This window comes from Aedes aegypti, chromosome 1 (genome assembly GCF_002204515.2).
Source record: "Aedes aegypti strain LVP_AGWG chromosome 1, AaegL5.0 Primary Assembly, whole genome shotgun sequence".
In the NCBI taxonomy this organism is placed as follows: Eukaryota; Metazoa; Arthropoda; class Insecta; order Diptera; family Culicidae; genus Aedes; species Aedes aegypti.
Window position 1 is genome coordinate 41,058,838 of NC_035107.1, and position 72,089 is coordinate 41,130,926.

At 37.9% G+C, this 72,089-nt stretch overlaps 1 protein-coding gene and 1 long non-coding RNA gene across 3 annotated transcripts; one reads left to right on the top strand and one right to left on the bottom strand.

Annotated features, from left to right (window-relative positions):
* Positions 1 to 11,914: 11,914 nt before the first annotated feature.
* LOC110674720 lies at positions 11,915 to 39,356 on the bottom strand. 2 transcript variants are annotated; one of them, XR_002499255.1, is made up of 3 exons: positions 39,168 to 39,356; positions 38,984 to 39,105; positions 11,915 to 12,015 (listed from the first exon to the last, which is right to left on the bottom strand). It is a non-coding gene; the product is annotated as an uncharacterized LOC110674720 (long non-coding RNA). The 2 variants fall into 2 exon arrangements; XR_002499193.1 differs by lacking the exon at positions 11,915 to 12,015 and adding an exon at positions 37,705 to 38,139.
* Positions 39,357 to 39,525: 169 nt separating this feature from the next.
* Positions 39,526 to 40,166, top strand: LOC110674405 (hepatic lectin-like). The gene is made up of 2 exons (XM_021838656.1): positions 39,526 to 39,688; positions 39,756 to 40,166. The coding sequence occupies exons 1-2, from the start codon at positions 39,602 to 39,604 to the stop codon at positions 40,110 to 40,112; spliced, it is 444 nt and encodes a 147-aa protein (XP_021694348.1). The 5' UTR covers positions 39,526 to 39,601; the 3' UTR covers positions 40,113 to 40,166.
* Positions 40,167 to 72,089: the final 31,923 nt, after the last annotated feature.

Sequence of the window (72,089 nt, forward strand, 5' to 3'; positions counted from 1 at the left end):
CTCATTCCCCATTTCATTTCATCACTCACTATCGTCACTTTTATTTTCGACACTATCACGTATTTCACCGATTATCACTCATCAGCTTTCGTAATACACTTCAGATATACTTTCCATTATATCACTTTTCACATCACACCATTTTCATATAAATTCATTGTTATTAGCATTTACCATCTGTTAGCATTACTAAGTAATTAAAAGATATTCAATTTAAATGTTTCATCATTTTTGTTGCTGTAGAGTCATTACTATTCAAACTACAATTTAGCACTATCAACAAAGTTACAGTAAAACAAAATCACTTCGATCCATTTTTCTGCACTCGCTGTCATTATTAACACTTTTATCATGCATGTTTGAAGAACTAGGCCAGAATGTTTATATTCAGAGAAATGATTGCAAAATGTATTATGGCCTTTATTAAATTAGTGGAGTTTACATCATTATACATCATCATTATTATATTTCTAACAAAACTATCAGAATCACTTCCAATTTCATTTTCAAATTTTCATCACCATAGATTTTATTATAAACACACCATTAGCACAAACACAATCACTAAATTTAATAACAACAAGTGTTACGCGCAGTTCCACCAAACACCCATTCTTATGTTGCATTATAAAACGATTGATCACACGTTAGCTTCGAAACTTAACAACCATTACTGATTAGTACAAGGGATGCTACAGCTCGTGGTAAACGAACTGAACCATCAACAACCAGCACTGATTTATAAGTAACTAATGAGCCCTGGCGGTCCCTCCGTTCGAAGAGGACCTGATAATATGCCGAAACATATTAACAGATCCTCCGCCTGAATGCAGCCGTTTCATGATAAATCATGAACCGTTAGAGGTGTGCCAAAGTATTGGGAAGGTGATATGTTTCACAGACGGGTATTATTATGGTGCACCTTCTACTTTGGCACCGTCAAACCCTGTGATCGTGGCCAGGGAACTATCAGGAAAAAATATACACAGTAAAAAAATTGTATTTTTTTTATTTGGAAAATAAAGCTTAAAAATCCATTTTCACAAAAATTGTTTTCTTGATTTTTTTTATTTTTTTATATTTTAAAGTAGACAAAAAATGGAGTCTTTAGCACAGTGGGTCAAGATGGAGAAATCATGGACAAAAAAGTTATGATTTTTTGAAAAAAGTGAATTTTTGAAAATAATCATAATAAACTTTTTAAATATTTTTCAACTCGATTTTATGAAAGTACGCAAAATTTACAACAAAAAAGGTATAAAGAAAAATCAGGCTAACTTTTACCGTTTTAAAGATACAGCGATTATAATACAAAATTATTATATAATTTTCAATTTTCGGTCATTATAATATAACTTAGAAACGGTTTGTCCGATCAGTTTGGTGTCTTTCGCAAAGTTTTAGGTTATTGTTGGAACTATCTGGGAAAAATATACACAGTAAAAAAAATTGTATTTTTTTTTTATTTGGAAAATAAAGCTTAAAAATCCATTTTCACAAAAATCGTTTTCTTGATTTTTTTATATGTTGAAGTAGACAAAAAATGAAGTCTTTTGCTCAGTGGGTCAAGATGGAGAAATCATGGACAAAAAAGTTATGATTTTTAAAAAAAGGTGAATTTGTTGAAAATGGTCACAATAAACTTTTCAAATGTTTCGGTAGCAATTAGCAAAATTTTCTCATATACCTTTTTTGTTGAAAATTTTGCGTACTTTCATAAAATCGGGTCGAAAGCATTCAAAAAGTTTATTTAGACCATATTGAAATATCAACCTTTTTTTAAAAAATCATAACTTTTTTGTCCATGATTTCTCTATCTTGACCCACTGTGCAAAAGACTTCATTTTTTGTCTACTTTAACATATAAAAAAATAAAAAAAAATCATAAATACAATTTTTAAGAAAATTGATTTTTAAGCTATGTTTTCGATATATAAAATATTACAACATTTTTTTTTACAGTGTATATTTTTTCCAGATAGTCCCAACAATAACCTAAAACTTTGCGGAAGGCACCAAACTGATCGGACAAACCGTTTCTAATTTATAATTTTTTGAAAATTATTAAGTATTTTTTTTTTTTTTGTCAAAAGTAAGGCTAGACTCAAAATGGCGAGCCGATAATGCAAAAAGGCATTTTTGGGCAAAAGAAAGCATGTGCAAAATTTCATCCAAATCAAAAAATATAAAAATGAAATTTGGGAAAAAAGTCGTCATTTTCTGTGGAACCGCTCTAGAGTACCTCCAAAGGATTTTCTGAAATAACTTTGGAAAAATTTCTAGTAGAAATCCGGAGAAATTTCCGAGGAATTGCTGATTGAAATCCCGAGGAATTACCTGAGGAAATGCGGAATAATTTCTGGAAGGATTTGGAAAAAATCCTGGAGGAACTCCGGAAGAACTTCACAAGGAACTCTTGAGGAATTTCGGGAAGGAAGTCTAGAGGAATTCCAGAAGAAATTTTTAAGACATTTCCTGAGAAATTCTGCAGAAATTCTCGAAGGGAATGTAGGGAATTTTTCGAAGTAGCTTCAGAAGAATTCCTAGTGGAACTCTGGAGCATTTCCAAGGAATTATTTGAGGAACTCTGGATAATTCCTGGAGAAATTCCGAAAAAAGGAGGAACCACGGAAGAAATGCGAAGGAATTCCTTGTAGAGCTCCAAAAGAATTCCCGGAGGAATATTTGGAATTTCTTCAGAGGCATTTCTGAAGGAAATCCTCGGCGAGGAATATCTAGAGAAAATTCCCACAGAAATTCCTGGGAGATATCCCTGGATGAATTTCCTGGAGCAAATCCTTGGAGGAAATTCTGGTTGAATTTCTGTAGCTTATCTCCAGAGCTATTCCTGGAGGGATTTCGTAGGAATTGATGTAAGAAATCCCCGAAGAAAATTATGGACAAAATCTCTAAATGAAATCCCCGGATCAATTCCTGGAGGAAATATTTAGACGAGTTCTTGGAGGAATTCTCCGAAGGAATTCCTAGGGGAAAACCCCGGCGGAATTTCTGTAGATATCCCTGGAAAGTTTTCTGAAACAAATTCTGGAGGAAATACCCGGAGAAATCGCTATTGGGAATTCCTGAGGAATTCGTTGAGAAAATCCCGTAGTAATTCTTGGAGGATATCTGATGCAAATCCCAAAAATTTCCTGGAGGAAATCTCCGGAAAAATTCTCTGAAAAATCCCCGATATAATTTCTGGAGAGAGAGAATTCATCCACAGAGGAATTCCTAAAGAAAATCTCCGTAGGAATTCTTGGAAAACATTTCCGGAGGAATTTCTGGAGGAAATCCCCGGAGGTGCTATTTGAGGTACCTCTTGCTACAGGAGGTAATCCCTGGAGGAATTCCCAAAACAAATCGCTGGAGAAAATCCACGGAGGAGTTCTTGGGGCAATCCCCGGAGGAATTCATAGAGCAAATTGCCAGACGAGTTTTCTGAGAGCTTTCTTTGCCGATTGACCATTTTTGCATGTGTATAACGTGTGGCAGGTACGAAGATACTCTATGAAAGCTCTCAGTTAATAACTGTGGAAGTGCTCATAAGAACACTAATCTGAGAATCAGGCTTTGTCCCAGTTGGAACGTCACGCCAGAAAGAAGAAGAAGATGATGTACTTCCAAAAATGGAAGATTTCTTCTAATGCTTCTAAAACTCAACTTATAATATTCCCACTTAAACCAAAAGCTCTTTATTTGGAACCTTCAACTATAAATGTTGTCACTATGAGAGGGACTCAAAAATTGGTCAGTTAAGTATCTAGGGCTCATGATGGATAAAAATTTAACTTTCAACAATCACATTGAGGACATTTACTCCAAATGTAACAAATATATAAGCAGTCAGTATCCATTATTCAACAGAAAATCGAAAACTGATCTAAGAATAAAATGAATGTGATGTTTGAAATGAAACTTATAAAGAAATTAAAACAAGCTGTCATATAGTTTTTTGTGGCATGGAAACGAATTGATCTCTTCCATTTTAACTGAAATAAAAAACATCAAATAGCAATAACAATACTTGCAATCATGAACCCACAATTACTCCACATCGTCAGCAGACAACCCTTGATTGGTCTGTTTTATATCTGAAGCCATAATCATTCTCGCCGTTTCACACAAAAAAAGTATCACTTTCATTGCTCTCTTTTCGGTTCGGAAAATAAAATCAACACCGTCAATCACCTATTATGTTCCCCAAAATGGGTGCAACCCCGATGTGTCGTACCTTTGATGTGCCTATATAATGTGATCAAATTGTCAGCTTCAGTAACAAAAAAAAACTCGATGACACCTGCATTTTTTTCCATTGAACAACCATCAAATCACGTTTCCCTGCTTTCAGTACCCGGACAAATCTCAGGTTACAACCTAGCGGCACCCATACGCACTTGGTGAATCAAATAAATATAAATATCATCTCCATGTCGTCTGGTTTTTTGGTTCTGGTCCCTTGCTACACACAGCCCTCATAAACTCCCGGAGAGGTAATTTATGACTTCGGTGATAGAAATCAGTGATCAAACATGATGAAATTGCAGAAAAATTTATGCGAATTCCCTGAGCCTGGAAGAGCCGTAAAATATCACCCAAAAACCTACCAGCAAACGAGAATCTCAATTTTATTCAAATTATTTTCCCCTCGTCCACCAGGACGATGACGGTGGTTGCTCTGTGCAACACTCGCGTATGTGCAGGATAAAAATTTATTAAATTCCAATAACAATAATCGTAATGAAAAGCGATAAAAAAGCAACAGCATCAACGGCATCCCACATGGTTCAATTTTTGCTGGTTTGGTCCGGGAAAAAATTACGATGTCATTGCTACTGGCGAGTGGGATATGTGTGGAAATAGACTTGTTCAGATTTGTATGAGGATTTCAGTAAAAAAAAAACAATTATTGTTTTGACAAACATTCCAGACAGGGAAACGAGAAAAAAGCATTTTTAAAGCCTGAGAAGCCCAGTGGCTTCGAATTTTGGGAAAACAGCCTCAGAAGTCCAAGAAGATAAGGCAGATAAAATCTTAAATCAAACAAAAATTACAAAAAAAAATTGAAAATAAATTAATTTTTAATTTGAAAAGTATATCTTTCCTTTCTTCTTCTTGGCATTACGGCGACGGGATTGGTGGTCTAATGGCTACCGCTTCTGTTCATAAGCAGAAGGTCATGGGTTCAATCCCAGGCCCGTCCCTTTCCTCGTACTTTGTAATTGTATATCTTTCACTTGCTTTTATCTACCGATAACCGATGTTCAACTTGGGTTCGCATCTTTCTACTCGTGTTTAACAGAAAACCCACGACGGCAAAAAACTTGCGTTGCACATTGAAACCAGTAGTAGAAGCATTAACCTAAGAATGCTAATGTCGCTACTGTTCGTGTTACCAACATCTAGTTTGCCACGCGCTGACAGCCTGAGTACCGGGCCTCAAAGTGTCAAATCAATTTTAAAGACCAAAACAAATCATTGGCATTTAAAAAAAACAGCGAAAACTCATAACTGAAGGTAAAAATAATTAAAATCAGTTTTGTGGTAACATCACCACTAGCGTTCTACTACTAACATTTCTATTAAACCAGTACACTTGAACTTCGGTTAAACCGAGGTTTGAAACATTGGTTCAAACCATGGTAGTCATGGTACAAAACAAACCGAAAGAAAGCAGTTTGAATGCACGCTGATAAAATTTAACTTGAACTTTATGATACTTTTCGTGAAGAGAATCTCGTCACAGATCACAGATTATTGCTTTAGGTAGAAAATAATAAGCGTGCGTACGAACTGACTATAGCCGAATGCAAGGCTTACTACATTCAAAAAGCAACAGCAAACAACGCGTTGCTACGGGAAAAAAATTAAATAAAAAAAACACACTGATGCTGCCGCGTACTCGTGACGGTGTACTGTGCGCCAAAGATTCCCAAATTTTCAAAGACCCCTATGTTCCAAAGATCCCCAAAGATTGACAGATCGCCAGAGATTCCCAAAAAGCCCTTTAGAATTAAAGATCTCTCTTGATCCAAAGATAAATAGCCAAATATTCCCAATGATCCTCAAAGGTCTAAAGATCTCCAAGGATCTAAAGATCATCAAAGATTCGGAAAGATCCAAAAATCCCCAAAGATCCAAAGATTTCCAACAATCCAAAGATCCAAAGATGCCTAAAGATTCAAAGTTCCCAAAGATTCCCAGAGATCCAAAGACTCTCAAAGATCAAAAGATTTAAACATCCTCAAACAACCAAAGATGCAAAGTTCCCCAAAGATCCAAAGATCCCCAAAGTTCCAAAGATCTCTAAAGATCTAAGAATCCCGCAAGATCCAAAGATTCACAAAGATTCGAAGATCCAAAAATCCCCATAGACACAGAGATCCAAAGATCCAAAGACCCCCATAAACCCTAAAATACCCAAAGATCTTAAGATCCCCAAAGATCCAAAGATTTCCATAGATCTGAAAGATCTAAAGATCTCCAAAGATTCAAAAATCCTCCAAGATCCAGAGATCCCAAAGACCACAAGATGCCCAAAGATCTAAAAATCCAAAGATTCTCAAAGATCCCCAAAGCTTCAAAGGTCCCCAAAGAGCCAATGATCCAAAAATCTCCAAAGAGGTAATGATCCAAAGATCCTCAAAGATATAAATATTCCCGAAGATCCAAAGACATCCAAGAGCAAGAGATCCAAAGATTACCTAAAATCTTCAAAAATCCAAAGATCTGCAATGATCTAAAGAAACCCAGATCTCCAAAGCTTCAAAGTTCCGAAGATTCCCAAAGACCCGAAGTTCCAAAGATCCCCAAAAATCCAAAGAAATGGAAAATCTAGAGAAATGAAAAGATCCAAAAAACCAGAAAGATTCGAAAATCCAAAAATCCAAAAATCCCCATAGACACAAAGGTCCAGAGATCCAAAGATCCAAAGACCCCCAAAAATCCTAAGATACTCAAAGATCTTAAGATCCCCAAAGATCCAAAAGTCCATACAACCGAAAGATCTGAAGATCTCCAAAGATTCAAAAATCTTCTAAGATCCGCAAAGACCGATAGATGCCCAAAGATCCAAAGATCCCCAAAACTTCAAAGGTCCCCAAAGAGTCAATGATCCAAAGATCCTCAAAGATATAAAGATTCCCAAAAATTCAAACACATCCAAAGAGCAAAAGATCCAAAGATTACTCAAAAAACAAAGATCCCCAAAAGTCCAAAGATCTAAAGACGTCCAAAGCAGTGTTGACCAGACTCATTTCCCGGAAATTCGAATTGTGAAGCCATGAACTGTTATAACTGTGCGTTGTATTCCTGAGATGGAGGGGGAGGTGGTTGGGCTTGAGTGTTGCACATTGGATCCGACAGTTTCGATCTCGGTGGGCCGCAATTCAAGTTTCGGTGAAATGAGTCGCACTCACTCACTCACTCATTTCATTTTACCGAAACTTGAATTGTGGCTCTCTGGGATCAAAATTGATCGATTTTGTGTGCAGTACTCAAGCTTAACCATCTGCTTTTCTATCTTAGGAGGATAGAGCATGGTTGTAGTAGTTCGTGGCTTCGTAGTTCGGAAAATGTTATTTTCGGGGAAATGAGTCTGAGCAACACTGGTCCAAAGAACTCGAAAAATCCAGAGATCTCGAAAAATCCAATTATCCTTCAATGATCCTCAAAGATCTCCAAATATCCTCAAAGATCCCCATGATTCAGAGATCCCCAATGTTTCAAGGATGCCCAAAGACCCCCAAATCCCCAGAAATCCAAAAGGATCCCCAAATTTTGAACGGTCCATTATATCTCCAAATAGGCAAAGATCCAGAGATCCTCAAAAATCCAAAGATCCCCGAAGCTCTAAGAAAAACACAAAAATCCAAAGAACCCGAAAAATACAAAGATCTCGAAAAATCCAAAGATACCCAAACATAGAAAGATCTTCAAAGATCCTCAAAGATTCAAAGATCCTCAGAGATCCGAAGATCCACACAGATACAAAGAACTTCAAAGATCCCAAAAAATCCAAAGATCCAAAGATCCCCATCTATCCAAAAATCACTTACTTCCAGTTGTTCCCAGTTGATGCGTTTTACTGGAAATTTCCTGATTTTGTTGCAATCTTCCGAAGAAACTCGCCAGAATGATTCTTCCCCTTCTTCTGGACCAGTCTACTCCCATATCCTTATAACAGGTGATTGATCCGCGGGGGAAAATTTATGCACGCATTCCAACTCGGAATCGTTCTTCTAGGTACCTTCATTTTGTAATAAAGCGGGTTCAGTGACGGATACACGGTGATATTCATATTGGCAGAGTACAGCACACACATGGTATTGTTTGTCGTAAATTTGTGCAAGTAATGATCTTCGAGCTGGTACATCGTTTGCACCTCAAACCGAGAATTGAATGCAGCTGCCGCTGCGAATGGCCGCTGATTGATGATGCGAGAGAATTCAAATTTATAACCTGATTTGATGATTTTGGGTCGGTTTATGCGAGTTTGGTGCGGGAATCACTCTTTGCGTTGATTCTTTAGTAGGTATAATAACAATTTGCAATAAAATTAACAAACAAACTAATTTTCAATACGACTGAGGTGGTAGGTTAATTGCGTTGCAAAGGCGAGACTGATTTCTTAGGCAAATTGAGTTTAGCCAAAGCACTTGGAATTTATGTTGATTAATTGCAGTTGATGTAAAGGAGAATAGAACAATTTTGCCTGAAGGCTATTGTAAACCACTCTTGTGAACCCTTCCCAAGCAGGCAAAAATCTAGTCAGGCGAATATAACTGCTCCTGCTGTAGGCAATTTCAACAGAAGCGAGTCACAGTTGAAGTAAGTAATGCTAATGTTTTGTTGAAGCGATTTCCTTTGTCAATAGCTTTAAGGTATGAACTGTCAAATAAATGTACTACCATGAGTTTTATGATAAAGGAATAAAAAATATGTACAGAACTATGCTGGAAATTTAATTTGCAAGCTATTCAATGTGCGTAAGAAAGTAGGTTTGACCGCCGACGAATATATGTAATCATAGGTTGAATTCTGAGAAAATTTAAAGTATCTCTCAAGTGCTCTCTGTAACAATCATGCTCCGGAACATACCATGAGAGTATGTTTATCGTCTACTGCTACAGTTCTGTTTATATCAGAGGGATAACAGTACATGATAAAACCCATCTAAACAAGCTCCAAATCTGGGGGACACTATTGCTGTCGGATGTTTGGGTTGAGAAAAGTTGATTTTATCATCGCTTTCTTTTTTGATCTCTCGTTCGCTGCTCTTATTTGTCACTTTGTCGATCATGGACCGCTACAGATGAAATGTGTTTCTTCGCTTGCTTTGATCATACTTCTAAATCAAATGAGAACAAATTCTGCAAATCCTGCTCATGTTCAGTAAATATTTCGAAAAATTTCGCCAGGATTCTTTTAGATACTTGATTTGCATAGTTTGACAAAGTTTGATTGGCTTAGCCTGACATCGAAGACATTTTATCAAAGGAAATTCCCCAACCAGTTTGGTTTATATTGATTATGAAATACCAATTTTCTCAATTGATTCTACTCCACAGAAAATGAGCTGAACGTGCGAACCTTCTGAATGGGATGGTCTTCCAATTTGCCAACACTTCTGGAGTCGTCAGACACAATTCACTTCATAGCTTCATTTCAGAAGGATCCCCATTACCAACGCAGACAAATGTGCTGATTATCACTTGTGGAGTTCTTCACCCAGCGGTTCTGGGATAGGTGGAACTCTAACTGAGACAGCAAATTAAAACCATTTACGAATGTTTTTGACAATTATTGCACCCATGCCACACTCTGAAGGAGAGGAACTCGATTGAAAGTTTGCTCCGAACGCTCGCCGTTTGGAACACGGAACAAATTATATCATGATTAAATTTGAATTTCCAAGCAATAAAACGTTGCTAAAATATGTAGTTTATGCAAATGAGAGAACCACTTGGTTCCGGAACCGGAACTGCATTCGAGACTTTGTGTGTGGATGGATGGCAAGTGCTCCTCCGGGAATGGGTAACCACTCGAGAAGAGACATGTTTATTGCTTTATTTGGATGCCACTCGGTTGGGCCATTAAAACTTTTCCCATTCTCCGTTTGATTTAAAATCGGTTTTCTTACGGTGGTTTTTATCTACCCAAGACGCTATGGTGATTAATTTGAAGATTTGCTTGGAATTACGAAGATTGATTAACGGATTTTACCGAACAATTTCAATCTTGACATCTTAATATACCAGCGTTTTTGAAAAAAGAGAAATCCATTAAACACTTTCTAGCAAGCAAAAGTTGGGAGTACAACTAGATATTTATCTATGAAAAGTTATTTTTAGGGGGGTCCGTAGCCTTGAGGTTATGCTTTCGCTTCATAAGCGGAAGGTCATGGATTCAATTCCCACCCTCTCCACAAAAAAACCCGTCCAGCCACCAGAAGACACCGCAAGGAGGAGTGTGCTTTGGGGAGCACATCCATCCTCCGTCAGTATCAGATGGTGACTGAGACAAACTGACCCTCTTCGCAGGCAGCTAGCCTCACTAAAAGCAGAGCTCTCTCCTACCTGCTCGGTGTAAGAGTAAAGGAGTAGGAGAGAATGAAAGTTGATGTAAATATAGATAAGTTAAAAATAGATCTGTATCGATAAAGATGCTACAGATCAACTGATTCCGGCACAGTAGTGGCCACGAGCACAGAGTGCCTTGAAAAAAAAAGTTATTTTATATGTTGCTTCTATATGCGATATTTGTTGGAGTCTGTGCGCCACCTGGTGAATCAAATCAGAACTAAAACATTTACCAAGTGAAAGTCAGCAGTCCTATGATCAATTTTACTGAATACAGTTCTCTCTTAAACCTTTTTATTTTCAAGATATTTGCACTACAAGTACTGTCCTAGGACGCTGGGTAGATATTAACAAATCAGTCGCTATTGAACCGAACCTTTATTCCGTGCCAAATTTTCCCACTGTTTATCATAAAATCGTCAACAAAAGCAACAAAATCTACTCACCCAGAACCTTCCGATGAGTGCTGGACGCTACCCACAAACAGCAATATTTTGCGGTTAAAGCCTCCAGGGATGGTACGTGTCCTGTCCGGATCAGAGGTTCGTTCCTGTTTGCCTTCCTCGGACTACATTGTTGTGTGAACTAGGTATCTATTGTCAAGTCGTCCAAGTCTCGTTGCAACAGTGTAGCATCTTTCCCGACTGCAACGAAGGATTTATGTATGTTCCCTGGAAACGCTCGTGCGGCGCTCTTTGGTTTGGGGGTGAATGCAATCCAACCGTAACAACCAGCCGGGCACCGTTCGACCGACGGATTTATTGGTCACACGGGACCCGGAGGTAAGCTGCTCTTCTGCTGGATGTTTGCACTTCAGATTTGGGCTTTCAAGCTGCAGTCGTTCGGTTCCGGATCGGGACGACGGATTACCTCTCCACCGTCAAGTGGAAGTAAATTGAAATCAACAAACTGCTTCCGGAAAAGTCGTCGGTCGATTCCATCGCAGGCAGGCATCCCATGAGAAAGCGGAGCTTTGTTTCAGTTGCCAAATCCGACAGATTTATACCGATCTTGATATCGGCGACGCACTACAGGGTATTTGAGCAAGATAGCTGGCCAAAACTTTTTGAAGACAATTTTCACTTTTTCTGTGTAGTTAGCGGTAGTATACGTTTTGAACGTTATATGAATGTATCATTGGTGACATACTTTATTATTCACCGATAGGTCAGCATCCATTTATTACGTAACGCTAAATTTGGAAATTTTTGACCCCTCCCCCATCCGTAACGCTTTTTGTATGAAACATTTCAAACTTTTGTATGAGCCGTAACGCTTGAGCCTACTCCCCCCTACCCCTAGAGCGTTGCGTAATTTGTGGATGCCGCCTAGCGATAACGTAAGCTACCTCGAACTTAAACAATTAACTTTGTTCTGTGTATGTACTGGTAGCGTGCTGGTGCGACTAAATGTGCTGGTAGCGACTAAATGTTGCCTGAAAAAAACAGAGATCAAACAAGAACCGGAATGAGACGAAACAAGCATCAAGAAAACCAAACGGAATCAGAAGATGAGTTTGCATAAAGATTTATCAGATACTTCGACCAGGAATTTCACCGAGGACATAGCTATGATCTTTCTTTGCCATCCTTATGACATAACAACAAGAATTAGTGATGGTATTACTACGTGCATCTCATTATGATTTTCTTCATCCATTGTTCAGAAATTTACTATTTTTCAGAACTGTACTCAATTATTCCTTCCTATATTTGTCGTATCTACCTGTAATAAGTGGTATGTTTTATTCTACCTTATGATTTTGGTACTTTTTACTTGATTGTTCCTAGATTTCTGTGCCATGGATACTGGATGCCGAAGACACAGAAGAGAGACTTCATGTGTTGTGGACTGATTAACATGGTTGTGCTGCTTTTTTCCCTGTTCGCCAGTTCCTTGAATGCCAGTCCTAGAAATACCCCGTTTTCTCGAATAGTTTATTTCCTCGAAATGATGTTGACACTCATAATTGTCATAACTTTATACAATTCAAGACGGTATGCGCATCGATCATCTGATATGCACCTTTATTTATTTGTTTGGCGGTTCTTTCGAATTTCAACGACCCCGGAATTATTGGCAGTATGTGTTCAGTCGAAAATGGCCAATATCCAGCGTTGACAGACTCACACTCCAATCTCATTCGATGAGCTCTCCAGCGAGAGCGAACTGATAAGAGATCTTCAAAAATCTCACACTTGAGTTTTTCGTGCAAAATCCTTCAATCACGCCCGCCTAAAACTCGTAAAACCGAATGTTGTTGTTCACGTTAAAATATTACAACAATTCTTCCAGACTAATAAAAAATATTTGTTTTGTATGAAAAAACTGTGAATAAACATGACAATGAAACAAACAGATGAGTCAATCCATAATTGTTTAACTGCTGAGTTGCGTGATTGACAACTCACGCATGACAAATTTCAATCTTGAGGATTTGAGATTCTCGGAACCATTGTTGTTGGCAATTACGGTAGTCGATACGTTTTCGTTGACATTCAACATCCTTTGTTTTCAGCATTCAAAACACGAGCGATCAAAGGAACGTACGAAAGAAAAATGTCAATTGAATGCAGCTGACCATTATGGCGCCACCAGAAAACGGTGTGGTTTTGTTTATTTCTATCATTTATCGTAATAAGAGCAGCTTTCATTGAATGTGTACACGCAAACAAATTTTCTTGTATAATCTACCGAATCCATGGTAGAATTAAAAACTGCACCAACGATTTTCAAACGACTACAAAAATCTGTTAAGTTTACTATAATCTGGTGAAAATCACTGAGCAGTGCAGTAAATTTGACTATGTCCATAGTAGCATCCACTACAAAGCATTGTATTTCAATCCGTGACACCCACCGTACAACACAGTGTGGTCAAAAGTATGATGCTAAACTTCTCAAATCTAGAATGTTTCTAGTCATAAATACTACAACTCTGGTTAAATTGACAGAAGATGTAGTGATGTTGACTATGTTTTGGTAGAGTTAACAGATTAATGTAGTCTGTTGAAAATCGTTGGTGCAGTTCTCAATTCTACCATGGATTCAGTAGTTTCTACAATAAAATTCATTTCAGTGTATCGTAGTATACATAATAAGCAAGATAAAACTAATTGTTAATAATCGAACATTTTATAAATCTATGCAAAATTCATGATTTATGAAAATGTTATCGTGTCAGACGACATTCTTTCCACTGTTTTTTATGTTTCAAATGATTTCTAAACACTCATCCGCTACCATCATCTCTCACACACAGCACGAGTGGTAGAATGAAGTGGTTCTGTATGCGAGAGGTGATGTTAGCCGATGGGTGTAGAGAAATCATTTGACTGCTAACCATGGAAGCGAAATGAATTTCGCAGAAAAAAATGACGAATGTTTACAGCACTGCTCACAACAATTTTCTTTTGATTGCTCATCGTCCTTCCCAGTTCACCATCATACTGCTAAGGGGCCGTCCATAAATGACGCAGCATTTTTCACTGATTGTTTATATCCCCCTTCCCCCTCGTAGCATTTAGTCACAAATATAGATAAATCCCTCCCCACGTCACACATCGTCACAAATCCGTCAAGACCCCCCTCCCCCATAAAATGCTACGTCATTTATGGACGACCCCTAAAGACTATTCTCGCACATTTTAGAACTGCATCACTTTTCGGTGAAATGGGTCATTCAGGAAACTGGTATTCGGGGAAATGACATTCGAGTAAAAGTAACACAATCAATTAATGTAGTGTTTTATTCATTATCTGCAGGATATGAATATATTATTGTGCTACTTTTCCCCGAATGATCCGATTCCCCGAAAAGTGGTACAGTTTACGAAGCTGCAAGAAAAGACTTCAGTTGCAATATAGTGCACTAAAAAGAACGATAGATAACCAAAAGAAGAATTCTCGAGGACGGTAAAACTTGAAAAAAACTGTTAGTTAAACAAAAAAGGGTGCATACCAGATGACAGGTTTGTTCACTAGCTTGAAAAGAAAAAGGTACGATGATTACGAGTGCCAAAAACTTTCGCGTGAAATGGGCTATTGCGTTGCATTGCGGTGTGTAGTAATGGAGTATTTCATAGATTGCATACTGAAAATTGGCATGTTATTAACTTTACCACTCTTTTTCCAATTACTCATGAAAAACTATTTTTGATAAATAGCTGTTCAATTGGAAGGCAGAAACGAAAAGACAAGACAATTTCCATTTCCGGCCGCGCCCATCTTCTCCGTTACGAGAAATGGGAAGGATAATGATGATATGACATCTACTTAAAGAGAGGCCAGCCACTCTTTGACGCCCTCATAGATGTCAAGAAGTTGGATGATAGGGAACGGAATGGTCTACGATTCGCTATAAGCGAGTGATACGACCGGATTCAAATTGTTGGGAGTGATGTTCCTAAGAAATTTAATGTCACTCCATGCACATGTCGTCTAGGGATGGGGCACAGGTATTTCCACCTTGTGTCCTAGCAAAAGAGCTTTAGTTGCTCGCTTTCTAAAACGAGGAAACAAATTGACCCTACTCTTTGCAATACCTCTAGTTTCATTGATAATAAGTAAAGTTATTGAAACAAACTCACCAAATGCGATTTACGCAAATGACTCCGTTTGTCACGTGATTGGTTATCGTCAAAAGCAGTGCGCTGATGCTGTATATGACAGAAGATGTTTTCCAAGAGATTTTCCCACATGTGTTGTACGAACTACAACAGCGCGGCCATTGCAGTGTTTCCGTCGACGGTTTCCACAATCCATCACTCTGACGGGAAACTGGAAAAAGGAATTTTCGGTGAAATGGGCTATTCGGAAAAACGGGTATTTGAAAAACTGGCATTCGGGGAACTGGGGTTTGGGGAATTGACATTCGGGAAAAATCAGCATATCCAAAATGATATTATGAAGATTGCTTCAAGAGTTCATTGAGTAATTCTTTTAAAAATTTTCTAAGAAATTCCACCGAAAGTTTCTCTCAAGATACCTCTACGAAATTAATCTGAAATGTTTCAAAGGATATTCCCAGAAAGAGTCATCCAGTTAGTCCTAGAAGTCATGTTGAAAATTATCCATTGATTATTTCATGCATTTTTCAAAAAGAAATCCTAAAGTAGCCCTCGATGAAATTTCTTCTTGATGAACTGCTGCAAGGATTTCTGAAAGAAGTCCTGATCACTAAAGAAAGTTTTGGTGGATTTTCGTTATTATTTAACGAAATAATAAATCAATTTTCTTAATAATGTCCTGCAGGATTTGCAAAAGGAAATTCATAAAATAGGATTTAACCCAAAAGATATTTGGTAAATAATAGTCGACGGGATATATGTAAATAACTGGCGTTACACCATAAATGGGTGATATGCGGAAGAAACTTCTAAGGCGTTTCATGAAGATTTCGTGGTGGGGTTCTTCATAAATTTTCTGGAATATTCCATAAAGGAATTTGTGGATAACTTCTGGGAGAAGCTGGTCGGAGTGAAGTCAGACTGAACAAAGTGTTGTTCAATGATCCTTGTAATAGAAAAAACCAAATATGTACACTATTTGCAGATATATTGAAACTTATCTATTTGATGCAACATCTATAGAAAAATAACATAAGAAAGATTGAAATTGTCGGAGTCCTTTACCGGCCTTTACAAGGCCTCATAAGCATATTGTACGGTCTATCTGAACACCGATCCACTGTGGAAGAATTCTTGTAGGAATCGGTGTGAAAATGGCTGGAGGAATAACTGGAAAAATGGCGTAGCAACTTCTACAGAAATTTTTGGAGGGTTTCTTGGAGAAATCTCTAAACCAATTATTTCAAAAACTCTAGAGCAATCCTTTGTTGACTTGGGTAGGAGTTACTCTTCCTGTTTGAAATTTTGTAAGATCTTTCATCTTCTTTATTTTGAAATATCTGTAGAACAGTTAGTGGAAAACCTGTGATACTTTTCCTACTGCTCCTGTGCCTCGAGCACCCACGGATTTACATCACACAACTTCATCGGGGGAGCGCTGTGCTCATGCACTTCGTCAGTCTCAGCCTCTAGATGTTGTCTCTGCAACTACTCGTTTTGCCCAATTGGCGGTTGAAAATCTCGCCAGGGCGTTGCACAGCTTTCTGATCGACGACGCATTCTACTCATGGACTGGCCTCACGTCAGAGCCCTGTTGAACTTCTACTAAACGCTCATGTGCACTTCGCTACTCTACGATGACTCGTTCTCCGCTACTGCTTTGCGAGCTCTCCTGGTTGACCACTTGGATGCCGAGGTCGGTTCAGCGATTCCTGTTCGAGGATGGCTTTCGGTTCGCTGGCGCTCCGACGATTCAAGCCGATAATACATACGTTACGTTCTACTCAGAGTATTTCCCGGGGTTGGATATATTCTACTTGACGAAGATTTCCCCGGCGGCGGAAGATCTTCTAAATCGATGCTATCCGGGCAGATGCCGAGGTCGGTCCTGTGATTCCGGTGGAGGGAAACTATCGATTCACAGGCGCCTCAACTACAATTTGCCGGTGCTGTTTCGCGCATCATTCAGCTAGTCCCCGGCGATGGACTCAACCTACTTCGACTCGACGTTGGTCGGCAAAGTGCCAGGGTTGGTTCTGAGATTCCGTACTTCCAGTTTGCAGGCGCCCGACGACTTATTACCGATATTACGCTATGCCCGCTCTACTCGATCTGGTCCCCGACGGAGGATCTAGCCTACTCCAATCACGGCCCGGAGTTCTCTGGTCTTACGCCATCTTCTTTGCAGTAACGACATAATCGCCACTGGTCCCCTGTTCACCGCATTCCAAGTGCTTTCATGCTGGCATATGTTCTGCATGATGTTGACCAAATTTAGGATGCTTGCGGTTTCTGACATCATCTCGCTTCGTATATCCCTGAATCAATGGCAGTCGAAAGCTGGAAGATGTGGAGACTCTGCGCGTCCGAAACTGTGCAGATATTTCTTGAAGCATTCATGGCCTGATTAAAATTGGGTCAGGAAGAGGCTCTCAACGCTGCAGCCCAGGCCGGGACTCCGTATCTCAATATGGACGATGAAGACGCCTCGTGCGGTTTCTCGGTCCTCCAATATTGGGAATGACCCTTTCTACAGTGTTGGATGCTTTTGCTGCCTGTTCGCAGGCATAGTCTACGTGGCTGTTGAAGTTTAGCCTGTTGTCGTTTATTACTTCAAGGTGCTTTAGAGAGCGCTTTGATGAGTTTGCGTGTCCTCCGACGTTGATCTCGAACTGTTGAACCGCCTCACAGTTGCTCACTAGCACCACCTCCATTTTTATGATGTGCGAACTGCAGCTTGACTCCAGTCATCCACGATTCAATGATCTGCAAACCCGACGATCTCGACTGTATTCGGCAGTGTCAATGGTAGCACTCCATGGTACATAGTGTTGGACCAATTATGGATCTCTGTGCATCTCTCGCCGTTACTTTGGTTGACATCCGTCCCTGGCTTGTGTCGTGAACCAGTACCCGATTCTGAAAGTAGCTTTGCAGAACTATACACAGATGCTGTGGGACCCGCTTCCGTGTAGGGCTGCGATAGCCATCCAAATTTCACTGTTGAATACGTTCTAAACATCTATCCATACCACTGCGCAGTATCGATTGCCTCTCTTCTTCTGCTTGGGCGCTTTCTCCGCGCACGCGATGACCGTTCGAAAAGCATCCACCGTCGTAGCCTTGTAACGGAATCCGAACTGTCTTTCCGACAATCCGTTCTCGCCTTCCGTGTAGATCGTCAGCCTGCCGAGGATGACCTTCTTTAGAAGTTTACCAAGAGTATCCAGCAAGCATATTGGTGGGGCTACGATAGGGATACCATATGGACTGGGAGCTTTGTTCAGCTTCAATCCTTACGCAACCCTTATCAGCTCGGCGTTAGAAACTTGGATACTGGCATTTTCATCATCTACTTCAACGTACGGTGTGAACGGCCACGCGGTGGGAGCATGCGTAGCAAAGAGACCGTCCACTAACAACTTCAGTTTGTCAACGCTTCTGTCAGTTCTCCTGCGTCCATGTTTGGAGCGTCGCTAACTGCTAGGAGTGTTTCGATTTCAGCAAACTATACCCTTTCGCGTTGGTCAGTCTGCTACCCCACTTCACGGCCCAAGCATTGAAGTCTGCTAGGATGATTACCGATGTACGACCGATCAGCTTGTCGGTTAACACATCCAACATACGTTAATTTTGACGATCACGAAACCCTCATATGAGCGTTTGACTACTTCTTGGATGGAGGAGTCGGACAATTACATAGACTGCCGTCATCTCTGCTCTGTCTGCTACCCAATTGCCGTTACACGGTTCTGCAATGATAGTGCAGCCACCCATTGTATGGGCGTAACCATCCTCCGCTTTACACAGCATGCACCTGAGTCCTGCCAACGTGACCTTTCCTTTCCCTGCAGTGTTCGGACCTGTCCGGGCCTTTACAGGTTATTGCTCGGTGGTCGAAATCTATGCATTTGAAGCACCACTCCACCGAATTTGTCTCCCGAGGGATCGGTTTCAGCGGGCTGACCGACCATCTCACCTTAAGCTTACCAGTTTCGACGAGTTTTTTGGCTGCTGCGACTGGTAATCGGATCGTCCCTATTTGCACACCCTCTTACGCTCTCCTCAGCCGGATGGACTGCGGTGCTTCTTCCAGGTTGCATTGAGACAACAGTGCACCCCTCACGTGGTCTTCTGTTGTAATCTCGTCCAGTTCTCTACATTCGATCACTGTCACCAGGGATAAGGCTCTCACACTTGCCTCGTTGCCCAGTGAATTCGCAACGAGCTCCCAGTAGGCCGAACTCTTGATCGACGGATCATTCTTGAGCTCAAAGAGCATATCACCTTTCTGGGTGCGCCTTGTTCTCACCACGTTTTCACCCAGCTCCTTCAGCTCTGGATCATCCCGCACTTTGCAGAGAATCACCGCGTAGGTTGTCTTGTCACTTTCCTCAATGACAAGAGCATCGCCCTTGATCCTCTCACGAGGTGACCGTCGCTTTTATTTCTTCTTTGATTCCTTTCTCCCTGCCATTATTCTGCTCGCTGACGCGCTCATTGTCGCTTCGCTGCTATTTGGGATCTTCCTGTTCTCCTGGTGTATCCCTCGTTTGTTTTTCCGAGCGGGTGGTCTGATTGTTTCTAGGCGTCTCCTGTGAAAAGGCTGTTGCATTCACCGAAACCAATGCCTTTTCGGCTTTCTGTCCACTATCTGGGGCTGTAATGGCGGACTTTGTGACCAGCTGCTTGATCCTGAGGTGGACATTGTTTTTGGTTTTGACGAACTCATAGAGTTCGTTGACCTTACCCTTTACTTCCAACAACTCCGACTCCTCATGCTGCCAGTCGTCTTGAACGGTGCTACTCCCCGACTTTGTTGTGAACACTTGTCTCAGGTATCCTGTATCCTGCAGGTTTCTCGGTACTCACTCGGTGTGCTGCATCTGCTAGTGCTGGCTGTTACCGTCTGTGGTATCACTGACATTCTCTGCATCTTTCCGCTCCTTGCGAATACCATCGCGTCTTCGTTTCCTCCACTAGATGCTCCATCCAAATCGATGATTTGCTCCATTCGATTGGGTCCCCCCTTCGGGCCGCTATCTCTACTCGTTGTATATGGTCGCCTCTCGTGATCCCATAGTAGTCTATGCAAGCAGGGAGGCCATGCTAGGGTTGACACAACCCTTCATGGAGGTTGTGTCATCCTAATGAGCCGGTTGGCACTGAGGACTGAGGCACTTTGAAAGCGGTACCAGGTCGCATGTTCAGGGCTACTTGCAGATATGTGATGAACCCCCGCCACATCCTAGATAGACCATCCTTGAGCCCCTGGTCATATGGACCAGACGCGCGGCCACCTCCCGAAGGAAGTTGCTTGGAAAATGTAAGAATCCAAAGCTCCACCCTGGCATCCCCTCACTCTAGCTGATGTCAGAAGGACAACAGTGCCCAGGTTGCACTACCAGCTAAGTACGCAACCCTTATCTGGCGGTCTTTGTCAACGTTAGACCCGTGGAAGCGTGATGTAGGGGCTTTTGAGGACCTGAGCTATGTTGGACGCTCCTTCCTGGTTGTCGACTCACCATTTTGCAACCAAGAGTAATCCCTGTGCAAATTGATAGATGTACTAGGGTTCAAATACTTAAAAATCGCTTAAGGAATTTTTGGATGTATTACCGTGAGAATTGACGTTCTCCAAAGGATTTTGTATAGTGATCCCTGGAGGAGTTTTTCAATGTATTTAAGAAGAAACCACTGGAGAAATCATTCGAAAAATTCCGTAAGCCTATAAAACAGGATTCATTGTAAACAGAAAAAGAAACTTAAGTAGCTTTAGAGACCATTTTGGTTAAAAAAAAGAGACATTAGAGACCATCGATTGAAATTTGACAATTGTGATTTGAAACTAAAATTCTTAGTACGCAAATCAAGATTTTAGTTTCCAATGACAAAACTTAATACAACATATATAGACGGACGACAAAACAATTGGTATGTAACATATTCAGTGTAGTTTTTATAATGTGTCTTCCAAGAGCAAAAATCAACATACACTACCCGTCATAAATACGGACTCACTAAAAATAAGTATTGCAACACTCAGCTGAATAATGAATCACCCCCAAAAAGTTTAGCATCACCTCAAAACAGGTTAATTCACATTGCTATATCTCGAGATCCTTCTTCTTCTTCTTTCTGGCATTACGTCCCACTGGGACAGAGCCTGCTTCTCAGTGTTCTTATGAGCACTTCCACAGTTATTAACTGAGAGCTTACCGTGCCAATGACCATTTTTGCATTCGTATATCGTGTGGCAGGTACGAAGATACTCTATGCCCTGGGAAGTCGAGAAAATTTCCAACCCGAAAAGATCCTCGACCGGTAGGATTCGAACCCACGACCCTCAGCTTGGTCTTGCTGAATAGCGTTTACCGCTACGGCTATCTGGGCCCCAGATCCTTACGACTTGCAAAGAAGCGATCTTCAGCAAAGTTGTTCAGGGAATCAAGGACATCCGGAAAAAGAACAGTTTGGTTCGCGATTTTGCCGCTAGGTGGTGCTAGTGAGCATTTCAAACTAGTTCTAGCTTGTAATCCATAAGAGATAGAAAGTTCGAGTCTTCGGCAAAGTTGCTCATGGGTTCAAGGACATCCGTAAAGCGAACAGTTTAGTTCGCGATTTTGCCGCTAGGTGGCGCTAGTGAGTATGCAAAATTGAGCATTTCAAACTAGTTCTAGCTTGTGATCCATAAGAGATAGAAAGTTCGAGTCTTCGGCAAAGTTGTTCAGAAGGTCGAGGACATCCGGAAGACAGATAGTTTGGTTCGAGATTTTGCCGCTAGGTGGCGCTAGTGAGCATGTAAAACTGAGCATTTTGAACTAGTTCTAGCTTGTGATCCACAAGAGATAAAAAGTTCGAGTCTTCGGCAAAGTTGTTCAGAAGGTCAATGACATCCGGAAGACGAACTGTTTTTTAGTGAGCATGTAATATTGAGAATTTTAAAACAAGTTCTAGCTTGTGATTTACAATAAATAGAAAGTTCGAGTCTTCGGCAAGTAAAGAACAGAAATAAAGTAAAGGACATCCAAGTATAAATTTTTTTGGTTCCTAATTTTGCCAATAGGTTCCACTAGTACGCATATTTAATTAAATTTATGAAACAAATTCTATCTTTTGAGCCAGATGAGATAGAAAGTTTGAGTCTTCGGCAAAGTTGTTCGGAAAGTCAAAGGCATCCAGGAAACAGTTTACTCTGGAGGGATGACTGTACCTAAACATTATGAATTTGATAAGATAGAATTTCCAGAATGCTGTTCAGAAATCCTTTGGCATTTGGAAGTTGAAGTGATTAGGGAAGGAATCATATTAAATTAAAGTGATTCAGATCTGATCGAATGTATATTCAAGTGTACCATATCTGATTCATATTCTAGTGATTCTGGTATGACTTACTCCATGTGCGAGTGACTCAGTAGTCAGGACTCATATTCATCATATTCATATTATTTAAGTCAGAATCTCTTCTGGTATGACTTGATGTTCAAGCAGGTTAGGGCTGGTTCACTTAATTTTCAAGTGATTTATGCTTGAATCACTTTATGTACGTGTTTCAGGTTTGATTAGTTCAATATCCAAGTGATTGACTTTGATTTTTGAAGTAAATTTAAGGCATTCAGGTCTCATTCACTTTATATACAAGTGTTTAAGATTTGATTAACTCCATATCCAAGAGACTCATGTCCAATTCACTTCATATTCAAGTGTTTCAAGTGAGGAACATTTCATGTGATTCATGTTTGATTCACTTCAAAGTCAAGTGTTTAAGGTAATATTCACTTCATATACAAGTAATTCAGGACCGATTAACCTCTTGTTCAATTTATTCAGATATGATTCGCTTTATATCCAAATAATTCATGTCATGTGACACTTCATTTTTTAAGAATGCAGTATTGATTCATTTTATATTCAAATGATTCAGGTCCGAATCACTTTATTTTTTAAATGTTTCAGTTTTGATAAGCTCATATTCAAGTGATTCACATCTATCAGTTCATTCATATTCATCTGATATCAAAATTCATCTTCATATTCAAGTGAATCGTGTCTGAGTTACTTCATATTCAATTTATTCAGGTGGCATACACCCAGACTTCAATTATTCCGGTTTGTTTTGTCTTGTTATTCAATTATTATGGTTTATTTTAATTCACACATTCTCACTACTTCAGAGCTTATTTACTCATTTCAAAGTGGTTCATGTCTGATTCATTTCATATTCAAGTACTTCAGGTTTGGTTCACTTAATATTCAAGTGATTCAGGTCTGATTCATTAAGTGTTTGTCTAACTGTTTAAACCGGATGTCCTTGAACCCCTGAGAAACTTTGCCGAAGACCCGAACTTTCTATCTCTTATGAATCACAAACTAGAACTAGTTTGAAATGCTCAATTTTACATGCTCACTAGCGCAACCTAGCGGCAAAATCGCGAACCAAACTGTTCACTTTCCGGATGTCCTTCTTTGCTGAAGATCGCTTCTTTGCAAGTCGTAAGGATCTCGAGATATAGCAATGTGAAATTACCTGTTTTGAGGTGATGCTAAACTTTTCAGGGTGATTCAATATTCAGCTGAGTGTTGCAATACTTATTTCAGTGAGTCCGTATTTATGACGGGTAGTGTATAAATATCAGCCTGCGAAGCTCACAATCTGAATCCAGTATTTTTTGATTTTTTTGAATTCACTTCAGCCGAATTGCATTTTTGATATTCTTACAAATTACCACAGGTATGGTAAGTAGTTTGAATTCGCACTTTTTTTTATAATCAGAATATTATTTTAAAAAATGAAAGAATTTTACAAATGACTTTTAGCCAGTTAGATTTGAAAAAATCCCCTCAATGCGATGGTAGCACTTGGGAACCGTTTGTCACGGATTACGGATTGGTGGTTCCACCGTTCGCTTATCAGTTCCTAGTGCCAAACAAATAATTAAGGATTACGCCCTAATGGATAGTCGGTGCTACTACCGTACGGTTTACGACCGTCATACATATAATAATCAAAATCCAAATAACCGTCCGTCAACACTGGACACGCGAGACAATTCGGAATTGCCACCGATTATGCGTCACACATAATTCATAATCGTAAAAGTCGACCAGGCCCCTCCCGCAATATGGGCGAGGTTTGTTTGGTTTTTCTTTCACACATTGTGACCACTTTGTTGGCGGCGACTCCCGGAAAATTGCTTGGGATGACCGACCACTAGGGTGTCCCGGAAAAAAAACCATTGTTTTCAATCATCTGAATTGCCTTTGTAATACAATAAAACTACGTTAGCAGTTTTTGACAAAATGACATGATATTACTGAAGCTTAATATTTAGTGTACCAACACCTGCGTTTTGGTAGCACTTAAGACGGGCACAGCTCACTAGCATTTAATAACTTGCAAAAAAAAACTATCTGACAGAACCTCCAAAAGATTTTGAAGAACATTGATGTGTTCTACAAAACTGATATTAATAAATATATATTCTATTGTTTCCTTTTAAACATTATTTTTTCTTGGACACCCTAGCAATTATACTCAGGGATTTCATTTACAAATTGTCACGAACGACTTTGAAGGTTGTCACTTGCTTTTTCCGTCAGTGTTCGTAGAATTTTAGAAACAATATTGCGTGAAATCACCCATTTTCCACTCCGTTTTTATTCCCTTGTTGTTTCATATTGGATTCGAAGGAAAAACTATGCTCAGGATACATGCATTCCCCATTCCCCTGGACCCCGGATTAAAATAAGACATTATACAGCCGATGATGGGCGTAAAAGTCCGAAATTACTTTTCGAATCACGACATCGCGTGCGGCCGTAAAAATTCCAATCCGTACGGAGGAAAAATTCAATTTATTTGGGCGCTGAGTTCGGACCATGTGTGACATATGGACTTGAGTCCAATCCATCCCCGATTGTTCGGAAGGTGGCAAGGTAATAAACGCACTATAACACAATATCCTTCTGGCGTGCGTGATAATCACCGCGTCAACCGAACGACAGGCAGTCTACAAAGGCAACTGTAACGGTATCAAATGGCGAAGGATTCCTAGAGTTGCTTTTTTTACGATCCACGCACTTGCTGCACGTATTTGATTTGTGATGTGTGATACGGATGGAAAATTAAATGGGAATTCGGTTATTTCCTTGGAGTTATGGACATGTCAACAATGGGGTCCGGATGGTGATTACCGGTGATTAAATTTGCTTGGTTCACGTGTGTCCTATTTTCGGTTGGTAAAAATGAATGGTGATAAATTTTTTTTAGTTTACGCAAAAAAAATCATTGATCTTTCATATACGCCTGCCTCTAGCTGAAAAGAGGTTGTATAAACACACGCTCAAAAAAGCGTTCTGAAAAACGTGAACTGTCAAAAATACACCGTGAACTACCATGAATGTTCTCGTATACATGATCTAGATCACGGTGTATTTTTGCTTGTTGACGAGTTCACGCCTGCTGTTCACGGATACGAGAACGGATTTTTTTTCTGTGCAACATTTATGCTGATTAAGTTTTAAATCCTCCATATTTGTGAACCAGCTTGCAGGAGAATGATTGCCACTTAATTTTACAAGGACAGGAAAAATCATTAAAAGCCCATTATTCATAATTGCATACCTATATAGTATTCATGTAGGTGAAATGTCATATGCGTGATTGAAATTCTTATAGATGACAAATAACGTTTAATCGAACACTGATCTAACACGGTTATCCGACTGTATATCACCATGGCACAGGTAGGTTAAGAAGGCAGTTCAATAATGTTTTTTCAAAGAAAATCACATCACTATTGTTTTCAAACTCTTATAACAAGCTCGGTTGCAACTGGTTCCGCTCGACGCCGCACAAAAACAGCTTCGATGAAGCCACCGGCACACGTGTGACATCCTATCATCAACGTCGCAAACCTCGGAATCCAGCTCCGTCTAAGTGGATCATCGTCTGCTTCCATTCGGCGTCCGTCAATTTGTGAACATAACCTCAAACAAAGGACACGTGACCGCTTCCATGGCGCGTTCGGCCATCATCGTCTTTAGGCCGTACACTTCAATCGTTTGTCGTTTTCGATTCGCCCATCAAACAGCCAAACAATAGTCTCCCCGTCATTGTCCCAAAAGCCTTTTCATTAGCGTAAATTTACAAAATAAATACACTTACCTCGGCACGAATGGCAATGACGAAGAAGAAAAAATCCAATTGCAATCCCAGAAGTAGCGGTAAACACGTGTGTCAAAAATTAAATATCGATTGACGGCTGCCGCAGACCATTGTTTCGATCACGTTCAGGAGCAAAACGATGTCCTCAAAGCAAAGCTCTTCTGCTGTAATGGAGGCAACTTGTTTGTGTTCTTTGCCACTCTTGTCGGAGGTTTTTTTTTCCTTCGACAGCCGGTAATGACGTCCAATGCATGCCTAATAATGATGATGGGATTTTGATTTTTCGCTCGAAAACGCCCTCGATGATCAACGGGAGGAAAACAAAAGCGAAAGGGGTAAGACAGAAACTTAGCTAGGTGCGGTTCATTAGGGGTCGGCTTTGATTTAATTTTGATAAAACTCATAATTCAAAATCCCAAATACAAATTTGAAATTCAATATTCAAACAACTTCCAACTTTCAACTTCCAACTTTTAGCTTTCAACTTTCAACTTCTAGCTTCTAAATTCCAACTCGCAACTCGCAACTTCCTACTTACAGATTCCAACTCAAAAAATTCATTTTGTGGGCTTCGTAGCCGTGTGGTTAGTGTCACCGAGGCATTTAGCCACATCGTGCTCAGGAGTGTGGGTTCGATTTCCGCATCAGGTTGAAAAACTTGTCCAGAGAAATGTTTTCCGACTGTGCCACTGGGCGTTGCATGCTAGTCCGTTGTCTAGTGTGGTGCTTCCTTCAAAGGGCAAATAGCCCACTGGAAGCAATAACATGTAGTGTCTTTTTTAACTTTCAACTTCCAATCTTCAAATTCCAACCAACAACTTCTGACTTCACACTTCACTCTTCAAAATTACAACTAACTTCTGACTTCACACTTCACTCTTCAAAATTACAACTTACTTCTGACTTCCAACTTCCAACTTCCATCTTGTAACATTCAACTCTCAACATTCAACTTCCTACTATCCATGTCTGACTTCCAACTTCTAACTTAAAAATTCTAACTAACATCTTCTGACATCCAACTTCTAACTTCCAACTTTCAACTTTTAACTTTCAACTTCCAACTTTTAGCTTTCAACTTATAACTTCCAAATTCCAACCCTCAACTTGCAACTTCCAACTTACAGATTCCAACCAACAACTTCTGACTTCACACTTCACTCTTCAAAATTCCAACTAAATTCCAACTTCCAACTTTCAACTCTCAACATCATAATTTCAACTAATATCTTCTGACATCACACTTCTTACTTCACATTTCCAAATAACAACTTCTAAATTCCAACTTCCAGCTTCCAACTTCAACTTCCAACCTCCAACTTCAAACTTACAACTCTCAACTTCCAACTTCTAAAATCCAACATCCAACTTTTAGCTTTCAACTTGCAACTTTCAACTCTCAACTTCCAACTTTCAATTTAAAACTTCCAACATCCAACTTTCAACTCTAAACTTCTTACTTCTTACTCCCAACTTCCAACCTTCAACATCCAACATCCAACTTCCCAATTCTAACCAACAACTTCTGACATCACACTTCTAACTTCAAAATTCCAACTTTCTGACTTCCAACTTCTAACTTCCAAACTCCAACTAACATCTTCTGACTTCCAACGACTCAAGAATACGGCAAAATGAACCACCGCAAGAGCAATGAACTATGGCTTATATGGAAATTGATTGGATTAACAGCAGACCACTCTCCTACCTGCTCGGTGTGAGAGAAAAGAGTAAAAGAAGGTGTAAATATAGATTAGTTGAAAATAGATCTGTATCGGTAAAGAAGCTAAAGATGAACTATGATTCCGGCACAGTGGTGGCCACGAGCACAGAGTGCCTTTTAAATTTGAAAAAAAAAAACTTCCAACCTCCAACTTTCAATTTTCAAAACCAATTAAAATGACATAAAACCACTTAAAACGGCATAAAATAACTAATAACGGCGTTAAATGTCTTGAAACAGATAAAAACAGCTTAAAACGGCTTATGGCTTAAATTAAATTAAAATTCAAAATTTGGGAAACAAAATTCCAAATTATAAATCTTAAATTCCAAATTCCATGTGTCAAAATCCAAAATAAGATAATTTGGCTTAAGATAGATTTGAATAGCTTGCAATGACTGAGAATGACTTAAAACGGCTTAAATGGGCTTAAAATGGCATAAAACGGCTAAAAACGGTTTAAGACAGTTAAAAATAGCTTATAATGGTGTAAAATGGTTTGAAACGACTCAAAGCGGCTTTAAACGGCTAAAAAATCGGCTTAAAACGGATCAAAGTGTCTTTTAAGGGTATTAAAGCGGCATTATACGGCTTACAATGTCTAATAATACCTGAATATGGCTTTTAATTGCATTAAACTGCTTGAAACGGCTAAAAATGACTTCAAATGCCTTTAAACGGCTCAAAATACTTAAAATGGCTTACACACGGTGTGTTTTTGAAGCAACTTTATTACAAAAAAATAGGTATGTCTGAAATTTCATACTAAAATCAATTAGATTTTTCTCTTTCATTTGCGACCAAATTTAAAATAATCGGTCGGGGGGTCCAGAACATTTTTTAAAAATTTGTGTAAAGTGTTTATGGATATGTGTTGTTGTACCTACGCACATTGCGTGGAACGTATGGAGGTACGGGACAAACTGCAAGATCAAACCATTTGAATACCTTGGCATGGAAATTAAAGTTGTTCTTGGTCAAAAGAGCTGTAATAAGCATAAATGACATATGATATACGCATAATCGCAAAACTGTCTCAAGCATCATTTTAATCATTTTCCACGAAAACCCTTGAAAATCGTACCTAAATTGATCAAAATGATGTAAGAAGTAATTAGGAAATATTTCTCGCATAACTTATGATCTCGTCCTAGACTTGTGCTTTTGAAAATTCGAGGTTTGGCCTCTATGTATCTTCACCCTTAAAACCATTGGTAACTGAGTATGTAGCTCGTTGTTATTAAGCAGATAAACGGACCAAAATAAAAACTGTCACCGCTGGGAGACAGAGGAGGATCTCCTTTTCATCGTAGCATTGTGAAATAAAGTGTAAATCCATTCGTTTGCTCAGTAATAACAAGCAACACACTTAGTCACCTATGGCTTTTAGGACGAGATCATACATTATGCGAATTTTCTCTTTTTACTCGTTGATACAGAAGTAAAATACCGGAATCTTTTCAAATGTATTACAAACTTGCACATAAATTACAAATCTTGATAATTTATTTTTTTTTATTGGAAATAGTTGCTTTATTTGTTATTCTAATAGGTGAATACTTATAGATGGATAAGAGTTTTATAAAATGACCGGTCGCATTTGAAAAAAAGCGCTGAAATCTTTACTAATATCCATTTTCCAGTAATCCTAGTATACTTAAATATTTACTTACAGATATACATACTTACATTCATTTAAATATACATTAGGGCAATTCAAATTTGAAAACTGTTTGAAAATCCAATCTTCCATATGCTCCTTAGCATCGTTACCATAAAAATAGTGTTCTGTGAAATTTTCAGCTTTCTAGGTGGTGATTTAAAGGTGGCCCAAAGACAATGTATGTCTATATGGAAATTACTATGGAGAATTTTTGAGAAATGTTCCAAACACGCTATTACTGTAATGTAAGAAAAAACTTATCATTCCATATTGAAAACTCATTCTTCAAATCTTAATGAAGGATGTTGCTGAAGAAACAAATCCCTTTGAGCTAATTTTGTTTGGGATTTTTGTACATTTTTGCAGGGCTCTAATCCCATATTAAGCTAAATAATAGCTAACAAACTCATGAATATCTCTTCTGCTATCCGTTGGATTGAATTTCTCTCTTGAGCAAGTTTCTTTGTTATGGTAGAAGAATGAGTTTTTATAATGGGATAATAAGTTTGTACTTATATTACTACAAGCGTGTTTGGAACATATCTCAAAATTTCTTCATAGTAATTTCCATATAAACCTACATTGTCTTTGGGCCACCTTTAAATCACCACCTAGAAAGCTGAAAATTTCACAGAACACTATTTATATAGTAAGGATGACAAGGAACATGTGGAAGATTGGATACTCAAACATTTTTAAATTTTGAACCACCCCAATGTACATAAACACACGGATACGCAAATACAAACATATGTGCAAGTCTCTTGAAATCAAACAAAAAAAAATTTACTCTAGGCCCCCCGACCGATTATTTTGGTTTTTGCAGCAAATGAACGCGAGAGACCTAAATTTTATTGTGGCGAAGTTCCAGACTTACCAATTTTTTTGTAATAAAGTTGTTCTACGAAACACACCGTGTACAACTTCTTAAGAGAGCTATAACGGCCCAAAACGGCTTTTAAGGGGCTCAAAAAACGATTTAATACAACTTATGATAACTTGATATGCATGGATTAAAACGGTTTGAAACGGCACAAGATAGATTTTATCGGCAAATGATGGTTTGAAAACGGTTTGAATTGGCTTCAATTGTCTTCAAATAATTACAATGCCTAAATATGGCATTAAACTGCTTGAAACGGCTCGAAACGGCTTATAATGGCTTCAAATAGCTTAAAACGGCTCATAACAACTTGAATTGGCTTTGAATGATTCAAAATGGCTCAAAACGGCTCAAGACACTTTTAAACGGCTCAAAATGCTTAAAAATGGCCTACAACTTCTTAAAATAGCTAAAATGGTCCAAAACTGCTTATAATGGTTTAATGTTCAACGCTCCGTCATCGTAATCATCGTCATCATCAACTGCTTCAAAAGCAGTTTTTCTGTTCAAATCTGAAAATTAGTCGATGAAAATGAGTTCACTGTGTTTCGGTTTGAGAATAGAGTACAGTTAAATAATTTTCCTGAAAACTTGAACGAAAAAACTGCTTTTGAAAATTCCGAAATTAATGACGGATCCTGTCCCCTTAAAACGGATCAAAAAAGATTTTATCGGCAAATGATGGTTTGAAAACGTCTCAAAATAACTTAAAAGGCTTTGAGCCGTTTAAACTGCTCAAAATGGCATTATATGGCTTTAAAAGGCTAAGAATGGTTTGAAATGGTTTTAAATGACTCGAAATGATTGTTACAGGCTGAAAATGGCTTAAAACGCCTTCAAACGGCCTAAAACAGCTTAAAACGGCTTGAAACGGCTTGAATCGGCTCAAAATGGTTACAAATGGCTAAATGCTTCTTAGAATGGCTAAACGGCTTTAATGGAGCTTAAAAATGGCTTAATACGGCCCACAATAGCTTAAAATGCCTAAATATAGCTTAAAAGGGCTCAAAATTAAATTATTTGTTACGAATGCTATGCAAGTAAACTTTTTAACTTTAAAATTATAGAAAGAGACTAGGGATTTGTAAATGACGGGGTTGGGGGTCTAATGGCTACCAAACGGCCTAAACAGCTTAAAACGGCTCTACCCCATTTGGCATAATGCCATTTGGCATAATGCCGTTTGGCATAACGCCATTTGGCATAATGGCCAATCGGCATAATGGCCATTTGGCATAACGGTCATTTGGCATAATTTGTAAAATATGTTTCCACAAAACAATCTCAAAATTGGACTCGATAACTCCAATGTGTCATCTTCGACTCTAGACAATAGAATTGAATTACTTCCGAGTTCCGACCGGCACCTTCCAAATCACACTTGTAGATTTGAGTACTTATTCGTATCGCTTCATGAAGGAGTAATATGAGGAGTATAAAATTTGCCACCATAGAGTGATCTCGCTTTAATCAATAGTATTATGCTCTCTGAACGTCTGTCTTCTTTTATTTGTGATAACTTTGTAGTTCGATGTTTGACCGTAGCTTGGATGTCACAATTTTGTCGCTGCTGAAAAAGCAGTTATTAGAAACCATTCAGCTAAGCCTCTAAAAATATTGTTTTTTTTTTTTTGCTTCTGAGGGCGTAGAAACCAAATATAAAGAACTACCAATGTTCTAAAGAAGGACAATCTCAAGAGAGAGGCTTTGCCTTAATTGCTACAAAAATCAGTTGATACTGGTTAATAATTCGGTAGGGCAGTTAACATCTCGTTGAATGGCTGAAAATCTCGCCCATTTTTGACAGTATATGTATTCCCAATGACGTGTTCTACCTTTAGGCATTCAACAATTGGCGAATTACTCTATTAGAAATTATACCTTCTTTCAAACATAAACTGTTCTTTTTAGTTTGCAGCGTAACGAATCATAGGCAAGCCAAGATTGAAGTTTACTACATGAGATTGTGTTGATTCGAATTGCCCGTACGCTTCGAATTTTGGACACTGGCCTTAATTCACACAAAAATCTTTTTTTTGGCAATTTTTATGCATGGATAATATATAAGGAGCTGCAATTATGGAGTTTAGGCGAAAAAACACTTCTTCTTATTTCTCTGGGCCAGTTGTTTGTTTAATAAGACTGTTTTGGCTGGGTCATGAATCGAAACCTTAAAATTCCGATGCGCTGGTACGCTACATATTGAACACATCAGCAAATGGACTGGGACCAAGGACTTTTCTTCCCTTCCGAAAGAAGACGCGACCAACGGCGTCGATGAGAATTGATACCCAACCGACTGGAGTGAGTAGCAATCACGCTTACCACTACACCATCGACACCGCTACGAGAAAGTCGGAATAAGGTTCAAAAACACCGAGAAACATGCCACTGCCCAGCTTTCGAAGCGTCTAGCAATACGAAGCAGCACGGTATAAAAGTTAAGATAAGCTAAAATTCAAACTCAAAAGAACAGCTCATGTTTGGAAGAAGGTGAAATTCACTAATCTATATTAATTGCTCTGTACCAACGCGTAATTTTTATTTCTGTAAAATTGGAACAATTGGCTGCACTATTATTTCATTTGATCAAATTGTCACCATTATTTCATTTGATCAAATTGTACACAATTTCGGTTCGGTGTTTGTATTTCAACATACTCAAACTTGAAACCTTTCTAATGATGCTGTATTGAAATCAATTATCCCATATGCTTGGATCTCCATCTCCACGATATGCTCAATCGCAAATGTGACTTTACATTGCTGATGTTTTTGTCATCAGCCTCAAATGCACACTTTGTGACAACGAGTATTTCTTAATGTGTTTCATTGTACTTCACATTATTTATTCAAAGTTAAAATCATGGTCAATATTTTCCCTTTCTTCCAATAAACTTAACTTGTCTTAGACATAAATTTCAAGCATCTAAATGAACGTTTTTAAATGAGAGAGAAAAATTATAATACGTTCAATTATGCCAAATGGCCATTATGCCGAATGGCTATTATGCCAAATGGCCATTATGCCAAATGGCATTATGCCAAACGGCATTATGCCAAATGGCTTTATGCCAAATGGGGTAGAGCCGCTTAAAACGGCTTGAAACGGCTTGAATCGGCTCAAAATGGTTACAAATGGCTTAACGCTTCTAAGAATGGCTTAAACGGTTCAAAAAGGCTTTAATAGAGCTAAAAAACGACTCAATACGGCTTACAATAGCTTAAAATGCCTAAATATAGCTTAAAAAGGCTCAAACGGTTTATCAACGGCTAAAGCGTCTAAAAGCTAAGAGCGTCTCAAAATAACTTAGAACGGCTCAAAACGGCTTGAAACGGCTTAAAACGTCATTAAAATGTTTTCAATAATGGCTTAAAATGGCTTAAAATAGCTTAGAATGGCTAAATGGCTAAAACGGCTTAAAATTGCTTGAAATGGTTTGAAATGGCTAAGAACGGCTTGAGATGCCTTGAAATGAGTCGAAATGGTTCTAAATAGAGATGGGCAAAATGATCAAATTTGGAGAGCGAATCGTAGGCGACTCACTCATAAAAGTGAATCGACTCTTCTGATCGATTCGATGACTCATTTTATAAAACCAAAAATGAATTAGGTATGTATTTTACACAAGAAACAAAAATATCAATTTTTGAATGATATTTTTTTTCCGTACAGCAACTTTAACTATTGATACATATCCGAATTGTTTGACTATGATAATTCCAACTCGAAAATATGATTCCTAATACATTTTTAAGCCCTCTTCTAAAATACTCAGTGCGAATGAATCATGACTCTTTTGAAAAGAACCGTGATTCGTTCACTCATTATCGAGAGTCGACTCTTTTGAATGATTCGTGAGTGAGTCGCCCATCTCTAGTTCTAAATGGCTGAAAATGACTTGAAACAGCTTCAAACGACTTAACGACTTAAAATGATTGAAAATTACTTATAACTTCTTAAAATGGCTTAAATAGTTTAAAACGGCTAAAAAAGGCTTTTAGGGGCTTTAAAAATGGCTTAATACGGCTTACAATCACAGAAAAAAATATTTGAACTTCTATGTAGTGTAAACTGAAGTCTATTAAAATATATGTCAAATTCGTGTGTATGCATCATGTAAACTTAAATCAATATACATTCAATTTTCAACTAAAAGTGCTTAAATATTACAGGATCGTGTAAATGTAAAGTGAATTCGATTGAAAAGAATGGATTGATCGTTGAATTTTAGGTTTATTCTGAAGTCCCAAATATGTACATGAAAATAAACATAAATTTACAACATTTTTTTTAGCTGTGTAGCAGTGTTGTGAAAAACTCAATTTCTCATAACTCACGCTTGAGATTTTTCATGCGTGAGTTGTCAATCACGCAACTCAGCAGTCAAAAAATCATGGATGAGTTGGCTCACCTTTTTGACTCACTGTCTCGTATTTCCACAGTTTACTCAGACACGGCAATAATTTCTTGTTAGTCTGGTAAAATTGAAGTATTTCTTTCTAACGTAGTTTTTGACGTGGTTTTCCTGGGTTCGTTTTTGACGGGATTTGCGACTGAATCATTTTTTACGGTTTGGTTTGATTGAGTGATTTCGCGTCAAAACCTCAAGCGTGAGATTTGCGAAGCAGATCTGTAATGAGTTTGCTCTCATGGGAGAGCGTATTGCTTGAGATTTAAATGTGAGTCTATCAACACTGCTGTGTAGTTTTAAAGCCAAAATATGAATTATAAACGGATTCAAACGTCTCAGAACGGATTTTACGGCTAAACCGGTTTTAAACGGCAAATGATGGTTTACAATGGCTATAAACGTCTCAAAACAACTTAAAACAGCTCAAAACGGCTTAAAACGTCGAATGGGTAACTAAAAGGTGAAGGTCAGGATAATTTGCATTACCACAAGAAATATCCGCTGTGAAATATAACTAGAAAGAACAGCCTTTGATTAAAAGGAGGAAAAAACACCATTCGCCATAGCCATTCGAAATAGTAGTAAGTGATCACATATAGTTTCGGTCTAACGATCCTTATTACCTAATGGCATTCGGCCTAATGGCCTTCGGCCCAACGGCATTGGGCCTAACGACCTGCACCCGTTTCGAACGGCGCAAAGAGGATTTTAAGGGCTCAAAACGGTTTTAAAAGGTATATGAACGTTTAAAATTGCTAAAAATGGTTTAAAACGGCCTTAAACCCCATTTAACATTTACTCATATAACAAACACCATTATGGCAATTTTATTCAGCATCATGTTTAAAAACATTTTAATAAATTTCAAGCCCAACCTTTGTTCAGGCGTTATTCACACAGATTTGGAGAAACTTTAAAGCATGTTGTTGAATACCAACTTTATTTTCAGCCTTAGAAACGTCTTACTAGCATTTAGTTCAGCTTTTAAATAGCAGGTCCAAAAATAATTACAAACATATAAAAACAAAAATTTATTTTTCTAGGCACTTTAAATGTAATGTACACAATTATCATCATCAATCAATTCTATCAAAGAAATTTTCACTTTTCTTGTACAGAACAGAAGAAGCTTAGCAATAACAAGTTATAATATTAATAGCAAAAAGTGATATTAACTTGGATATATGATATAAAAGATCTTGAAATGACATCTAAAATAAACTACTGGAACAAAATTGGCATGTCATTTTTAGATTCTGTAAGATTTGACCAATAGCTGCGAGCTATTCATTAGATCTGCAAACATCAATTTTTGTACAGGTTTAGAAATTCCAGGAACAAAATTTTGATATTGTCTTCAGATATTTTAACTCTTATGTCAATGAAGTCAATATCACGCTTTGTTTGTCATTACTTCGCTCCTACTCGGAATACTTAGCTTAAATGTTTATTTTTGTGTTTCAAAAGAATCCTACATTTTCGGAGGCTGACCATGTTTATTTTCTGAACAGCTATTTAAAAAGTTTTGAGAAAGCATAAGTTATGAGCTTTGATATGCATTCGAAACTCGAATATTTGTCCATTTTCTGAAATTTAGCTAAAGTGTGATTTTTTTTCAAAGACTTATTTATTGCTGAACAATGTGTTTGTAAATCGTTATTTTGGCCCCTTTTGAATCAACTGTTCTTATAATATACTGAAGCTGAGTAAGGATTCTGTAAGATACTTATTCCGCTCTTAATCATTTCTATGTTAAACATGTGGAAATAGCTGAAGTGCGAAGCAAGTTAAAGGTTAGTTCGTCTTCTGAATATCCCTTTATACATATACATTTGTTTGGTGGAATAATTACTTTATAATGGAGGGAAACATGTCTTGTTCAGCTCATTAGTAAAACAATATTGATTAGTCGAATGAGAATCTTTGGAAACGTTTAATAAGTGGCGATTCAACTTTTGTTCATTCTAATGCATAACGTTGGACATTGACCTAAGTTTGTGTTAAAAAAGCACCTGCTCAGCTCTTTATAGCGCAAAATTTTTATTCAGCTGTCATTACCATTATTGAACAATCATTAAACATGCATGCTTATTTGTGGCTCTGAATTGTTAGTTGAGACGTCTCAAGAAAAATTCAAATGGCTCAACACGATTTTTAAAGGATTAAAACGACTTAAAACGGCTAAAATAATTTAGAGTGACTTTAAATGGCCTAAAGCGACTTAATTCAACTATAAACAACTGAAACCGACTTAAAGAGACCTAAAACAACATGAAACGTCTCAAAACGGTTCAAAATGGTCTGAAAAAACGGCTTGAAACAGTTTAATTCGGTTAAACGGCCTGAAACTGTTTAAAATGGCTTAAATGGCTGGAAACGGCTTAAAATAGTTCAAAATAACTTCAAATTGTTGTAAATTACTGGCAATGGCTTAAGATGGCCTTAAATAGCTTATAATAAGGTCCGTCCCACTCGGGCTCAGATTGGGTACCACTTCTAGTACTGCATTTGGTCCCTCGGTAGTGCAAAAGGTACCCAAGTTTGACAAATCGCAGTACACTTTTCACGGCATTCTAGATTACCTTATGAGCCATAAAATTTTGGGCAACTGCAAGGGACATGGGGGTCTTTAATTTGTCTTTGTTACAATGGCTTCAAACGGCTGATAGGAAACTTTATGTTACCTAAAATTAGTTTAAAATGGCTTAAAATAGCCTAAAATGGCTACTTGACACGACTTTAAATGGCATTAATGATTCAATACGACTTATCTATCATTCGAATTTTCGCCCTTCCTGATTACGTCCTTTATTTTCGCGAGCCAGAAAGCCTTCCGTCAATTTTTAATTACGAAACGAGGAAATTGTCCCGAGAGTGGAATTCCCAAACGGCGAAGCTGCAGAGCATCAGTGCACCGAGTTCAAAGCTTGCGACTTCCGCGTGAGCTCATTTCCTGCCTTCTTGCCTTCGTCGCGAGTGATCCTTTGATCCTTTTGCTGTCTCTTCCCGCGTCTCCCCTTGTAAAACTGTGAGATCTTTGAGCTTCCGTTGTTGCTATTTCGCAACCTACAATGTAACGAACCGCTTTTCCGATGTTTAACTCCGGTGGGATTTTTCTCCGGGTTGAAAAACAAAATCCGCTTTGGAATATGATGAAATGCGCCAAACAAAGATCACAGAGAGAATGCGAATGCGAAGAAGCAACAGAGAAAAAAAAATCAGCGGATAAATTCACAGAGAGTTATTAATTTACTCCTTGCTGCAGCAATTTGAAATTGCCCGCGGCTGCTTTTCGGTTACAATGTGTGGATGACGGATGGATCTTTGCAGTCGCTAATAGAGGAGTGTGAATGAGAATCCTCCCAAGAGACAGTGGGTGGTGGCAATGATGAGGACTATGATGATGACGACGGAAGTTGGCACGATGGTTTTGCTTTGATCTTGTTAAGAAAGGTGCATTCGAATGGAATGAAACGACAACGGTGATGGATTTGTTGAGTCTGTTTTTGTTTGCTTTGTTTTTTTTTTATGTTTATATGATGCCAGTGAACTGGAAGTTTTGATCAACCCATTTTTGATTTAAGATTTCAAGCTCAATTTAAATCAAATGTTACGAATGCTATGCAAGTAGGATACTTTAGCTTTAAAAATTATAGAGTAACCTGGGATTTGGAAATGACGGGGTGAGGGTCCGCTTCTGCTTCGTAAGCAGAAGGTCATAGGTTCAATCCCACGCCCGTCCCTTTCCTCGTACTTTGTAGTTATATCTTTCACTTGCTTCTATCTACTACTTTTGAACAATCGCACTTAAAGTAGCAAGAACTAGAACCAGAGACTTGTCCAGAAACCGTTTCCCTACGCTTCCATTCTTCCATAATTATAGCACGCCTTTCCTACAGACGTCAGGAAAGGCGTGCTATAATGATGGAAGCGTAGGCAGTCTGCTGACCGAAATCAAGCTTATCTGCCATATAATAACCTTACCTCTAAGATCTGGCGAAAATGCAGGGGTATATCCGGTTTATTGTGGGCCAGTTTCAAATGCAACACCAATTCCTGCCCCTTCTCTTCATTGGTCTGCCTGGCATGACAGGCGCCATTGTTGCCTAAAAATGGAAGATTACACTGAGGGTGTCTGTTAGTCTCAAGCAGACATTTGGTTTATTACTTATGTAAGTGCAGCTGATCTTGCTACAGTCGAGTAGCAACCACGGGACCAAGCTCAAGCTCAAGCTCAAAGTAGTATCTATTATATCCTGAAATTTATCCGAGAATTTGTCTAGAAAATTGATGATTTATGAATTCTGCGCCACGGTAATCCTTTGCCATGATATTGCTTTCAAACCTAAGACATTACTACAAGACACAGAAGCTCTATTCAGTTACATCGTTCACATTCTTAACCATTAAACAAATCAATAAGTAACATGGAAGCTATAATTGGCTACAGTTTTCGTTACGGAAGTATAACATGAACAAGGCAATAAAATTCGAAAAATTATTGCCCTTTCTTAAACAGGCCATTAGGTATTGCAGTTCATCAGTTGAGTTCGGAAGCCGCAGTCATAAGTACTTATCACACTCTCGTAAAAGTGAAATATAATGGAAATGATAGTGGCACCTAGCTTGGTCATTCTGATATTTACATCTTGTGTATTAGCAAGCGATTACTACATGTCTAGTACGAAGGTTAGTTTTATGTCTTGATTCGTCCACTAAATTCAATGATCCCCTATTCATTAATTCAACTGATTAGAGTAACTGGACCGAAGCGTTGGATCAATGCGAGAGTCACGGAATGCAGCTGGCGGTGATAGATTCACCGGAGAAGCAGGAAGCTATTGCGCAAATGATCTGCTCCTCAACCGTATTCAACGAACGGTGGACAGACGTTTGGATAGGAGCCAACGATATCGCCGAAGAGGGACAGTTCACTTGGCAAGCTACTGGTGAAAATGTAACGTATACCAATTGGAAACTGGGCCAACCCAATAACTATGGTGGGAAGGAAGACTGTGTTCACGTTCAGTATACGGCGAACGTGGACTTCCAGTGGAATGATGATCAGTGTTCCAAGAAGAAGTATTTTATCTGTGAAAAATATTGTCGGTGAATGGGAAATAAATTTATACGGTGAATGGGAAATAAATATATGCGATCAATAAAATTTGCGTTTGTGGGCCTCGTGGCCGTGTGGTGGGCGTCGTCAGGCATTTAATCGCATTGTGTCATGGGGTGTGGGTTCTACTCCCGCTTCGGCCATTGAAACTGTTCGTCAGAAATGTTTCTCGGCTGTGCCATCGGAGCATGGATTGTCCGTTGTCTAGTGTTAAACAACAGTCTGTGCAGCTAAGTGGCTGAAGACGGTGTCCGTTTTTAAATAAAAAGGCCCAATATTACAAATCAAACAGTAAAACAACAGTGTATTTTTTGAAATTTGGAAAATTTCATTAGACACGTGTTCGTTTCTTTAAACTTAGTAAGGATCTTGGGTCTTTTTCAACCCATTTCAAAATTCAAATCAATGTAACTTTTGATTGAAATAACCTACCAATTTGAAACTTTCTGACAATTATTTTTTTGTGGGAAATTTTGTTTTTGCGAAAACAAAAGTTTTGAATGACGCCTAGAAGAGCTTCCATTTTAAAAAGCTACAAATTGTGACTAAGGGTCGTTTTAGACCCGAAAATTCAAACAGGTCGCTACCGTTTTGACTCGAAATCCGGACACTTGAGCACCGGGTTAACTTTAAGCATCATTTTTAAAACTCGTGATATTTATTTTCTTAAGTTCCTGTGCTTTATTATGAAGTTAAATGTTTAATCTTTGACATGGGGTAGTAAAAATAGCGATTTACTATGCAAAAAACGTTTAAATATACAAAAACAAGAGTTGAGCCTTGGTTCGAAATCCGGACACTGTTAATAGGTTGCTTCGAATTCCGGACACTTTTGCTTCAAATTCCGGACACTTCTTCTTTAAGAAATATTCGCATATTTTGTATAAAATTCAATACACCAACTCTAAATTTCATCATTTTCAACAGTTTACTATATATAATCACAATAGTTTAGAGTCAGGAAAAACGCTGAAGCTCCCAGAAAGGTACAGAAAGTTATGCCAAAATTGCTTCACTCACCTTAAGCTAGCGCCTGGATTCACAATGCATTGTCCCGCCGTCCCGCCTATAGTTTGATTCATGGTAATACTCTTGATTTACTGCACCATATACCAATGTGACACTATTTCTCCTTCATAATGTTCAAAACTTACTGTTCGTTGATAAGCTAAACACGACAGCTCTCAATAATGTGGATTAATCTTAGTTTTCTTCTAATATTCATGTGCGTCCGGCTTTTGAAGCAGTCAAATAATTTGTTTCCTAATCCGGACACTGAGTATTTATCACATTTAATCATTAATTCGAGCATTTTCGATTATTTCCACTTCACAGCAATAGGACACAATAGTAGACTCTTCATTTAAAACGTAAACTGGCACAATAACACCATTTTCAATTCAATTTAAATCGAATCTTTCTTCAACGGGATCTGTTAGATGCTGTTTAGTATAGACTGAAATGTGTGGAGTTTCGATTTACATTTTGTTTTTTGTTTTTATTTTTAATATACTGCAGCCTACTGCGATATATTAACAACTATAACATACAGTTAAAGTTAAAGAACGGTTTTGTACAGAAGTAACACAGAAAAATTTGAATTTTTATTATTAAAAATGTAAAAATAGTCATAGTGTCCGGCTTTCGAAGCGTCCGGCAATTCGAAGCAAAACGGTATAAAGATTCAGTATTTAACTGGAGAAGGAATCACCCTTCACGTGATGCTCACACAACTTACCCAGACAAGTGACAGTTCGCAAGTGCCAGAAAGAATATGGTTAATGCACCAGACCGCTTGCTGCGATCAATTCTATTGCCACTTCCCAACACAGTGCAATCTATGCCTCAGAGTCGCAAAAATCAGTGTGTTGATCGAATTTAGTTCTGAAGGGCACACATGTTTATTTTCAGAAACCCTCCCGAAGATCCGGATTTGTTCACTGTGGCCACCGGGAACCTGCTACAGTCGCCTTTCCACATCTCGATATCGAAGGGACCATCGAGATAGGGAGAGATCGAAACAAAAAACAATTTTTTGATGAATACTAGATTGAAAAACGCTCCGTTGCCAAGAGAGTAATACAGAAACAAACGTCATTTTGCGCTCCTAATTTGTTTTGAATCCCTTTGGTCTAGTTACCTTCGAAAATGGTCATATCGACATACAGAGAGAAAATTGAGAACGAAAAATCAACAGAAACACATCGAAATAAGGAGGATATCGAGATATGGAGAGTGAAAATGTATGCAGACTTAAGGGACTTATGAAATCATCGACATAGGGAGAGACACGGTGTACTGTATTTGATAAGGTGATATACTCCGAAAACTGACAGTTGCTCGATGACGTCATTCCTATCAATAGAAGTATTAGAAATAGAACGCTAGAGGCGCTGTTTCCTCCATACATTGGCTGTGATATAGATGAATCAACCACAGTAGCCTTGAATTTCTACCGACGCGATCAACCGGTACTCAAACTGTCAAATCGTTTGTTTTAATATTTCTCATATTTGAAAAAGGAAATGAAACGAGTGAAAAGAGCCTAGTATCTGAAACAATTAAGAAAGAAAAACCAACGTAATGAGAATCGCTGTTCGATAAATTCAATTGGTCGGGATCTAACTTATACAGGATTTGTTAAGGAACCCACTGTGGCATCCTGATGTGAGTGTGTGAGAGTGAGCTAGACAGTTGAGTCAGTTGAGACGAGGATCGGAAGGATGATGGAGATACGCGCTTGTTGTCAAGGATCATTAGTGTATTCTGCAGTGATTATCCCCAAATATATAGTATTGAACCACAGAATATCACATTGGCGATCCTGCCATGATATTGTAATGGAATCGTGATGAAATTAAGAAAAAAAAAAAAATAAGGTCTTGAAAGTGAAAATACGATCAAAACACGGGAGCTTGATATGAGAAAATGAAGTGCCAAGAGACAACAGTGGTGAGGTGTTCAAGCAACATGGTTGCCAGAATATTTATATTTAGAATAATGTTGAAACTTGCGCAGAGTTTTAGCTCATTGCCAAGTGTTTAACAGTTGAATCAGGTCAAGACCACGTCCAATATGCATTGAGTCGAGTTTAGCTCATGGCCAATGTCATATTCCTTATGAAAACTGCGCTTGAGAAGAGTAATAGCTCATTGTCAAGCATTGTGGAAGTTGAGTCGGGTTAAGCCCATGGCCAACATATACACTGAGTCTATAATAGCTCAAGACCAGTACTGTAAACCGTTTTATGCTTGAGTAGAGTTTCAGCTCATTGCCAAGCACTCCAAAAGTTGAGTCGGGTGAAGCCCATGGCCAATATGTATTGAATCCTGTGTAGCTCAAGGCGAATGCAAAGACCGCTTGAGTAGAGTATTTCGCTAAATATCAGGCGTTACGATCAGAAAGTTCAGAGTATATTATAATATGAGTATTGTTGGAAATCAATACAATATAAGATACAAGCATATTGACAGTGCACGGAGTCGAATACAGCTCATAACTCTAAATAAATACTGTGAGAATATGATCATAAGTAATATAACTTGAAAGTTATGAAACTAAAAAAAATGTTGTTTACTATATGAAAGTAAAACAAATAAATGGTAAAATAGTTCTTAAAACGAAATTTAGCTAAAATGATATTTGAAACGGAAATAATTATTTCAATTCCAAGATTCATGTGAGTCTAAACTTTATTTGTTAGATGTTCTTTCCAATTGGAACTACATGTGGCGAAGCGGCCAAATATTTGGCATCACGGCTTGCTCTGCTTGAATGCAATGCAGGGTTCTCACCCGGGATCATTTGGTTCATTGCATTTTGCATATGTATGCGCAGAGCGTGGTTTTGGCGTTTTCTTACTAGTGTGAGATTAATGCTTTTTTTTTGTGTCTGACTCTAATGCTAGGGCGATTCAAGACTGCGCCTTTCAGTCGCGAACCACGTAGGACGGATACGATATGGCGTATTTGGAGGTTCGGACGAGCATCAAATTAGTATATGTGATAATTTCAGTTCTGAAGTGGTACTTGTGCAATGCCAACTTCGACAAGCCGAAAGTTCACGAAGTTCCCGAAGATGACGTCATGTTGGGCAAGCTGCGAACAGAATTTTTAGCAGGCTTGTCATCACCATCAGCTGATTGGTTTGTTAACATCGGTTTCATGACTAATGCAAGCAAACACATACTAAGAGCCGGACCTGTTATATAGGACATTGGGACGGATGGAACAGTGTTTGCTTTTCTTTAACTACGTTTACGATGCATGCTTATCATTTGTTGTTTCTATTTTGCATGTTCGTGGGTGGTGTAATTGGTTCAGGTTCATTGGAATGCATTCATCCTCTCCGGAACGTGTGGAGCCGAAAAGCATGGGGCGCAGATGCGTAATTATACGTTACAGATCACCAATACCACTTAAGAGCTACTGTTTGAAAATATAGCTCATATTTTGCAGAATGAAGAACGAAGCTTCATAGTGCTTAACATTAAGGTTGACAGCGAAAGCATACAATTATTAAATCATTAAAAATATTTATTTACATTTAAACAAAGACGAAAGACGTAGCGGAAAATTAATACAATTTTATTGGCATACGAGAGAAAGTCTCTTCAGATTTATTTTCATATTTTACACTAGCCGGTGGAAGAGCACACTTGGGAGCCTTACATTGATGTGTTGACTGTTCAACGAAAAACTTGCGACTATCGATGCAATTCTATAACGGTGGGATGATGACGTTTGGTCACGAAATAAACTCTTACGAGTACGTGTTTTTTGACGGTTTGTATCTTTACTGTTAGTATTGGTTGCACTGAGTTTTTTGATATTTATATGAATGAGTCGAAACGTTTATCAAAATTGAATGCTGATTTCGAACCAATTCTGGTTAATGAAAAATATCTGAATAGAAATACTCTTGGTTCAGAAGTTTATCGGGCAAACTGACAATGCAATATTAGCTACCGGATATAAAGTTACGAAAATATATAGAGTAAACGTTACCTTTAGCGTAGGTCAATGTTTTGACATATTTTGCAATAATAATTTGATATATGATATTATTGTATGAAGTACGATCATTCAAGTAATTGATTCCGAAAATGATTTGAAAATATACGACTAATTTATTCCTATTTTTGCAAGAAAATTTTGAATTGATCGTAATTTTGATTTAAAATCTATATTTTGATGAGATTGGCATATTATGGCTGTTTTTTTTTCTTAGCTGCTGGACTTTTAATACACGCTTAGCTTAGGAAAATATAAGAAGTTATACATCATCTCTAAAGCCTTGTTTATTTTTTGTGTCTGGGAGGAAGTAATAGTAAGAAAGGATTTTGAAATCCATTCAAAAAAATGTGTAATTTTACACCAAAAGATGCAGAACAGTTAATTAATTGAAAAGTGAATACATGGCATTTAAACATTTTATGCAAAGGGAGGATGTGGCATCCTGATGTGAGTGTGTGAGAGTGAGCTAGACAGTTGAGTCAGTTGAGACGAGGATCGGAAGGATGATGGAGGTACGCGCTTGTTGTCAAGGATCATTAGTGTATTCTGCAGTGATTATCCCCAAATATATAGTATTGAACCACAGAATATCACACCCACTAATGCAAGCAATACGTTTTCAACTTACAGGACTCTATGGTGCTTCTGTAAGTAAAGAAGAACGGCAGTTGAATGCATCATCTTAAAACAACACGATGGTTTCCTTCATTGGAGTGAGAAAACTGCTCTAAATGTGTCGAATAAAATTTGTATCATAGCTGAATCTTAGACGATTCACAAGTTTCCACAGTCAGCTACATGGCAACTACAACTTCAACTCAGTGCAGATACTGCACCTTTAATTTTCCTCCCGTCATATATCACTGGATTTTTTGCTCCAATACTCATGATGCTGCAGGTTGATGTGTGCCGGGAATAGAAATATTAGTTAATTATTAATAATAACAATAATTAATATTAGGTTAATGCTTCTACTGTGCCGGGGGAGCATACCTCTACTTAGTTTCAAAACGCAATTTGCATACTTCAAATCTACCCTTCAGCCTTCACTAAATTTATGATTAACCAAGGATAACTGGCAGCAGCTCAACAACGTATTTTTATAGTCTTCCATTCAAAATTAATCACACGCCAAGACGATAATGTATTAAGGGTCAAAATTCTCTAAGTCACTCAACACTCTAACGCTCAACCGAGGATAGAAAAAAAATGACAGAATCAATATTTTGATATCGAAAGCAGGTTGCTATGGATAGGATGAGGACGTTTGACACTTTGAGTACCACCTCCAAATTGCGCATACTAGATGTTGGTCACAAGATTAGCAGAGTAGAAGCATTATCCTAAGAATGCTAATGTCGCTGCTGTTCGTGTTACCAACATCTAGTTTGCCACGAACTGACAGCGTGAGTACCGGGCCTCAAAGTGTCAGATTAATTTTCAAAACCAAAACAACAACATGGTATTGAACAAACAATGAAAACCCATAATTTAAGGTAATAATTATTAAAATCAATTTTGTGAGAACAACGCTTCTAGCGCTCTACTACTAATATTTCTATTATTAGCAGCGACAATAGCGGTCTAATATTTATATGACTATTTTCCTATCGCACGAGCTCGTGAACGAAATGATCTAGTGGTCTGAATCAACACGCATCAATATCCACCGAGGTATCCATGACGCAACGATGAGTTCAACGATGATTGACTATGATTACGATTAATCAGATAACAATTAATGCTGTTGAACTGAGCCAATAGATATATTCTAGAAATATATGTTCGATTATTAGGAAACGCGAGACATGGACATACATGGCACTTTTGGAAAAACGACACGAAATGTTATTTGATGATGATGAGTGGGCATTGATATTGTGAGGTCGAAAATGGTTCAATTTTCCAATGGTAATTGAATAGGATTGTATAAAATACGTAAAATCGAAAACGATTTTGAATGAGGCGTTAAACAATAGAGGAACATAAATGAACCCATGAATAAAAAATCTGCTGACTGAGAAAGGAGCTGGGATCTGATCAATGTCAATTTGGGGGTGTTGTCGAATAACTCGTGTGCGTTAAGAGATGGCATAGTACTGCCTTTGGATAAGTTTCAGTACTCAGTACGATCTGTCTTTATAAGTTGAGGATCATCCTTTTTGATGATAAATTTTCCGGTAGGGATGCTATTTCTAACTTGCACTATTTGAACCTTGAGAGACAATAATGTAATAATGTATAATAATAATGATATTTCAAGATCCTGATAATTTGGATGGTTCGCGTCTTAGACAAAGTTGTTAAGTAGGTTATTCAGTCATGCCAGTTAATTCAAATTTAATACAAATTCATGGCGGTAGTCAGCATGGAACTTTTGTTTTGAAGATATTTCAACAGCCTGATTTTTTAGAAAGATGGCACCTTCGACGAAGTTGTTCAGCAGATCAAGGACTATCATTGTTCAAGCCATGAGATACAAAATTTTGGAAACATAAAACATCGAATGCGAATATTGTTGAAAATTTTGCTATATATTTATGCATATAACTTAACAACAAAGTGATACATATAATTCACGATCTTCTTCATTTTTATCTTTTTAGTCTTCTGGATGTTATCATTTTTTTGTTCAGATTTCTGATTCGGATGTACAATCGTGTTCTGAAAAAGAGTTTTTTGATTTCCACAGACAGCCCAATATTCTCGGAAGCATCAATACAAGATTCAACAGCTTTCACGTTAAAGTTGAATGTTTCGCCATGTTGCTTTTTAAATATCTGATCAAGTAACATTATTTGTGTTACAAAATCAAAAGTGGGTTTTGTCAACCCACCCTCAGAGAGCTGATCCACCCATGTGAATGCTGATTAATCTGGTGGTTGTATCCGTAACTTTAACGTTTTCATGATATATCCAGCAATATACTCCTGAGCATCCTCTTCCAACTCGGAATATTCCATGGAACACTCGGATTCATCCATATTCTCCTCCATTTCATAATCTTGATCTTCGGCTTGGAAAAAGTCTGTTTGCCCTGGAGATATGTCTTTTAGCAAGCTTCCCGTAAATTGAAGCTCCTCATATGGTTCTTCTTGTTCCTGCTCTACGTTACTGTTATTCACTTGTTGCGATGCATCAGATCGTCCTATTTGGAAGAAATAAATATTGATCATCACGTAGCGTGGTATAGATAACCAAAGTTTAACACATAACAACACAAATTTAAAAAGTATAAAGTAATCTATAATATTACCTAATGTGCTGTTTCGCAATCTGTAAGTGAATTCCAATGCGATGGGATGGTCGTGATATCCTCCTTTTGATCGAATAGTCCCAAAGAAGCGCTCTAGGTCATCTTGTTGTAATCTCCGTGTCAATAGATACGAATATCCGTAAATAGTTTTTAAAAATACTGAAAGTCCTATGAGTGCTGCATTATTTACGAGGATTGCTTTTTGGCACGGCATAAGAGTTTTTCTATTTGGAACACGAAGCTGTGAGATCATTTCATTGGATTCATGAGCCGTTCTCGTAGTCCTTTCGATGCCGCTGACAAATTGAGGATATCAAACCAATCGTTCATATTTTTTAAAATTGAACTAGTAATCAAAGCATCTGGCGAAGAAATCAATCCAAGGCTGAAGGCCCTTTTGATGCCCTGTTGGACAGCAATTGCACAGCGTATTTCACTTTCTGACGAGCTGCATCTTTAACGTCTAGATGGGTCAAAGTGATTTTGTGACAAATCTTGAGTTCACTCCTCTGCAAATTGACCAAATCAACAACCGGCTTGGAGGTGATAAGATGAGTCGTTTCTTCATTTTGCCATGAGTCCAGAATCAGAAAATGATTACGTACAAGTTTCATGAGGTGAGGCGTATCCGCAAAAGTGAAAACCTTTTGGTCATCAACTGTGAAAAAAGGTTTTTCACAGCTGACCTCAAAATCTTTCCAATGTTTTCTGTTGGTTGGCCCCATAACACATACGATTGCGACTACGCGAAATTTGATATTTTTCAGTTTTTCGAAAATATCTTTTATATTAGTCGCTGTCATAGCGGTATCGAAATTATAGTATATGACCTGTTTCCAATTTTTGTATAGTCCTCGTATCATTGCAACTTGCACGTACTTAGTTGGTTTTAGAACTTTGTCGGAAGTGCGGTCGTACTCATAACATGACTTGATTTTCATCTCATCAAAAGAGAGAACACATGCACGCTCCTTTTCGTTGAATTTACTATTTTGTAGAAGGTTTAAAACCGGTTTGAGAACTCCAGGTGTAAGTTTAACTTTTCCAGCCCATTTCTTCAGCGTAGAAAATGCTGGCAAAGGATACCCTCTAGACAGTAGTAACCGATATGCTTTAGCTCCAGCAGCATGCAGAGATATCGCTCGAGATATGTCATCAGGAGACCACTGAATTCGACGTTTGAGTGGATCCGTAAGTGTCCGCCACCCTACTTGTTGAAGCATTCGTAAATAAAGCTTATGGCAGTGCTTCAAAAGGAACTTATTGAAATGAAGACACCATTGGAATTGTTTCAGCAGCTTCGTCTAAAAGAGAAATCCTAAAATCCTGGTGAGAAATCCCTGTAAGATTGAACAACTTTGGAGAAAACTCTCGCTTGTTTAGAAAATAATAATGTAAAAACATCAAAAATAGAACATGAAATTTTAATGTCTATAAAATCGAAGTAAAATGAACATATAATCGAGGTATACCTGAATGTATTTTTAAAACTATCCTTTCATACACGGGCTCGTGAGGACAACTACAATAATCCAGAGTTTGATTATTTCACTGTAAAGCTTGTTCGTTTTTTTTACTCATATACTTTTGGTCACTTCAACTTACCCTGTCTGTACAGCCGCAGTTTTTGATGGAATCGTTGATTGCACTCCCACGTCAGCCCTCTCTACAGATAAAGGATCCGGAGTAATGGAATGAGCAGATGAAAGTGATGAAACATTTTCATCGTTGTTGGATGTACATGTAATTCAGTTCAAACCAACCTTTCAAAAACTCTTGGTAAGTTTAACGATGGAGCAGCGCCTGGTTTCAACCGTATTTTTGACCACTCAGTATTTAAAAGAATATCTTTTGATCTGTAGTCCTCGTCACAAAAATGTTCGGAACATATTTTGAAATGCTGCGACTCTAGAGGGCTCCTGCCACGCGCATGCTGATTTTCGATGCTCATCATTGGGAAACCAGAAGAACTTTACTTAAACGTTCAACGCTCCCTCATCGTAATCATCGTCATCATCAAAACTTCAACAGCAGTTTTTCTGTTCAAAACTGAATTGTTTTCGACGAAAATGTGTTCACTGTGGTTCGGTTGGATAGAATACAGTGAACACAATTCCACAATTGCTGCAACTAACCACCGCACATTTCACCATTTTACACCAATTGCACTTGAACGAGTTTTTTTTAAGGCACTCTGTGCTCGTGGCCATTACTGTGCCGGAATCAGGTAATCTGTGGCTTCTTTACCGATACAGATTTATTTTTAACTTATCCATATTTACTTCAACTTTCACTCTCTCCTACTCTTTTACTCTCACACCGAGCAGGTAGGAGAGAACTCTGTTGTTAGTGAGGCTAGCTGCCTGCGAAGAGGGTCAGTTTGTCTCAGTCACCATCTGATACTGACGGAGGATGGATGTGCTCCCCAAAGCACGGTCCTCCGTGAGGCGTCTTCTGGTTGCTGGACGGGTTTTTTGTGGAGGGGCTGCGAATCGAACCCATGACCTTCCGCTTATGAAGCGAAAGCGTAACCTCAAGGCTACAGACTCCCCTTACTTGAACGAGTTACGCTTCGGGAAAACTCTCACTACGTGTGCGCCTGCGCAAAAGCCAACGATAGGAATGACGTCACTTGTTTATATTCAAATTTGATGTTCACATCACTAAACAGCCTGCCTTGTTAAGTTTTTATGCCGTTGGGTGAGATATCGAGATGTAGAACATCTAGATGTGGAGAGTCGACTGTATATATTAAAAAAGTCCCTTTAGAGACCCTTACTTTGACGACCTGTAGTTTCGTATCTAAACAAGCAATCTGAACCGTCCTCATATTGTTGAATAGGTATTCACGTGGACTGTGAATAGAGATTCTCAAATCACTTAATTATTCATACCCGGTTCCGGAAAACCGGAACATCCAAAAAGTAAGTTTCCATCGCAGTTCTGTATATGTAATTCACATCGGTACTATTCGGTTGATGGATATTTTGACATTATTTTTTTCTGTAATAAGGAACCAATTACCTGCGCACATTCCCTAAAAAACTCGTTCTAGTATGGTTCATGCGGAACTGGTTCTTGGAGTCCCGGAAGGTGGCCAATCTGGACAATTCGATGAAAATACTCAGATTTGAACCCCCAGAATCAAACGAATTGTGTCCGATTCTATACGAACAGGATAAATTTTGCCAAAAGAAAGAATGAATGGTTATTCTGGTTCTTTTGGAGCACCGGAATAGCCACCGGGAAACCCGTAATATGGGACCACAAAGTTTTAGCACCAAATGTAGGCATGCGACGGCTCAATCCTCATGATTTTGAATCCCTGTGACTGTGCTACTTTAATTTTTGATGAATGACCACTTTGGTTCTTCTGCCCCACAGAAATAACCCAAGAATGGCCTCCGGAGATACCCGTATTGTGGAACATTTCAGTTTTTGTACAAAAACCAGGCAAGCGACGGCTCAAATCATTATATTGAGTACCTGTGACTTTTCTAGTTCTATTATAGATAAAAGACCACTCTGACTAATTTAAACCACCGAAATAATCACCGGAGTTATTCGTATTGTGAATATTTTAGTTTTCGTACCAAAACTAGGCATGCGACGGCTCAATTTTCAAGGTTTTGCATACCTGTGACTTTTCTAGTTCAATTATAGATGAATGATCACTCTGGCTAACTGTGACCGAAAATAAAACCTGAAGTTCGTAGACACAAAAGTCCATTTGGACATATTGAGATGTAACATTCGTGAAAAATAATGGAATCGGTCTGGTGAGCTTCGATCCCACAACCCCCAATACGCTAAAGTGGACGCGTTAATCAACTACGCCGCAGAACGGGTAACGATTTAACAGCATCGTCGGCCAACCTTAAATCTGAGGACCTGACTGGACATTTACTTATTATTGTGTGAGAAAAGTCACATGCCCGAAAAACCAGGAATATTGAGCCACCGAATGTCTTGTTATGGCACAAAAACTAATGTACCCTACGATACGGGTTTCTTCGGTGGACATTCATGGGTAATTTCAGTGACACCAAAGTACAAGACTGGCCATCCATTCATTATTATGTGAGATGGATCATGTGCTCAGAAAACTAGGAAAATGTCTAGTTTTGGAACTAAATCTTAAATGTCCCACAATTGAGATAAAACCGGTGGTCATTCCTGGGGTGTTTAGGTGGAAGCAATTATCCAGAGTGGTCATTCACTTATAATTGAACTAGAAGAGTCTTCTTCTTCTTCTTCTTGGCATTATCGTCCTCACTGGAACAGAGCCTGCTTCTCAGCTTAGTGTTCATATGAGCACTTCCACAGATATTAACTGAGAGCTTTCTTTACCCAAGTTGCCATTTTTCGCGTTCGTATATCGTGTGGCAGGTACGATGATACTCTATGCCCAGGAAAGTCAAGGAAATTTTCTTTACAAAAAGATCCTGGACTGACCGGGAATCGAACTCAGATACCTTCAACATGGCTTTGCTTTGTAGCCGCGGACTCTAACCACTCGGCGAAAGACAGAAGGTCGAAAAGACAGAAGGTCGAAAAGCAAAAACGGAGAGACAAATGGTCGAATATATTTGTTAAAGAAGGAAAAATTTCTCACTAAGCAAATCATTTTCGACCTTTTGTCCTTTCAAATTTTTGTCTTTTGACCTTTTGTCCTTTCGACCTTATGTCTTTCGACCTTTTGTCCATAACCCCTAAATTATATGTATTTTCAGTAATTGCTTCAAAACTATTGATTATATTAGGAATCAACAACACAATGGACAATACAATTGGAAAATGCAACAATGAAGGATTTAATCCGTTGACCCGTTCTCAAGTAATTTCATTCCATTTTATTCATATAGATTTGGAAGGATATTTAACATTTAAATAAATGAATTTCACCAGTGTGTCCGGATATTGGTCCGGTCCGGATTTTTACTCAACCTGGGAACCTGTCACCAACTGTCACTGGAAAACCGCACATTCAAAGGGCGTAGCGTGAAAACACCCGTCAAAATTCAAGTACCTAAACGTTATTAACATTTGTAGGTGTTTTTGAGGATCTCAAATTTTGAAAAGTTGAATACCTAAATATAGTTGTGTTTAGGCAAACTGCTATTGATTTTTTAATAATCAAATAATTTTTCATTTTGAACAACAAGAAGTTAATATGATTTTGACCAAATTAAGGTCATCTGACCGTTGTGCACAACCCAAGAATTAGAGAAAAAAATCAAAGAAGGCGTGAAACAAGCCAATTGTCAGTGAGCTGACTCCTCTCTCTCTCAGATTTTGATGAACTCCTACTCCCCCTATTTCGATCTTTTCATATTAAGGCGAAGTAGGCCGTCATGGAAATTTGTACGCGTCGTTAATGACTGTTGCTTATTCATCTCACGATTTAGAATCAAAGAAAATCAGTTGGTTTTGCACTGACACAATTGAAAAAGTATCAGCATACTTTATGCATGTTAGCGCGTACAGTGATACTTTTTCAAGTGAATATAAACTATCAAGACTGAGTTTTATCTCTTTGAATGCAAGCTCAAAAGTCATCATTGTTGCCAAAACGAATGACGGGCAACTTAGCCTTAAACATTCGAAAAAAAAATGAGACTCATTACGCTTAGCTAAGGGCTTGTTCATATATTTCATAACGCTACAATTGACCATTTTGGACACCCACCCACCCCCTCGAAACGCATTATGTATGAATATTATTCGAATTTTGTATTAACTGTAACATCTTCAGGACACCCACCCACCCCCTCCAGCGTTATGAAATTTGTGAATGGGCCCTAACCTTCCTTCGCCGTAACAACGTGGATGTGGGTACATGAAGGAATCTCTATGTCATCCCAAGCTGAGGTACCAGTAAAAGTGCTTTTTTTTAGAGACATTTTACACTTTGTAGTGCATTCATGTCTATAGGTAAAAAATATAACAACAGAGAAGTGCTGCACTAGAATTTATGATGAATACCTAGTGGAATACCTAGCCTAGAATACCGAAAGCTAAGAGTTTACCTTGATTTTGACAACAGTTTCTCCATGAATTGAAAGAAATGTATCATGTATGAGAAACTGTACTTGATCCAAACAAAGCTCCAGTAGGAGAAGAGCCATTCATACGTTTTAGGCCTACTTTGTATGAAAATCCGAAAATTGGCACAGATTTCTTGTGGGTCGAAAATCATTTCGATTCCCTTTGTTTTAGAAATTATTTAAAAATGATAATTCGTAGAGGAGTTTTTGTGAGAATATTATCCAGAAACTTCCAGAATAATAGCAATATCTCATGCTTGAGTTGTAGCTCACGTAATTCTACAGACAAACAATGATGCATGAGTTAGCTCATCCGTTTGAGCCATTGGCTTGTTTTTACAGTATTTCTTCACTCAAAGTACTTATTCTTTTTTTTCTGCTATAAATATGACATACCTTTCTAATGTCAACAGTAACATAAGCTGCTTTTGATAGATTTCCGATGGGTTTTATGATTGAATTATTTTTGGCGTCATGAGCGGTGAGCAAATGATTTTGCATAAAAATCTCATGCGTGAGTTTTACGAAGCAGATGTCACATGTGTTTGCTATCGTGGGAGAACTGAATAATTGAGATTCGAGTGAGCTATAATACTCTTTAAAATAGTCAAAACTGATACCTTAACTCATAATAAGGCAAAGTAATTGAATAGTTACGTGCATGTACAGTGTCCACAAATAAGCATGGATATATATATATTTCCTGCATTGTTTAGCCGCATTCAGGTGTTCCTTCGGTTCAACCAACTATTTGTACCACATGTCACCGAGTTAATTACTTCCCCCGTCCCTTCCCATGAAAGCATGAAATTCATCATCGCACTTACCCCGACAAAAACACCCATCTGTAAGTATCATCAGGACACCCGCGAGAACAAATGTCCCTCCCGCACTCCATAAATTATGAAAATGGTCTCGAAACCCGCATCTTTTATGCATCATCAAGCACTTCCCGTTCCACGAAAACTATATCCACTATCCAGTCAATGACCATCCTTGTGAATAAGTGCCTGGCCGAAACCCAACAAAGGAAAAACGCAACTGCTTTCGGGTGACCGTAAATAAACTCAACGTGACACTTTAGGCACTCTGGTGCTGCACTCGATTATTATTTATTGATTTACCATAATTTCACCATCGTCGGAAAACTATCATCAATGAACCACCCTCATCGTGGGCATTGTTTTTGTTTTTCTGCGCAAATACCGTAATAGGGGGTAACATAGAACGGAAATTTTTCGTTGGAATGTTTTTGAAGCATGAATAATTATTGGTTAAAGCATTTAAAGCTGCAGCCTCTTCATTAATTCAAATGATATAAGGAAGGATACTGTAAATAATTAAGGCAGCGTCCATTTATTACGTAACGCTAAAATTTGCAATCTTTGACCCCCTCTCCCCGACCGTAACGCTTTTTGTATGAAACTTTTCAATTTTTCCTATGAGCCGTAACGCATGACCCTACTCCCCCCTCCTAAGAATTTATTTAGACAGGATTTCATATGGAAAATCTTAAATGAATCCATCTGAAAATCGCTCCGAATTTTTTTCCAAGAATAACACCAATCCATAAAATTATGTAAAACGTTCTCAGTCTTCTCTCAAAATTTCCCGGAATTATTTCGATTACTCTTCCAAAATTTCCTCTATATAGTTCTCAGAAAATTCATCCCGGAACCACTCCGAGAATTTCTCCAGGAACTACTCTGGGCTTTCTAAAGGGAATTATCTGTGAATTCCTTCGTGATTAAAATTCTTTCAGTAAACATTCTGGGAATTCATTCAGAAAATAATTCAGGAAATTACTCCACGAATTCCTTCAGAAAACACTTCGGAAATTGTTCCAGGTATTACTACGGAAATGCTGCAAGCATTTACTCCGGTAACTTCTGTATGAATTTCTTATTCAGAGATTCTTTGAATATTGCACCGAGAGTTCTTCCAAGCAATCCTCGCACACTTATCTAGGATTTTTTTTTCACAGCTTCCCTCGGAGATTTTATGAGAAACACTCTCAGTTATCTCTGTAGTGAATCTGTGGTGATTTTTTTTTTTCTTAAAAAAAATCTAGCAACTTTCCTGGGAATTTCTTCAGCGTTTCTTTTAAGATTTGTTCTGTGAATCATTTAAGAGCATTTCCAGAAATAAAATTACATCCAAAATTCATCCAGGAATTTGTTTTTTTTATCGGAAATTAGGGATTTCCGCCAGACATTTCCATGTGTTACCAAAATTACCTTATAAATTCGATCAGATTTCCGTCTTGAATTTTGAACAAATATTCGCCTCATTATCTTCAGGAGCAAATCTCAAAGGAAATCGCAGGATACTTCAGAGAAACTTCAAGAGGATTTTACAAACGATTTTTTAGAGCAACTTCTAAGGAAACTAGTAGATATATTTCTAGGGATTACTACGGAAAGGCAAACAAATGTCGAGCAACAATTTTGGAAGTTCCGCTTATTTTTCGGTGCATTTCTCCAGGATTTTTGAGTCTTCAGCGAATTATTCCCAAATAGTAAATTCTTAGCGAAGTTTCCAGAAAAAATCTAAAGAAACTCTCGAAGAAACTTCAGATCTGGGGAAACATCTGGAGGAACTCCTTTCAAACTTCCGACTTCCTAGCAAACCTTCAGGAAGAATCTTTAGGGTAACTTCTGGAGAAACTCTTAAGAAAGTTTGCGGAGAAACTCTAAAGAAAACTTTTAGAAGAACTTTGACAAAAAAATATTAAAGAAACTTCCGGCGAAATTCCTGCATTGGGAATATTTCTGAAGAAACTTCTTGGTTAGCTTCTTCTAAAGTATCTTTCAGGGAAACTTCCAGATGAATTCGTTGCAAAACTCTAAGAGATTTCCGAAGGAATTTCTACAAGAACTTCAGGAGAGTATCCTAGTGGAACTTCCATAGAAAATCCAAGGGAATCTTTTGGGGAAATTTCCACAGGAGCTTTCGAATTAACTTCCTACAGAAACTTTGAAAGAAACTTTCACAAGAAATATAAGAGGAACTTTCGAAAGATCGTTGAGAAAACTTTCCGGAAGAACTTCAAGAGGAACTTCCGGAAAATCCCGTAGATAAACTATTGGGACAAACTCTACCGCAACTTCCAGAAGAATTCTGCGGCAGATTTGCTACTGGATCTTACGGAAAAAATCAACAGGTTGTCAAGAAAATTATTGCAAGGCTATTTTGAATGAAAACAATTATCAGTATGGAACCCATTTCAAGATAATTGTACCATGGTACGTATACCACAAGTGTGTCATAAGTATTAAGAGATATAGACATCACAGATTGTACCCCGTTTGGCATAAGGTCGTTTGGCATAAAGCCGTTTGGCATAATGTTCGTTTGGTATAATGGCCGTTTGGCATAATGATTGACTTAGAATGAATATCGGCATTTTTTAAGATTTTACAGAGATCAACACCATTGAGCCCATAGCAAACAAATTTGGTAGGTTTTCAATAAGCATGGTGTTCGTTCAGAGATTTTCCAAGCTATGATTGTCAAACATTGTTGTGACATTAGAGAGCATAACTAAATAAAACTCGTAATGGGTCTGGTGGAAGATCTTTTCGGAATGATAATTTTTTCTACATCTCAGAACATAGAGTATCTTTGAGCTTGTTGCGATATATATATATTTGAAAATATAAAATTGGCAAAGAAAGTTCGCAGTAGAATATTTCGCTACAAATCAAGCTCTGTCCCAATTCGGACGTAACACTTGATGAAAATTACTTGATAAAAGAAAGGAAAATTTATTTGTAGAATATTAAAAACTCTAATCCAAAGACCAGCATACTGCAAAAATAGCCTATATACGAAAGCATATAATTTAACGTTCAAAATGTTTGAGGCTCTAACGCAAAAAAAATGTTTCCGCGGCATAAATCAAATGAACAACACATTTAAAAAAAATGTGTGAAAAACCTTCTGAATGATTCAATATAAATTTTAATTTTTGAAGTGTGCGTCAAAAACTAGCTGGTGTTTAAGGGAAATGAGATCATATATTCGCAAGAAAAAAAATATTTTGAATATTGGCAGGTTCTAAAGTAATTATCATTCTTACAGCACGTCTAGCAAGAATTGATAATACAGCAAAATATAAAAATGATTTACATTTAACTTTACTAAATAATAAAAATTTAAAACAGTATACATATGAAGAACAGCCTATTTTTAAAAGAAGGTAAAATTTATGATTGAACCAATATAAGGTTGGACGCCAAAAACAATCGCGGCATAATATAACGAAAAGACATCAAAAATTGTGTTCAGAATCATCGGTTCCCCGAATGCCATTTCCCCAAATGAGCGATTTCCTCGAAAAGTAGAGCAATTTAAATAGAAGCTATAATAGTCTTTAGTGGCTGGATAGTGAACGAGAAATAACGATAAGCAATCAAAATAAGGAGGTATTCCGTCATTCTTGGCTATACACATGCACTATGGGCCAGGGACGCAATCTGGCGGGACAAAATTAATAACTCGGTAACGAAGCGTTTCCGGTATTTGGTGTCTTCGGCAAAGTTTTTTGTAACAACGAGGACCATCTACTGACATAAACGAATAGTTCGTAAATCGCCCGCATAGGTGGTGCCACAATATAACTTTTTACTTTGACGTTCTAGAGACTTGGCATGTTCGGCAAAGTTGTTCATTTTGATAAAATAAACAACTCTCTTGAAGACGTCAAAATTCCACAGCCTACTGTTTTCGAGTTATTGGCGAAATAAGAGAAAATTAGTGAAAAAACGATTTTTTTCACCGAACTTGACATTTTTCCTAAGAACCATGTCAAATAATATTTTTTGCTGAGGAATATACAACGAACGCAAGCTCTGGTGGAAAAAAAATAATAATACGACGCATAAAACCTAAGAAATTATGAAAAAACTTGAAAAATAGAGCAATTTTTAAACCTTAATATCTCCAAAAGCGCAAAAAATCGCAAGCTCAAATTTTCAGGCAACATAGAGCAATACTTGATGAAACGGATGTCAAAATTCCAGAGAGGTATATTTTGGTGTTTTTGAGACTTTTTTATTTTTTTACGGTTTCCTTTCCATTACGCGATTAATATTGTCATGGCAAATATTTAAGTGAATGTTTAAATTATCGGAAAAATATATTTTATTATTTCATGAAATTATTATATCTGCTCACAGTACAAGTTGGCCTTGGATTTCATCTCGAATTCGTTGTGACAGTTTTCCGGAAGCTCAAAATTTAAGCAAATCCGGTGATAAAACACATATTTAACGTTAAACAACCTAACAGTTCTCAAAATTGAAGGAATCTCCAAATTGATACCTTTGATCTGCATCCTCTGTTTCGAAACATCCAAGAATCAACGCTCTTTCCACTTTAAAGCAAATCTACAAGCTCCGGACAAGAGATCGTGCGCTCTGAAATTTTAGTATTTAGAGATATCGACATGAATATGCTTTAAAATTTGATTTTCCGTGTTAAAAGTAACACATTCACAAAATAAATTGCTCACCTCAAACCATGATGACAACAATCAACTGACACATGATCAAGTCTTTCATGGCATACTATATCATTTTAATTATTGAAGAAAAACAATTATGTACCCAGTTTTAATCTACACTTTCATCTACATTACTCGATATCAACTCAAGGAACTGCTCTTAAACTGAATTTCATGGCTACTATGATGGCTATTTTAAACAGATTTCTGAAAGTTTTTGTTCCAAAACTCGTTATTTCTTGAAGTCGATCGTCCCTTCAGAGTCTTCATGGAAATTAACTGTATTGGAGAAATATAATCATTGTAAAAAAATATGATAGATCTCAAAAACACCAAAATATACCTCTCTGGAATTTTGACATCCGTTTCATCAAGTATTGCTCTATGTTTCCTGAAAATTTGAGCTTGCGATTTTTTGCGCTTTTGGAGATATTAAGGTCCAAAAAATACTCTATTTTTCAAGTTTTTTCTTAATTTCTTAATTTTTATGCGTCGTATTATTAAAAATTTTCCACCAGAGCTTGCGTTCGTTATATATTAATCAGCAAAAAATATTATATGATAGGTTCTTAGGAAAAATGACAAATTCGGTGAAAAAAATCGTTTTTTCACTAATTTTCTCTTATTTCGCCAATAACTCGAAAACAGTAGGCTGTGGAATTTTGACGTCTTCAAGAGAGTTGTTTATTTTATCAAAATGAACAACTTTGCAGAACATGCCAAGTCTCTAGAACGTCACAGTAAAAAGTTAGATTGTGGAGCCACCTATGCGGACGGTTTACGAACTATCCGTTTATGTCAGTAGATGGTCCTCGTTGTAACAAAAAACTTTGTCGAAGACACCAAATACCGGAAACGCTTCGTTACCGAGTTATTAATTTTGTCCCGCCAGATTGCGTCGCTGTCCCATAGTGACATGTTGGCAAAAATGCTGATGACGGTAAAACTCGAAAGAACCGCCAATTAAATAAAGAAGGGTGCATATTAGATGGTTAGTTCGTTCACCACCTTCAAATGTATAAAGTTACGACAATTATGAGTGTCAAAAACTTTTCGGGGACGTGGGCTAATCGGGGAAACGGGATATTCAGGGAACTGGCATTAAGAGAAACGACATTCGGGGAAAAGTAACACAACCCATCGAAGTTACTACAGTGATCGATTTCTCTTTTCACCAATAATTTGAGTAGATCAATGTTATCGATTGCCGCTCTTCTGTCAGTTGGAAACAAAAAATATTTACAATATAGCTCCAAAGAACAGCCTATGTATAAAAGAAGGTGAAATTTATTTAAATTTTAAATCTACACTCTTTATTCTTTTAATTTCTGGGCTTCGTAGCCGTGCGGTTAGTGTCACCAGGCATTTAGCCGCATCGTGCTAGGGAGTGTGGGTTCGATTCCCGCCTCGGCCGGTAAACTTTTCGTGAGGACTGTTTTCCGACTGTGCCACTGGGCGTTGCATGCTAGTCCGTTGTCTAGTGTGGTGCTTCCTTCAAAGGGCATAAATGCCCACTGGAAGCATTAACGTGTCAGTGTCTTTTTAATATCATGTTTACAGGAAAAAAAACCTAGAATGTTGGAAAGAAGGGTAAATTTGTGCTAAATATATCAAAATCTTCAGTGCAAGAAAATATTCCTATAGCGAAACTCAAAAGGAGCATTAATATTTGAAAGAAGGGTAATTTCTGGATAAATAATAAAATACTATTGGCAATAACTTTCCTAATATGCCTGTGTTTATTCAAGAGCATATGATTGTTGAATGAAGTGTCATTTTGTTTCAATTGGCTCCAAAACAAGTCAGTTGCCATCAGATAGATTCATTAGAAACGTAAAAACGAATGTTATCTTAAGAAATTCTTGGTTTCAGATTTATTATGCCAAACGACTATTATGCCAAACGACCATTATGCCAAACGAAAATTATGCCAAACGACTTTATGCTAAATGACCATTATGCCAAACGACTTTATGCCAAACGGCTTTATGCCAAACGACTTTATGCCAAACGACTTTATGCCAAATGACCTACCACCGACATCACATGCGGCCCGCGGGAAGTTGAGCCGTGCTTAGTACCTTCACTATTGAAACATTTACCCTATACAGTCTCGAGCGGAGGGTGCAGTACTTGTTTAAAAAGTATAAAACATAGAATATTTGCATTTCCGAACGAAATGTTTCACAAATATCCAAAAATCTGATCAATGTTACCTCGTTTTACAGTACTTCATTTCCAGGTCAGTTACCCATTCGGCCAGCACCGAAAAATATGCAGATGATTCATTTCGAATTGCACCCCAATTATTATTGTGTCGTCCTGACTGACCGCCATATGAATCGATGAACTTCCAATCCAACTAATCCAACATGCAATAACGGTGATTTACGGACGACAGTTCATATGTTCAAGTGTTTTGCCCGTTCGTTGCTTACGTTCGCCGGCACAAGTGTCGTCCGAGGAAGCATAAGTGATTTTCGAGCAGTGTGTTCGCCTGAAATCAGACTACAGGCGAAGAAGTTAAGTTAAGTTGGTTCAAGCTTACGGTGCTCACTCGAAGACGGCGCATCGGTTGCATTGGTGGATAAGAAACTCGGTTTGGCGCCTGTTGATAATGTAACTGTGAGAAAGCATGGCGAGTGCTAATCTAGAGAAAGCAGAATCGTGAAAAGGATTAAGATAAGTAATGCAAAGCCGATCAGCTTGCAACTTGCTGTCGGTCTAATTTGCATTATCAGAAATTGTTGAATGCTTTTTCAAATCAATATTATGTTAATTTGAAGATGACAAACATGGAATTAACTGGAAGGATTAACGCTCCACTAGTTACAAACGGTTTCAGTATAGATTGTGCCTAAGCTTAGTGATAAGACTGTACAATGAAATTGTGCTGCATATGGTTGAATCCGATTTCCACCTATGCAAATTATTTACACCCTTATCTTTCCGCTATTCTAACATAATTTTGTCATGTTTTTTTTTTCTACTGACACATACTAGAATTGCAATTTGAAATTTAATTATAATTTATGGAATACATACCTATCTTTATATAGGTAAACTTTTACTTTTACATTTGACTGTTCAATTACCAAAATTTGCAATCAATGATGATCGTCTAAATGAAGCGTGTGGTAAAGCTGGCACACTCATAGGCGTATGATTCATCACCTTTTTTGCCATTTGAAACCAAAGTTACTGTAACTTTGGGAATTTCTGTTGGAACACAGCTTGGTATACATACACTACCCTTCATAAATACGGACTCACTAAAATAAGTATTGCAGCACTCAGCTGAATATTGAATCACCCTGAAAAGTTTAGCATCACCTCAAAACAGGTAATTTCACATTGCTATATCTCAAGATCCTTACGACTTGCAAAGAAGCGATCTTCAGCAAAGTTGTTCAGGGGTTCAAGTACATCCGGAAAGGGAACAGTTTAGTTCGCGATTTTGCCGCTAGGTGACGCTAGTGAGCATGCAAAATTGAGCATTTCTAACTAGTTCTAGCTTGTGATCCATAAGAGATAGAAAGTTCGAGTCTTCGCGCGAAGTTGTTAAGAAAGTCAAGAACATCCGGAAGACAGATTGTTTGGTTCGAGAGTTTGCCGCTAGGTGGCGCTAGTGAGCATGTAAAACTGAGCATTTTGAACTAGTTCTAGCTTGCGATCCACAAGAGATAGAAAGTTCGAGTCTTCGCTAAGTAAAGAACAGAAATAAAGTAAAGGACATCCAAGTATCAAATTTTTTGGTTCCTAATTTTGTTACTAGGTTGCACTAGTACGCATATTTAATAAAATATATGAAACAAATTCTATCCTTTACCTTGGACAGACATCTGATACATATACCATGGTACAAGTTGTCGAGCCAGATGAGATAGAAAGTTTGTGTCTTCGACAAATTTTACTCTGGAGGGATGACTGTACCTATAAATTATGAATTTGATAAGATAGAATTTCCAGAATGCTGTTCAGATATCCTTTGACATTTGGAAGTTGAAGTGATTAGGGATGCAATCATATTAAATAAAAGTGATTCAGGTCTGATCAAATGTATATTGAAGTGTATCATATCTGATTCATATTCTAGTGATTCTGGTATGACTTACTCCATGTGCGACTGACTCAGTCAGGACTCATATTCATCATATTCAAATTATTCAAGTCAGAATCTCTTTCAGGTTTGACTTGAATATGGAGTAAACAAAAATCATGTCAAATTCACTCCATGTTCAAGTGACTCAGGATTGATTAATTTTATATTCAATAGATTCAAGTTTAGTTCTCTCCATACCCGCAAGTGTTTCACGTCAGATTCACTTTATTATTAAGTGATTCAGAATTGATTCGTTTCATTTTCAAGTGATTCAGTTTGCTCCATATCCTAGTGATTCTTATCTGATTCACTCATATTCGACTGTTTTAGGTTTGATTCATTGATGTTCAAATGATTTCAAGTGATTAATTTCATTTTCAAATGTTTCAAGTTTGATTCACTTTATGTACAAGTGATTCAGGTCTGATTGATTTCATATTCAAGAGATTTAGGATTAATATCCAGTGATTTATGTTTGATTCGCTTCATATCCAAGTGATTCATGTCGGATTCGCTCCATATTCAAGTGATTCAGGTTTGATTCGCTTTATATTCAATTGCTGCAGGTCTGAAGCACTTCATATTCACCTATTTCAAGTACGAAACACTTGATATTCAAGTAGTTCAGGTTTGATTCATCTAGAATTTTCCACTTTTACAGGTATGCCTTGATGTTCAAGCAGGTTAGGGCTGATTCACTTTATTTTCAAGTGATTCATGCTTGAATCACTTTATGTACGTTTTTCAGATTTGATTAGTTCAATATCCAAGTGATTGATGTTTGATTTTGGAAGTAAATTTAAGGCATTCAGGTCTCGTTCACTTTATATTCAAGTGTTTCAGATTTGACTAGCTCCATATCCAAGAGACTCATGTCCAATTCACTTCATATTCAAGTGTTTAAGGTGAGAATCACTTCATTTGATTCATGTCTGTTTCACTTCATAGTCAAGTGTTTAAGGTAATATTCACTTTACACACAAGTAATTCAGGACCGATTACATTCTTGTTCAATTTATTCAGATATGATTCGCTTTATATCCAAATGATTCATGTCATATGACACTTCATTTTTGAATGCATGCTCACTAGCGCCACCAAGCGGAAAAATCGTGAATTGAACTGTTCGCTTTCCGGATGTCCTTGAACCCCTGAACAACTTTGCTGAAGATCGCTTCTTTGCAAGTCGTAAGGATCTCGAGATATAACAATGTGAAATTACCTGTTTTGAGGTGATGCTAAACTTTTCAGGGTGATTCAATATTCAGCTAAGTGCTGCAATACTTATTTTAGTGAGTCCGTATTTATGACGGGTAGTGTACTTTCATAGCTGCCTATTTGCCTTTTCAATACACTAGACAGCAAATTGGTTCAATTTGATGCGCAAGAAGTCTTTTCATTTGTGATTTTAATGACAATTAGCGTTGGTGGAACAATTCGCAAGGCAATACCAACGGCTGAATTTTATTTGATGAGTGCTCTTCAGGATACTTCTCAATTCAATACCCTGTTAACTTGTTTCCTTCATCTTGAAACACTTCTACAATTGATGTGGTCTTAAATGACTCTAGTCAGCTTTTTAACCAACTGGTTACTCACGCTGACTTTGATTCGGATCATGTCCCTGTCCCTAAGTAAGAGCGAATCGATTTTCTGGTAACTGTGCTTAGTTACTGTGTACGACTCCTATCACCCACGTTATAATTTTGCAATTTTGATAGTGTAAACCACCGTTAATATTCGCGCATAACTGATTAATAGTGAGATTAGTTGGTGTATTTAGTGGTTCTAATGCAGTAAGATAGGGGCATGCATTTTATTGAAAATAATCTACTAATTATTAGTGCCGATTAAAGTGCTCAGTGAAAGTACAAAAGTGGTAAAGACAAAAGTGATCAAATAAGTGTGTTTCAGGATTCGCTCGCTCGGATTCACCGACAGGAACGGGCTCACCTGGGAAACGGAGAAGGACCAAATGCGACGGGAACGTCTTCTCGGGAGCTCTTCTTGCTTCTGCACAGAGGCTGGCACGTTTCGCTCACCTGCAAATGGTCGGAAACAATCCGACGGAACACTTCTTCCTTTTTCTTCAGGTAATCTCCGCAATGGAGAATGAAATAACAATTTAAACGGTTTCAAATTGGAGGTTTTTGCTTTATTGCACTAATCTAACACGCGGTTTGACAAGTAATGATTTTTTTTGTTCCTTCTTTTTCATGGCCTACTGCTCTCCAACAAAGTGAGAGAGGCTGTCTTTGTATTGAGCCTTACATGCAAGTTTCATTGTGATCATAGTGATTGCGCATAATATTTATAAAGCGCATACAATATAAGATACTGGTAAATCTAAATTATTCTAAGAGATGTTCATGTGAGAGTTTGAACGGCTTGCGCATGATTGATGTAAACACTGAGTGGAATAAAAAAAAACTCAGCAATCACAGAAAAAGAAAACCGACTCCGCGAGTGTCGTCAAGTTTTAACCAATTATCAAAATCAAAATAATCAAATATTGGAGATACATGTGCGAAGGTATAGAAAGTTCTCATAAAGTTGCTAGACTTCGGGAAATTCTCTCTAAGGATCATAATAATTGTTTGGGTACGTTAAAAAGGACGATGCACACTGCAGATACACAAGAAAGTTTGGAATTAATGGTAAAAACTCATATTCCAGGATTCCTCTCCATAACTAATCGTTTAAGAAATCAAGATATCAGAAAATCTTTAAATGGATCTGATAGATCCAATATATAAGTAACAGATATTTTTACGTATTCTAAGATTGAATGGGCTTTGGATTCTTTTGAATCTTTCAAAACACTTTGTTTAGATGGAATTTTTCCGGTGCATCTTCAAAAGTGCAAGGAATCTATTCTAGTGACTTAATTCAAATCAAGCTTTCTTCTGGGATATCTTCCAACAAAATGGAGGTAAGTGCGGGACGCATGTCTTATAAAAATAAAAAATAACGGAAAAGCTATAAATAGTATATTAAATCAAATATACTTAAACATAAGCCATTTGCTGGTTTTAAAAACAGAAAAAATCAGTGTGCATCGTACCTTCGTGCTGTACGTACACGAAATCTCTCTGAAGTTTTCTTAAAAACTACCTAAAGCAATAAAACAGTACTTTTCAGTGCTAACATTCAAAATGGTACTTTTCAGTGCTACTAAAACAGTACTTTTCAGTACTATTTTTTTCTACTATTGACCCCTTTACGATCCTTGTTTGGACCCGTGCCTTCGATTTTTCGTTGGACCCGTTGGCGAAAGCTAGCGGTGGTAATCCTTCTTGGACACCGTATTGGGAAAAAAACCTCTCAGGAGGTCACGTCTTCTTCCGTTTATTAACTTAACATGGTATCAACAACAAACAAAAGGAAGGGTGAATCTCTGAATTCACTACTTCCTTCCAAAAAAAGTGGGGTTTAAAACTGTCACTACACGTGGCAAGAATGGAAAAAAGGACGTTTCCCTGGAATGCGAACTTTCTTCCACGGGTGAAATGAATAATTGTATCGAAATGAGCAATCAGTTTGATTTTCTAGACTAATTTTCCGAACACCAAATCGAAGCAGCCTCTAGCCCAGACTCTTTGATTCAAGTGAGGAAGCAAAGAGTGCCGCCTATCGTGGTCAGTTGTTCCGAATTTGGGGGATTTAGGCAGGAGATCTTGGACTCCATTAGGGAATCAAGGTCTCCTTCCAAATCGCAGAGAAAGGAGACTGTCGCGTTTTGCCGGACTCTTAAAGATCGCGAACTTCTTCTCAAACATCTTGAAGAGAAGAAGCACAATTTTTTCACTTATGACGACAAAACTGAACGTTCAAGTCGTCTTGAAAGGTCTCTCAAGTGATTATATGTCACCTGAAGAGATCAAAAATGGAATAAATGATTTACTTGGATTTTCTCCAGTCCAAGTAATCATTATGAAAAAGAGAACCCAATCTGGCATTGTTCGGAAAGGGCTTTCTCAAGAATATTATTTAGTTCACTTCAACAAAAAAGAACTAAATAATATTAAAGCTTTAGAAAAAGCAAGACTTATGTTCGATGTCCGTGTGACATGGGAACATTTCCAGAAATCTGGAGGAAATTACCAGAACCCCACTCAGTGCCGTCGGTGCCAAAAGTGGGGCCATGGTACAAAAAATTGTCGCATGGATGCTAAATGCATGATTTGTGGAGATTCTTCTCACGCCAAGGGCGTCTGTCCAGTGAAGAAAGATACCACCAAGTTCATATGCTCTAATTGGGGGGCTAATCATAAGTCCAATTTTTGGAATTGCCCTTCACGCAAGAGAGTCATTGAGGCTCGTGCCAGGCAGATGAAAGATAATATCCGTTACGATAACGGTCGTTTCCGGAATTTGCCTGGTAGAGTATCGAACAATGCTCATTTTTCAGTTAACGATCGCTTGATTAGGAATCATACCCATCAGGAAGATCATAATCATGCTCATTCACAAACTAATTTTAATCTGTCGGGTAGCCGTTCGAATCTTTAAATTTCGAATGTATCTGCCCACGGTAAATCGTTTGCCGATATCTTAGCAGGTAATTTGAACTCATCGCCTATTCGTTCCATGAGTACCCATTCTACTTGTTTCAAATCAAATGAAAAAAAACCCTACCGCCACAGGTAACTCCTACTCAGCATCTTCGTCTACCGAAAATTCTAATGGGAAATCATCAAATGTACCCACTTCAAGTGATATGTCTGCCTCAGATTTTAATTTTCTAACTGAACAATTGAATCTAATGATTGATGCAATGTTCAAAGCCACCACTATGACTAAAGCAGTCCAAGTAGGTGTAAAATTTACAAATCAAATTGTTATTGGATTACGTTTTTCTAATGGATCCAAATAATAATTTAAATATTTTAAATTGGAATGCTCGTTCTCTGAATGGTAAAGAGGACGAGCTGTTTAATTCTCTTACAGTTAATAACGTTCATATAGCAGTTATTACCGAAACTTATTTAAAATCTGGATCTAAACTCAAAAGAGACCTAACTTTTTTGTTTATCATAACGATCGACCGGGGCATGTGGGGGAGTTGCAATCATCATTCATAGGCGTATAAAACATCAACTGTTTTCGTCATTTGAAACTAAAGTTTTGAAGCTTTAGGTGTTTCTGTTGAAACACAGTCTGGTAAATATACTTTCATAGCTGCCTATTTGCCTTTTCAATGCTCTGGACAGCAATTTAATTTGCTCCAAACTGACTTACGAAAATAGACTCGCAATAAGTCAAAATTTTTTGTCATTGATGACTTTAATGCCAAACATCGGTCATGGAATAATTCTCAAAATAATTCCAACGGCAGAATTTTATTTGATGAGTGCTCTTCAGAATATTTCTCAACTCAATACCCTGATAGTCCTACATGTTTTTCCTCTTCTAGAAATCCATCTACGATTGACTTGGTCTTAACCGACTCTAGTCATCTTTGTAGCCAACTGATTACTCATTCTGATTTTGATTCAGATCATGTCCCTGTTACATTTCAAATATCCCAAGAAGCGATTCTCAATCCTATCAGCTCCACTTTCAATTATTTACAAGTCGACTGGAATATATATGAAACATATGTTGACTCTTTAACAAATTCCATTGTTGAAGCCAGGAGCATTGCAATTCCAAAATGTGAAGTATAATTTGAATCCGTGATTATAGACGATGATCTTAAAGTCTTGATCCGTCTTAAAAACGTGAGGAGAAGGCAATTTCAACGCACTCGCGATCCTGCTATGAAAATAATATGGCAGGGTTTGCAGAAAGAAATCAAGAAACGTTTTGCTCAATTAAGAAACAAAAATTTTGAAAATAAAATTTCTCAATTGGACCCTGGCTCTAAGCCCTTTTGGAAATTATCTAAAATTTAGAAAAAACCTCAGAAGCTTGTACCGGCATTAAAAGAGGAAAACATATTATTATTAACTAATTGCGAAAAGGCTCACAAACTTGCTATGTAGTTTGAAAGCGCGCACAATTTTAATTTAGGACTTACTAGTCCAATTGAAAATCAAGTTACTCAGGACTTCGAAAATATTCTCAATCAAGAGAACGTTTTCGAAAATGCCTGGGAGACTGATTTGGAAGAAGTGAGAACTATTATTAAAAAATTCAAAAATATGAAAGCTCCTGGCGATGATAGAATTTTCTACATCCTCATCAAGAAACTTCCAGAAAGTAGCTTATCATTTTTAGTTGATACTAGTGGTCCCGGCAAACTTCGTCTTGCCATCAAGTAGGCTGTTGAAACCCACTACGAATCGTCCCATACAAAATGACAGTTCCGTTCATTCTCGTTATTCCGACTTTCCCGGTGAATATCCTGCAACTTTTTTACACACAAACACGTCGGAACCCTTGACGAACAAAATGGAGAAAGAATTATCCAAATCCGCTGACCCGTTCTTAAGCCATTTCGTGACATACAAACACCATTCCATTTTTATTTATATAGATATTTAACAAATGTTTTCAATTAGCATATTTTCCTGACAAATGGAAAAATGCTAAGGTTGTTCCAATTTTAAAACCAGACAAAAATCCTGCTGAAGCTTCTAGGTATCATCCTATCAGTTTGCTTTCCTCCATCAGTAAAATTTTTGACAATGGCATTTTGAACAGAATGATGGTCCACATCAACGAAAATTCAATTTTTACCGATGAACAGTTCGGATTCCGACATGCACATTCGACCACTCATCAACTTTTACGTGTAACAAATTTGATCCGTTCCAACAATTTTGAAGGCTATTCCACTGGTCTTGCTCTTCTAGACATGGAAAGAGCATTCGACAGTGTTTGGCATGGAGACTTGAGAACTTTAATGTTTCAACATTCATTGTTAGAATAATTCAAAGTTATCTGTCAAATCGTACACTTCACACAGTTAAAAATAATGACGATTACACATCATGTAAACTTCATTCATGCGATGTAAACATGACTTCATGTAAATTCAAGTCTGAAATCATGTACAAATGTGTTATATGTCATGTAATCACTCAGAATCCTGCTGTATTACATGACATATAATTGAAGTTTACATGACACATCATGTAAATATCCATGATATTACACGCTCCAATTATGTGCATCATATGTCTCAGAAATTTACATGTTTCGTTCGAACTGTGCAGGTTAGTTATCAGAACTCCAGGCCTAAAGGAATTCCTGTAAGAGTTGGTGTTCCTCAAGGCAGCATTTTGGGACCAATATTATACAATATTTTTAGATCTGACTTATCTGAGCTACCTCAGGGATGTCAAAAATCTTTGTTTGCGGATGTCACGGGCCTTTCCGCAAAAGGACGAAGTCTACGTGTCATTGGATTATTTTTTCCAAATTCAAAAGAAGTTGCCTTCTGAAAAGAGCAAAACTAAAAAAAGCAAATATCATTTCTGCATAAACCAAATTTGGCTTTGGAAGTTAAAATTGACCGCAGCATCATCTCGCCTTGTCAGACACAGAGCTACAACTTCTTCGTACCAACGATTCCGCCAATACAAAAGTTAAGAAAATAAACATAATATGCAGTTATTGCCTTGAGAACAAGATGAGCACATCCCGACGATGATTCTGCTGCTGCTCGGCAGTCCAGTCACAAGTTGGCCGATTCCGACCGGTCGTAAAACGTTTCGTCCCATGTAGTCCATGTATGGGACCAAAGTTGTTTTATTATCATAAGTGCTGCTGCTACAACACAGTGTAGTCTGTCGGTCCATCTCCGTAGTCGTCCCGGGAAAACGAGTTACAAAGTTAGTGCGAGTGCTGTCCGTCCATCGTCCCTTTGACTGGCGACTAAACTCCCGGAGATGGAAAAATAACATGTGTGTACACATACTTTACATACACACCGAGCAACGGAGGAACATATTGCTTCGAGAGAAGTTTCCGCAAAAGTTAATTCCCAACAGCAGCGGACCGGCAGAGTGCAAAACCGGAAGAAAGCGATAAATTGTTGTGGCTTTTGGTTAACTTTACACCCGGACAGATACAGGGAGAAAGAACGACGGAGGATA

Coding starts and splice junctions, on each gene's coding strand:
- LOC110674405 (XM_021838656.1), top strand. CDS start 39,602: ATGGAAATGATAGTGGCACCTAGCTTGGTCATTCTGATATTTACATCT. Junction 39,689..39,755: donor ACTACATGTCTAGTACGAAG/GTTAGTTTTATG, acceptor TCAACTGATTAG/AGTAACTGGACCGAAGCGTT.